At 35.1% G+C, this 71,882-nt stretch overlaps 2 protein-coding genes, 2 non-coding genes and 2 pseudogenes across 6 annotated transcripts; 5 read left to right on the top strand and 1 right to left on the bottom strand.

The window, feature by feature from the left end:
- Positions 1 to 13,684: 13,684 nt before the first annotated feature.
- LOC150033669 (small nucleolar RNA R71) lies at positions 13,685 to 13,788 on the bottom strand. Its single transcript, XR_016532551.1, has one exon. It is a non-coding gene; the product is annotated as a small nucleolar RNA R71 (small nucleolar RNA).
- A 33,479-nt stretch (positions 13,789 to 47,267) lies between these two features.
- LOC120085080 (uncharacterized) lies at positions 47,268 to 50,126 on the top strand. Of its 3 annotated transcripts, XM_039040930.2 has the most exons (3): positions 47,268 to 47,645; positions 47,742 to 48,258; positions 48,946 to 50,126. In XM_039040930.2, the coding sequence occupies exons 1-2, from the start codon at positions 47,412 to 47,414 to the stop codon at positions 48,216 to 48,218; spliced, it is 711 nt and encodes a 236-aa protein (XP_038896858.1). In that variant the 5' UTR covers positions 47,268 to 47,411; the 3' UTR covers positions 48,219 to 48,258; positions 48,946 to 50,126. The 3 variants fall into 3 exon arrangements, with proteins under 3 accessions (XP_038896858.1, XP_038896857.1, XP_090174486.1); XM_039040929.2 differs by having other exon boundaries at positions 47,270 to 48,258; XM_090318360.1 differs by lacking the exon at positions 48,946 to 50,126 and having other exon boundaries at positions 47,396 to 48,386.
- LOC120085079 (DELLA protein RGL2-like) lies at positions 48,905 to 63,795 on the top strand (annotated as a pseudogene).
- On the top strand, positions 52,686 to 55,039 carry LOC150033668 (uncharacterized; annotated as a pseudogene).
- TRNAH-GUG (transfer RNA histidin (anticodon GUG)) lies at positions 57,110 to 57,181 on the top strand. The gene has a single exon. It is a non-coding gene; the product is annotated as a tRNA-His (tRNA).
- Positions 57,263 to 59,616, top strand: LOC150033667 (DNA replication licensing factor MCM7-like). Its single transcript, XM_090317392.1, has 6 exons — positions 57,263 to 57,430; positions 57,509 to 57,576; positions 57,728 to 57,787; positions 57,870 to 58,093; positions 58,687 to 58,862; positions 59,103 to 59,616. Exons 1-5 carry the CDS (start codon positions 57,382 to 57,384, stop codon positions 58,850 to 58,852), a joined length of 567 nt encoding a protein of 188 aa, XP_090173518.1. The 5' UTR covers positions 57,263 to 57,381; the 3' UTR covers positions 58,853 to 58,862; positions 59,103 to 59,616.
- Positions 63,796 to 71,882: the final 8,087 nt, after the last annotated feature.

Here is a 71,882-nt window from a genome sequence, read left to right as displayed (position 1 = left end):
AAAGTTAAGAGAAACATGAAAAGAACTCTAAATTTCATGATGTGGAAGCGTAAAAACTATTCCCAGTGGCTCGATCACGAATTCCGCTTGTCCATCGCTAGTGCATCTCTAGCCTTACCTGAAACAACAGCATGAGAAAGAATAAGTATAAAATACTGAGTAAGTAACCCCACTACTGGGGTCAGGCTGGGCATCTATGTCCTCTAGATACCCACCTCTGGTGAAACATATAACTTCTCTAGTCCTCATGGGACACATATGCACATGAAATAAGAAGGAGATTGAGTCCTATCCTACTGTAGTTAAGTATGCCTACTACCTCTGGTGAATCTCGAAGGAGACGCAAACTGGTGAATCCCGAAGGAGACGCAAACTGGTGAATCCCGAAGGAGACGCAAACTGGTGAATCCCGAAGGAGACGCAAACTGGTGAATCCCGAAGGAGACGCAAACTGGTGAATCCCGAAGGAGACGCAAACTGGTGAATCCCGAAGGAGACGCAAACTGGTGAATCCCGAAGGAGATGCAAACTAGTGAATCCCGAAGGAGGCGCAAACTGGTGAATCCCGAAGGACGCACAAACTGGTGAATCCCGAAGGAAGCACAAACTGATGAATCCCGAAGGAAACACAAACTGGTGAATCCCGAAAGAAACACAAAATCTAATGGGCATCTAACTAATCAGTAAAGACATTTGCATAGTCTCAACATCATAATCATCACTGTATGAATCTATGACATACATATAAACCTCAACATCATGGCTTTACAACATACACATATACTTCAACATCATGGTTCTACAACATACATGTATACCTCAACATCATCAGATCAAATACAACCATGGAAGTACATACCATCTCATACTAACATTCAAGTGTCTATGTGCATAAATAAATAATTCGGATCTCGTAATAGAACATACTTTAATCATATTATACTATCAATCTTTCATGCTATCATTCTGCCATAACCTTCATTTAACATGCTAGCATACATCTAATGCCTGGCCCGTGGGCAGTTCCAGTAGTAAGATTACTTACCTTGATATTAGGTCGAACCAAAAAGCAATTGAATCTTTGTGAAATTCTTGAATCCTTAATCAAGCCTAAATATAAACCAAGCTTTAAGATTAATAGTTAAGGCCAAATTCCAAACACCTAAATATTACCAGATAACCTTACCTAAGGTGTGGTCCAATTCAAATTCACCTTCCAAACCTCCAATTTTAAGCCCAAATAATTAGCAAACCAAACTCTTCTTCATCTTGAATGAAATTCTTGAATCAACCCCCTAATCATAATTTGAAATTAGACTTACATGATTAAAGCTTGAATCAAATACATACTTCACTACCAATGTCTCAAATAAATTATCCATATGTAGCTTCGTCAAAAATCACTTCCAAATGACTTTACCAAAATTTCTCAACAACCAAAATTAATCCACAAGAGGGTAATCAAAGCATAAAACTTACCAAAACTCGCTAAAACAAACTCCAACTTCACTGAACAACACCTCAATATCTTCACAAACTTGAATCCAAAATTGAAACACAATGGGTATCAATCAATTGATGTCAAAAGAAAATGAGTATTCAAGAATCAACCGAAAACAAACCCAAATGACAGAAATCTTACCCAAATCGATAGATCCAGTGACGGCAAAAGCGAACGACGTTTGAGCAGTGGTAGACGGAGGTCATGAAGAAGAAACTGACGCGGTGGCTTTGGGTGGTGTCGAACGGGCTCACGAACGTGAGGAAGAAAAGGGGGGATGGGGTTTGACTTTTTATAAAAAACAACAACAACAACAATAATAATAAAACAAAAAATGAAATAAATATAATTACATTTAATTCCTTTTCGTTTTATACTATTAAATTTCTTTCCGTTTCAAAAGAAAATTAAGTCTTGCCATTAATTTCCAATTTGAATTTCAAATTGAATAATTTCACGCCAACAATTAAATTCCCGCACTTACACTTGAATTCCAAAAATGCCCTCCAACTAATAACAATTACTGAAATTCCAAATAATAAAGTTACTGAAATTACATTTTTACTAAAAACATGTGTGGGGTGTTACAGTAAGTGTTACAAATGTTGTAAAGTGCCTACAAATAATCTGATCCTGATCATTCGTGTATTAGACATGCGAATGGAGATATTCTATATAAAAGAGTTTATATAATACTGGACCACGAAATGTTTAGTCTCTTTATATAACGCCATTAATAATTGAGACTTTCATTTCACTAGGATGACCATAGGTAACATAACCTTAATCCTGAGTGAGTTGTGAACTCCTGCCTATGAGGGCAGTCTTCTGATTTGCATTGAAAGTGGCTAGATCGTCGACTTAACAAGCCTACCATTTTAGGGATTCATCTGATTGGGGAGTTGGGAACTCAGCTACACAAGATGAAATTCACACTTTCCTCGAAGCATGGGTAAGTAGATAAATTGCTCTCTTAAAGATTGATTCTGAGACTTGAACAATGTGGTGCCACACCCTTTCTTGGCCCGATAGGGATTTAGTCATAGTGGGACTATGATCTATTGTTCATTAGAGGGATCAGTGATACTTAAGGAGTTAGATGTAACTACATAGGCAAAACGGTAATTTGGCCCAGCTGTACTTATGAGCAATTTGTGAAGGGTCATTGTACTTTTGATTGGTTATATCCAATGGACATAGAAATATATCTGTAGTGCGAAGAGTGCAGCTGTCGGTCTTCAGTGGAGTGCCCTGCAATTAACGGATCGTGGATAATGTGATTAAAGAGTTTAATCAGTTATTCATGTACCATTGGAGCTTCAAACTACAGGTCCATAAGATCCCTTGGTAGCTCAATGGATTTAAGTTGAGAATCAATTTTTGGGTTAATTTGAAATGTTTAAATTAATAAGAGGGAGTTTAATTATATATGGTATAATTAAATTAATCCAATTATATATGATATAATTGATATAATGTATTTGATACATTATTGTTTAATTAGAGGAACTAATATTTGAATATGATTCAAATATATTTTCTATGAATAAAATTCATAGTTATTAAATTTAATATAAATATAATTTATATTAAATGCCATAAAATAGAGAAAGAGAACTATGGTTTATATATTGAATATGATGCAATATTAAAGCTATAGGTTATAAATACAATATGATAAGTTAGTTATCATATTTATTTATATTTATTAATTATTTTATAATTAACACTTTTTTCTCCATAACCACCCTTAGTGGGTAATTATTTAGATTTGTGGCAAAAAATCGAATAAAATGAAAAAATTGTTTCATAACTCCAAAGAGAGACACGATTTGTGATCGTGTAACTACACAATTGAAGTTGAGAGCCTAAGCGATAGTCTCATTTTCTCTAACCGACAGAGTGTCTTTGCTATATGATAGTCTTGTGCCTACTCAATCGTCTTCCTCCTCAAACTCCAAAATTCCCTCTAAAAAAATTAGCCAGAGCCCACTACTCCTAGATTCTCACACCGAAAATACCAAGGTCACTAAGTGGTAATTTCCTTGTTGGTTCGAGGATCGAGTTTTTGCTTGTTGCTGATCAAGGGAGTTCGTGACTTGTTCGATGCATTCGTGAACGAGTACAATCAAGGGATATCTTGAAGAACGGTTCTTCAAATAATCTCTAAACTTTGTTTTTTAATTCAGAAGCATGCTATAATTTAGTTTCTAATACATAATCTGTTTTGTTAACTGTAAATGTATGTGTTCAATCGAGATGAGATTTGGACGATCTGCTTCCGCTCAAAGGTTCTCTGTGAATAGAGTTCCTTCACGTATATGATATGTTGTTAGAACACTTCAGTGGGAGATTAATAACATATACGATGTTTTGTTTTTTAGCTCTCACATCCGTAAGAGTTCACATTGAGATTTATGCTTCGCTTCGTGTCACCTTGGAAGTAATCTCCATATGGAAAGTGTTTGCATGAATCAAGATCTAGGTGAATAGGTGAAGTTGTTCACTGTAAAATCAGATACACAATGTTTTGATTTTAATTCTCATGTCCCTAAAAGAGTTCGCACCATGAGATTCATACGACGTTTCGTGTCACCCTTGAAGTGACTTCCATTTGAAAAGTATTTGCATGAATCAAGATCAAGGTGAATAAGGGGAAGATTGTTCATTAGAAAATCAAATATGTGATATATTGATTTCAACTCTTACGTCCCTAGAAAGTTCACACCGTGAGATTCATACAACGCGTCGTGTCTCCTTGGAAGTGACCTCCATTCAGAAAGTGTTTGTATGGATCAATATCAAGTTGAATCGTAGAAGTAGTTCAAAATAAGTAGGTGAAGGATATGTATCAACGTGTTCTACGCTCTCTTCTGTTGGTTTGGACCGTGGGATTCCTATGTTGTGCCTATCAGTTAGCTTTAAGCAGCCCTTGCTAGTCATTTAATGACGGCTATCCCCTTGGAGGGTTGTAACATAGGATTCGGAACAATCAAACTCTAGAAATGGATAGAATTTCTTAGGTCATTTCCCACTTTGACTTTCCAATTCAGTAGCATCGTTGGGGCCGCTAATCTCTGAAAACTAAAATTGGAGGGTTACACTTACAGAATTACGAAGTGTTAGTAAGTTCTTGACCGAAAACGGTAGTTAAATGACTGTCGGAATATGAGTTATTCTAGAGATAGTATTTAGTCAAGAATGTCTTGCTTTAGTGAATGAGTATTTGACTACCCCTCAGTAGCCCTTATTCAGACTCACTATAGTATCGTTGCAAATAAAATAATGAAATTTGGGTACATTATTACTTTGCTAAAATTTGATTGGGTTTAGAAGCAATTCACTTATTAGAATTTATTTATAATTTTAGCATGTTGAATTCTTCAAATTTACTCGCTTTCAACGGTAAACCAACATGGAAATCAAATATACTAGAAGTTGATGATTTAGACTATATTTTAACAGAGGAATGTCCTCTATCTTCTAATTCTGCTACTTATCAGAAAACACAATAAAGTAACTATGATTTACTTGTCATTGGGATGTGCTTGGTGGAAAACGATAAGTTAACTTGGATAATGGATTTGGGAGCCACTAATCATATTTGTACTTTTGCTCAGGAAACTATTTCCTAGAGACAACTTACAGAAAGTGAAACAACTTTTAAGGTAGAGACCGAAGAGGTTGTTTCAACTAAAGCAGTGGACGATATAAAGTTATTTATTGGAGATAGAAAAATTTTACTTGAAAATGTTTATTATATTCCTTTTATGAAAATGAATTTAATTTCTATCTCATGTTTGCTAAAACAAAATTACAAATTTTCTTTTGAATATAATGAAATGTTCATTATCTCAAAAGGTAATATAGTATATTCTGCAAATCTAAAGAATAACTTATACGTGTTAAAATTAACTGAGGTAAAAGCCGTTTGAATATAGAGATGTTTAAATCAACTGAAACTCATCATAAGAAAAGGAAAATTTCTCCAAATTTCTCCAAACTCATCATAAGTTAATAGGATTGAGAGATTGGTTAAGAGTGAACTTCTAAACCAGTTAGAAGATAGCTCTTTACCACCATGTGAATCTTGTCTTTAGGGTAAGATGGCTGATGTGCTGGGAATGGAGGTAAATAAATATGCATTTGATAACCATGCGTTCTTGCCACAAGTTTTCTTGCACTCTCGCCAAGTATAACGAGATCGCAAGTTTCTCGGGTGATCCGAGGTCGAACTCAGGGACTTGTAGCTAAATGTCATGAAGTAATATGTTTGCGACGAAGAATAAGAGAATGTTGAGGGTTATGGGCTATGCACTACTCCTACTCCTAACTAACAGATTAAACAATGGAAATATGACTATAAGAGATAGAGACACGGAAACAGTTAACGTGTAGTAAAATGCATGGAAAAATAGATAAAATGGCGAGGATGTCTTCATCATAATGCTAAGCTTGACCGCAAGGGTAACCCCAGCCAACGCAAGCTATGAAATCATGATATATACACTTGACGAAGACGCATGCGATGTATATGCGATAGTGTCGAGAGGCCTTATTTCCAAGTCTCTATTCCCGCTCAAGTGCTCTCACACATAAACAAGATGACCGTATACCACCTTATCTTACTTCTAGACGCATGCGATGTGACCACATACTTTCATATCCTATTCATAGGGTGCATGCGTTGTGTAATAGCAAATGAAGCTTATTCCTAAGTCTCCATTCTTGCTTATGCGATTCAATCCACTCTCCCAAGTCTAGATTTGGCTTTTAGACTACTCTCCCAAGTATGCCTAAATGATGAATGATGCGCTCATAAGACAAGGTAATCACATAAAGTATGGTTGACATAAGATTATTCCTATTTCTAGGAACACATGCTTACTTTGCTTAGTGAGTTCCACTACTTACCCTCCTGGGCAGTTAGCTACTGCTGATCAGCACATAGACAAGCCTTGCGTTCACTCATAGACAAGCGTTGCTATAACCTCTCACTAAGCAAATAGGATTTTCTCACAACACTCGCGTAACGCACACCTCTCGGTGGTTTGCTGCATGCTTCATATGTCTATGCCGCATGATTAAGTATGCGATACTCTAGCAATCTTACTTAGTGGTGCAATGAAAGTAAAGGATGTTAGGAAGAGATAAATGATGATGGAATCGAAGGAAATATAGAAATTCATTGATCACAAAATGTATTAATCTCTTAAGCCACAATGTAATACAATACAGAGATAGAAGAGAAATGGAGGGCCAGATGGAAGCAACATCTTGCTTCCGTCAGATATGTGTCAAGGCTGCCGGTGGTGCCATGGATGGGCGGTGGAGTAGTCTTTCTCGAGATCTAGCTCCGGTGAAGGCTCTGGTCATCACTCAGAATGGATGAAGGAATGAAGAACTCTCAAGAATATCTTCTCACGCTTTGGTCTAGATCATAAGGATCTGCCCGAAGGCAAAAACCTGGATGATTTAAAGTTAGGCTCTAAGGCTTCTATTTATAGATCTTGATCACCGATAGCATTAATGGTCCTTCTCTGAAATTCTGCAGCTAACAGTGTGATGGGCCTGCTCTGAATCTCTACTGCTAACGGTGTGGTAGGTGAAATGTCAACATCACTTATTGATACTCCCGAGGTATGCGTTCATGCTTGGTTTCCGGAGTATCATCGCATTCCACCACCTTTGCGGTCATCCCTCTATTATGGTTATACTTTGTAGCCATAACCTCTATGTGATGAGCACATGCGGTTAATGGCTGCAACATCCATGCATAGAGCGTATGCGACGCCTCTGCAATGGCGAGATTCACCACATGCGATTGATTCCTATGTTTGCTACAAAAATAAACAATTGAATGCATATACGCATAAAAGTGGGTTAGCCGAGATTTTTAATGTCGATCGACGCAAGCTCGTTTTCTCATGAATTCTTAGTATAATCACCACATATTCTACTTAACAACCCTCATAATTCTAAATAGAAGGCTTATAATGACGTACATTTCTGCCCCTCATCAATGACCAAAAGATCTTTTACTGGAAAAGGTCTTAGAGCTAAAGAACCCTTAGAGCTATTACATTCAGACCTTTGTGGTCTGATAAATGTTAAAGTAAGAGGAAGGCATGAATATTTCATCAACTTCATCAATGATTATTCAAGGTATGACTACATTTACCTAATACATCATAAGTTCGATACACTTGAAAAGTTCAAGGAATATAAGGCAGAGGTTGAGAACCAATTAGGTAAAAAGATTAAAACACTTCGATTAGATTGAGGTGGTGAGTACATAGACGTAAAATTTCAGGACTATTTGATAAAACATGAAATTCAGTCATAACTCACAGTACATGGCACATCTCAACAAAATGGTGTTGTAGAAAGGAGAAATAGAATCCTGTTGGACATGGTTCGTGCTATGATGAGTTATGCTCAGTTGCCAAGTTCTTTTTGGGGTCATGTAGTAGGGACTACGATATATATATTGAACATGGTTCTTTCGAAAAGTATTTCAGAAATACTTTACAAGTTATAGAGATGACGTAAAGGTAGTTTACGTCACTTCAGGATTTAGGGATGCTCAACTCATGTGGTCGTGAAAAATCCAAAGAAGTTAGAATGTCGTTCAAAAGTATGCCTATTTGTAGGCTATCCCTAAGAGACAAAAGGTGGCTTCTTTTATGATCCTCAGGAAGATAAAGTATTTGTGTCGACATATGCAACATTCCTAGAGGAAGACCATATTAACAATCATCAACCTCGCAGCACGCTAATATTAAGTAATATTAAGTGAGATAATCAAAGAAACTACAGATAGATCAACAAAAGTTGTTGATCGAGCAGGTCCTTCAATAAGAGTTGTTGATGGAATTGGTACTTCACATCCTTCTCAAGAATTAAAAATGTCTTAATGTAGTGGGAGGGTTGTGCAATAGCCTGATCGGTATATGGGTTTAACTGAAACACAGATCGTCATACTTGATGATGATTTAGAGGATCCATTGACTTTTAAACAAGCAATGGGTGATGTGGATAAAGTAGAATTTCTAGTTCTATATGTTGATGATATTCTACTCATTGGGAAGGAAGTAGAATTTCTAGTTGACATTAAGATATGGCTAGCCACGCAATTCCAAATGAAGGATTTGGAAGAAGCACGGTATGTTCCTAGGATTCAAATTGTTCGGAACCGCAAAAACAGAACAAAATCATTGTATCAGGCATCTTATATAGACAAGATGTTGTCTCGATATAAAATAAAAAATTCAAAGAAAGGTATGTTGCCTTTCAGGCATGGAATTCATCTGTCTAAGGAACAATGTCCTAAGACACCTTAGAAGGTTGAGGTTATAAGGCAAATTCCATATGCATCAGTAGTAAGGAGTCTACTGTATGCCATGTTGTGTACTCGTCCTGATATATGCTATGTAGTTGAAATTGCCAACAGATATCAGTCCAATCTTGGATATGATCATTAGACTGTCGTTAAAAACATCCTTAAGTATCTTCAGAGAACGAGAGACTATATGCTCGTGTATGGTGCTAAGTGAAGGATCTCATTCCGAGGGTTCCATGAGCGGGTTTAGATCGCTCCGATTTCACAGGGGCTGAAACACAAACGACATACATTCAACATATACAGTTATGCATATAATCTAATTATCGGCATGCTTAGAATACAATAAAAACCATGAAAGGGTTCATACCAAATGAAGACACTCTTCAAACGTCTGAACCCTAAGCAGCAGAAAACCTCCCACAGATCTACCAACACCCAGCGAGTATGTCGACTTAACAGCATGATCAAAATGTACACAAATAATGCAGTGGGGACGACATCACAACAAGAGAAACTCGGGTATCCTCGGCATAAAAAACCTAAAGAGTGGGCTTTGGTGAGTTTGGTAGAGGACGAAGGATAATGCGTCGTGTAGATGATAAGCAAGTAGGAGATGAAACTTTGTTATCGTATAGCGGAAATGCTTATCGTATAGTAGAGCTACACGATCGTGTAGGAAACACTGAACGATCGTTTAGGTAAAATGTATATGATCATTTAGAGAAAATGTGAGGCAGACAATCGTTTAAACGGACGAGCTTCTATGTATAGGCTCTCGCGATCGCTTTCACGAATTTTTTTTGGGCGCGCGATAATATGAATGCACGAATTATGATCAAAATGAAAACGATTTTCATTGTTTTAATCCGTCGGTTACCATAACCATCGCAACTCCACTACCTATGTCCGACTGTGGATAAATCCGTTAATTATCAAATAATTAATTAATTAATTTAATTAATAAATATAATCATATTATATTTATATCCTATACTTTGATATCATATATCTACTATAGTATTTTCTCCTCTACTTGATATAAATCATATTTATATCTAATTTCCTCTAAAATAATGTATCTCATACATTTAGCCAATTGGAGACCTAGATAAAGAAAGGTCAATAATCGAAGATGTTTTCCTACTTGGAGGTAATCTTCTACATTAGAAGATAACCTTACAATCGGTGATGGCTTTATCCTTTACAGAAGTTGATTTATAGCTTTGTAAGAAGCTATTAAAGAAGGTCTTTGGTTAAAATGTTGGGATCGGTGTCATCTCTTTGTTCTTGTAGCTTGTAAACTTGTATAAACAAATTGTTATTAATAAAATAAAAGTTATTTTATTTGTGCATTAACTCAATCTTATATACTAAGATCCAAGGTTATTTTATGTAACTTAAACATGAATGTGGTTGACATATAGGTAGATCATGCTTAAGTAATAACCTAAATAGTCTGTAGTATATGGATAAGATTGGGTGCCTTATCCTGGTGACACTACGGATACGACCCACTTTGTAACTGCTACAATTGTTGTAAAGTGTTACAAATGTTGATCTCAATCGTTCATGTGGAGACATATGAGCGGAGGTATCCTATACAAAGAGTTTGCATAAGACCGGACCATAAAATGATTAGTCTCTCTTTAAAATACCATTATTTGAAGAGATTAACATTTTAATAGGATGACCATAGGTAACTTGACTTTAATATTGAGTGAGTTGTGGACTTCTGTCTATGAAGGCAATCCTTTAATTTGTATCGTTAAGAATGACCAGTTTCGTCGACTCAATATTCCTACCACTTTGGAGATTTGTCCGAATAGAAAGCTGGAAGCATGGCTACACAAGATGAAATTCACTCATTCTTGGTTCTAGTATAAGTAGTTGAATTGCTCCCTTAAGGGCTGATTTCGGGTCTTGAGCAATGAGGGCCCTCACCATCTGAAAAGCACCTGAAAAATACTTTTCTTACATTCAAATTTGGAGCTAAAATTGCTAGTTTGCGTGATTTGACGTGGTTTATTGAGTTAATTTCAGGAAACCGAGTTACCAGAGCAAGTTGAGCTTATTTGGACGAAAACTTGGTGCAAATCTCTAAAAACAAGGGCTTCAGAACCATCATATAAGGAGAAGGGAAAGAGCAAGTTGGGCAAATCACTAAGGAAGAAAAATAGGGCAGCATTACGCATAACGTTGCAACACTTCCCCATGATGCTGAAGACCCGAGAGCTAAAGGAAACAGGGCAGTGTCAAAATGTTGCTGATAGCATTGTGACACTATGATCTGAAGGTGACCATTACTTATGCCAACACTGCGACACTGCGGGTGATTCTTATAAAATAAGTCTTCTGCTTTCATTTGAAGTAGGATGCAAATTTGGTGAGATTTGGAGACCTAAATTGAAAGAGCCTCTGTAAAGAACGACGCTATTGTTGAGATCAATCTGAAACTCAACAACGAAGGTTCAAGAGATCGAGACCGTGACACAACGACGGTGAAGAGAGATTGCGTTAACTTTCTATCTTTCTTCCTTGTTCTCTTTGGAAATTTTATGGCAATTTTATATGTTACATCTGTAGTTTGTATGAACATGAGTAGCTAAATCTCTCATTCTAGGGTGTTGTCTTTGCTATGAATTCAATTGAGTAGTTTTTTAATGTTTGAATCAATTGTCTGATGGTTGAATTTTAATTTCTTCGTATGAATCTATTTGTTTGACTAGCCATTGAACGGATATATTTTAGGCTAAATTTTATACTTGAGAAAGAGAGGTTTGGCTAGAACTGAGAAATTAAACTGTTATTCAGTAGTGCATGAGAATGATTAAAGGATAATAGGGGCTAAAAACGAATGAACGATAATGAGGCATTGTTGTAACATTGAGGAAGAAAATCAATTTGTTGTAATTATGCTAGAGTAGGTTGAGCTTGAAAAAGGATACTGATAACTCTTAGAAATACAAGTTATTTTGGCTCTTAAGTTGGAACAACTAAGGTTTTTAATGATAAAATCTCCTCATTTTTAGAAGAAACGCATGGAATTACTCAAACATTAGCAAACTCATGCAAAAGAATATTTATTACTAAATACTGCGACACTAAGACGTTATATTGCAGGATTTCAATAAGAAGCTAATGCATGATTAAGAAGTGTCGCAGGAAAAGTTCTAACGCATGGGCCATACGTCGGAGGGATTCAACGCAAAGAAGATTCATTGATTCAGGCTGTTTGTGTCAAATCACCACTTGCAAGCATGGGCACCTGCAGCAGGCGGCGTCTGAAAAGCTTCTAAGTGTCAGGCGGCTGACCAGGGCATGGACTTTAATGCTGCCATCACCAAGCTGAAGTGACCAACACCTATAAATAAATGAAATCCCTCTAGAGTTCGAAGTTCAGAAATTTCAAGTTCTCACTCTCATAATTAGCGTAGTTGTAGTGTTAGATCTTTAGAAGCTGTGCTGTAGTGCTAAGAAGAGTAGAAGGGTAGAGAACCACCATCACTACCGGTCAAGTAGCGAAGGAAGCCGAGCTTGAGAAAGACACTTCGTCCAATTCTTATACAAGTGATTGTACACAACTAGAATTGAGCCAAAGAGATACAAGAGATTGTACTCTGCAGCTTGACTCAGTTCCTTTCATCTCATTTATCGCTTTCATTTCATCTGATTAAATATTGCTTTTTTAAAGACAATCTGCTTCTTTATAAATTCATATATTTGATCCATCACACTTTTCCATTGTTTATTTCTTGTTTATGTTGAATGCATCTATACTTTATGCAAAACTTCATTTCAAACGCCTAAGCCAACTTGATCAATTGGTAAAAGCATCTTTAGCTTAGACTATTCGAGAGAATAAATAAGCCAACATCAAGTTAGAACGCATAGTACATCTAGAGATAGACCTACTAGTGTTTTACTGCATCCTGTGTTTGACGCATGCATCCTAGAGATAGGTTTTGTATGTTATTCGCATTGAGAAGTGTCGAATAAGAGTCTAACGCATAAACAAAGATAAGCAATCCATCTTATTCACATCACATTCTAGTTCATGTACATTCATCTTAGATCGATGTATACCATTTGCACTAAAATCCATTTCCACACGACCCATCATTCTCTACTCAACTCTTTTGTATCTTCTTACACGAGCACAACACCTTAGTGTAAATAATACATTCCTTCGTTTGTAGGAACACTTCAGTCGAGGGAGTATTACGAGATGAGCCTAAGCTTGTGAATGTTTATGAGCAGGGAGAGCACTCCTGAACTTATATACGACCCCGAGATTGAAAGGACCTTCCAACGTAGAAACCGATCTAATCGTTGTCGAAGGTTGAGGCAACAACTTCTCAGACAACATCACAGGCAATAAGCAATGGTGGACAACCAGGAAAATCAGAACTTAGCTCAACAACTAGCTCATACTGCGCAAAATCCGATCCTAATGGCGAACAGTAGCATGCGTCCCATGAGGGAGTACGCGTCTCATGTATTGTGTGATTTCTCACCAGGAATCATATACCCAATGCCGGATGGGACGAGATTCGAGATGAAATCTGTAATTCTTCAAATGCTTCAGACTACTGGACAATTTGGGGGTGGTCGTGGAGAAGATCCTCACGCCCACATGAAACGTTTCCTGGAAACGTGTAACTCATTCGTGATTCCTGGAATCACCCCAAAAGCGATCAGGCTATCTTTGTTTCCCTATTCTTTGTGTGATGACACAAAGCAATAGGTAAGCTCACTGGAGCCTGGTGAAATCACAACCTGGGAGAAGTTGGTGGAGAAATTTATGCAAAAATACTTCCCCACCTACCACTAACGCAAGGAGGCGTCGAGAGATTATGAATTTTGAGCAAGAAGAAGCTGAAACCTTAAGTGTCGCATGGGAGCGTTGTAAGGGATTGGTAAAAAATTGCCCGAAACATGGACTACCACTAACTATCCAGATGGAGACTTTTTATGGTGGATTGAACAGAGCATCACAGATGGCAACCGACGCAGCTGCAGTTGGTGGAATTATGGATAAATCTTACATTGAAGCTAAGGAGATATTAGACCGCATTACTAAGCACAACATGGAATGGGTGGACGATTCGTATGACACAAGAGCTGACAGGAAGAAGAGATCTCAGAATGTTAATTCTATCAATTCCAACGCAATAGCCACACTATCTACACAAGTGGCCACGATGACCAACCTTTTGCAGAACATATCGCTAGGGAACGCATCAAATCAGCAGAAGGTGAATCGGGTAGAAGCATTCGGGCAGCCCATGGTTAGCTGTGTGGGCTGTGGAGATCCCCATTCCTATGCTGATTACCTACAAAACTCGCAATCAGTATGCTTCATTAAAAACAACCCATTTTCCAATACATATAATCCTGGATGGAGGAACCATCCAAATTTTTCTTGGACAGGAAACCAACAGGAGCACCACCCAAGGGCGAACCAACAGCAAAGGCAAGGACCGCCACCTGCATTCCAACCAACGCATCAGCCACACCAATATTCCTTTAATAGAGGAGGTCAGGGGTCGATTTCAGGATCTCCGCTTGAGAACCTATTGAAGGAGTACATCGCCAAGAATGATACGTTGTTGAAAAGCCAGGCGTTGTCTATCAGAAACCTGGAGATATAGGTAGGGTAGATAGCGAGCGAGTTAAAGAATAGGCAGCCCGGAGTTTTGCCTAGTAACACTGAAACTCTTGGGAACAACAATGGAAAGGAGCAATGTTACGCGGTGACATTGCGAAGTGGCAAAGCTCTTGAAGAAAGAAGAATGAATCCAAGAAACAACAGTCCTTCAAAAGAAAGCAACACACGTTCAATGGCACTAGAAGATCAAGAAGAAAGAACGCCTGAAACAACAAGCCATTCAGAGCCAAGCACGTTTAGCATGGGAAAACCTGTGGTGCCGCTGAACGCACCATTCCCTAGATGCTTGATGAAGAAAAATGATGAACAACAATTTAAGCATTTTCTTGAACTCTTGAGGAGTGCAATGCGTTAGTAAGCAATAGTCTACCCAAGAAACAGAAGGACCCTGGGAGCTTCAAAGTCCCGTGCTCGATAGGAGGGTTGGATGTGGGACATGCGTTATGCGATTTGGGAGCAAGCATTAATCTCATGCCACTCTCAATTTTCAAGAAATTGGGAATAGGTGAAGCACAACCCACTTCTGTTACTCTTTAACTCGTTGACAGAACAATCAAGTACCCTGAAGGAAAGATTGAAGACGTTCTGGTAAAAGTTGACAACTTCATATTCCCAACATATTTTATCATCTTAGACTATGAAGCGGATAAGGATGTACCAATTATCCTTGGATGCCACTTTCTAGCCACTGGGAAAGTTTTAATAGACGTGCATAAAGGAGAATTGACTATGCGCGTAGACAATCAAGAGGTGAAGTTTAATGTGTTAAACGCATTAAAGTTCCTGGTCAGTGAAGAATGTCAACTGAATAGTATAGAGTTGCCTGAAGAAGTGACCCAAGTGTGCAAGGTCGTCGTGTTGAAGGAAAGCATGAAAGAACCTGAGCTGCCAAGTTTGAGTGAGCGGCAGACGAAACCAACACATCCATCACTAGAGGAACCACCAGAACTTGAGTTGAAACCGTTACCTAGTCACCTGAAATATGCCTTCCTTGGAACAAACAAAGCTTTACCTGTAATTATTTACGCGAATCTTACTGAGCCTAATGAACATTCTCTTTTGCAGATGCTGCAAAAGCACATGCGTGCAATAGGTTGGACGCTAGCAGATATCCGTGGCATCAACCCATCTTATTGCATGCATAAAATCAGGCTGGAAGAAAGGAAGTCGGGATCGATTGAGCCTCAAAGAAGGCTGAACCCCATAATGAAGGAAGTGGTCAAGAAAGAAATCTTAAAATGGTTGGACGCAGGAGTGATCTATCCTATATCCGATAGCAGCTGGGTAAGCCCAGTCCAATGCGTTCCCAAGAATAACTGTGATAGTCAATAGAAATAATGAACTCATTCCTTCAAGAACTATCACGGGCTGACGCATTTGTATGGACTATAGGAAGCTCAACGCGGCAAACAAGAAAGACGACTTCCCTCTTCCTTTCATTGACCAAAGCTTGACAGACTTTCTGGAAAAGAATTTTATTGTTTCCTTGATGGATACTCTGGTTATAACCTGATTTTGATTGACCCAGAAGATCAGAAAAAGACAACATTCACCTGTCCCTTTGGAACATTCGCGTTTAGACACATGCCCTTTGGGCTATGCAACGCACCTGGAATATTCCAAAGGTGTATAATGGCAATTTTCTTTGACTTCTTGGAGAAGATCGTTGAAGTCTTCATGGACGATTTCTCAATCTTTGGAGACTCATTCCAATCATGCTTAGATAATTTGGAGGCCGTCCTTGCTCGATGCGAGAAAACGAACCTTGTGCTAAATTGAAAAAAAATGTCACTTCATGGTGACTGAAGGAATTGTCTTAGGCCAGAAAGTATCTAAAGCTGGGTTGGAAATTGATGAATCCAAGATAGATGTCATAGCTAAACTTCCACCACCATCAAATGTTAAAGTTCTATGAAGTTTTCTAGGACATGCTGGCTTCTATCGAAGGTTTGTTAGAGGATTCTCTCAAATTGCGCGACCTCTGAGCGCATTACTAGAAGCGAACCAGCCCTACGATTTCAATGACGACTGCTGTGACGCATTTGAGACATTGAAATATGCATTGACTACAGCTCCGGTACTAATAGCACCGAATTGGACGCAACGTTTTGTTCTCATGTGCGACGCGAGTGATGTTGCAGTAGGTACCATGCTGGGGCAGAAGAAAGGAAATTTGATACATCCCATCTCTTACGCATCCAAAACACTGAATGACTCTCAGGAACACTACACAATCACGGAAAAAAAATGTTGGCTGTAGTGTTTGGCATCGAGAAGTTTAGATCTTATTTAGTTGTTGCGTCAGCCACCATCTATACAGATCACTATACATAAAGTTTCTGATGTGTAAAAAGGACGCGAAACCAAGATTAATAAGATGGGTGCTGCTATTACAGGAATTTGACGTTGATATTCAGGATAGAAAGGGAACTAAGAATCAGGTGGTTGACCACCTGTCCAGGTTAGAAAATCAGGAAATGCAAGATCAAGAAAGTGAAATCAAAGATTCATTTCTTGATGAAAGCATGTTCAGAGTTGAAGGCAGGGAACCTGATATGCAGACATAGTTAATTATTTAAATACCAAGCAATTCCCTGGGAACTTTAACTCTCAGCAAAAGAAACGGTTAGTACACAACAGTAAATTTTATTTTTGGAATGAACCATTTCTCTATAAACAAGGCCCTAACTCCATAATGCGTCGATGCGTTCCAGAAGAAGAGTCACAACACATCTTGGCTGAGTGTCATGACTCTCCTTACGGAGGGCATTTTGGTGGGCAAAGAACTGCTGCGAAGATCCTTCAAAGTGGATACTTTTGGCCCACCCTCTTCAAAGACGCGAGGGAGTATGTTTGTAAATGTGACCCCTGCCAACGCACCGGGAATATATATCAAGGGACGCAATGCCCTTGAACAATATTCTTGAAGTTGAATTATTTGATGTTTGGGGCATTGATTTTATGGGACTTTTTCCCCTGTCCTGCGACCAACAATATATCCTGCTTGCAGTAGATATGTATCAAAGTGGGTTGAAGTAGTAGCTTGTGCTAGAAATGATGCGTCCACTGTTTCTAAGTTTCTTACTAGGAACATCTTCACACGCTTTGGAACGCCAAGAGCCCTGATAAGTGATGAAGGTACGCATTTCATTAATCGCATCATTTCTAAATTACTTGCCAAATATAATGTTAGGCATAAGATCGCTACCGCCTACCACACATAAACGAATGGTCAAGCTGAGGTATCCAATCAGAAAATAAAATCTATCTTGGAGAAAGTTGTCAATGCATCGCGAAAAGACTGGGCACAGAGGCTGGATGAAGCACTCTAGGCTTACAAGACTGCCTACAAGACCCCTATAGATATGTCTTCATACTCTTTAGTATTTGGAAAAGCTTGTCATTTACCCCTAGAATTGGAGCATAAAGCTTTTTGGGCAGTAAAGAAGCTAAATTTAAACTTGGACGCCGCGGGCGATCAACGCAAACTTCAGCTCAATGAGCTTGAGGAGTGACGGTTGAATGCATACGAGAACAACAAGCTCTACAAGGAGAAGATCAAACGCTGGCATGACCAACACATTGGTAAGAAAGAGTTTGTTGTTGGCCAAAAAGTTTTATTATTCAATTCACGATTGCGTTTGTTCCCAGGGAAGTTAAAGTCAAGGTGGTCAGAATCATTCATCATTAAAACAGTCTTTCCTCATGGAGCAGTAGAATTAACGCGGGAGGATGGCACAAACGCGTTCAAAGTAAATGGCCAAAGAGTGAAGTCATACTTCAAAGATGGCATAGAACGTCAAAAGTCATCTCTCGTACTACGCGAAGCCAGTTGAGGCTCGCGTCGAATCATCCCTGCGTTCACATCGACACATATTCCAAGGACCCTTCCTCTTTTCTAATTCCTTTTGCATTGCGTATTTTATTGCTGCGTTTGAATTTACTTTGTTTGTTTGTCTGCGTTTTAAGATTGATTGTTCATTGTTATTGCCTTCATAGTTAGAGATTTACTTGTTTTAAATAAAAAAAAAAATGTTGTGTATAATCGGGATAGGAATAAACGAACACGTTAGACTTAAGTCTAACGCATGGCCCAAGTCGAAAGGACGCGTCTCAAAAATGCAAAGCACTCGAGTGCTTGGAAACCTAAGAAACATCCCTTCGACTTTGCATTAATTGCAGACGTCAGGCACTGCCTGACGTCACCCTTCTCTCTCTCCCCAGCTTATAAAAATCAAGACCCTTCATTTTCTTCTTCTTCATTGCCCTCGAGCACTTTGTGAAAGAAAAAAAGAAAAACCCTAGCGCCTCTCGTTTCTCTCACCGTCGTTCGCTCAAGCATTTCTCTGGCCACTCTTCAACCACGATGTCGTCAGCGTCTGATAGTCAGAATCAATCAATGAGCTTTGGGGACGTCTCGTTGGTAAGCTCATTTTCCTCCTCGTCTGTTTCAACATCGCCTCCCCCAAGCCCTCGACAGACCTCAAAAACCACTATCCCAATCAAACTTCTGCTTAGTGGAGCATTCTCCACTTCCCAGCGACCGTCTTGGTCGAAGCCTACCAAAGCCATCATAACCCTTCCTTCTAAGACCACCCAACAGCCTAAAACCACCCCTAAACCAAAACCTAAAACTCCTTCAAAACCAAGGCAGCGTCCTTCGTCATCCACGGCTGCCAAGAAGCCATATACCAAGCCCGCCCCACCACTATTCATTCCAAACATCACTCAGGTGGGTGCGACGCATGACCCCATCCCAGTCTACCTCCATAATGCCCCATCGCCAGCAGTGCGTCCACCTCCTCCATTGTCAATCCAACCTTTGGCCACCATCTACTCAATTGAAGTAGATGCGTCCAGCCAACCGTCGCGTTCACCCATCATCATTTCATCCTCTGGGTCACCGCATACCCCATCAGGCACCCCACCAATTACTCCACCTCGGCCCAGCTCTGACAGTCCTGCGTCAGAGCATAACCTCGAAGAATTAGCGAAATTGGCTCGACGGGACGAGCAAGAAGTGTTTGGAGCTATCTTGGCAAGTCTGAATCAAGGCCAAAAAGAAGAGCAAGTGATGCGTTCCGACCCACCTAACGCATCACTTGAATTGGACGAAGTAGAGCGTTACGCAATGATGCTCAAAGCAGAGTTATAAGAAGAAGATAAAGAAAGAGGATTTGGCCCAGCGCGTCGCAATCATGTTAAACTGACGTGAATGAAGGGCCCTCAAAAGAAAAGAGAGTGACAAGAAAGAGAAAATTAATCTTGGAAGAAGAAGATGAGCAGTCAGCATCCGGTCTTGAGGATGCAACGCGTGGGAGCTGCTCAAGGCACAACGCATTAGAGAAGGAATTGGAAGATTATTAGCCCTCAAGGCAGGGGGCGAAGGAAGTCAACTCTCCAAAGGGAATTGGAGAACGAATTTAGAGAGCTGGCACAGGAAGCCAAGGAACATGTTGCGGGCAAGCGCAAGGTAATCGACGCGTTACCTAAAAAGACCACGGGAAGGAAGCGCCAGTTCAATGATATTCTTGCAGAGAAAGGCTTCTTTCCCGAATGCAACCCACTACCAGCATACATAATTGAAACCATAGATGCAATGGGTTGGGGTCAGTTCTGCGTTGGGCACACAAGAATTTGGCCAAACCTTGTTCGCCAGTTCTCAGTAGTGAGTTCGACATGGAGAAGAATTCAACATTTGTTGACGGGGTATTGGTGCGCTTCTCATCCGATAAGATCAATGAAATGTTCAACATCAGGAGTAATCCGGACGCAGAAGGCAACCGCATCTTGGAACAACCAACACCGAGCCAACTTGAAGATACGTTAAAAGTGGTAGCCAAGCTTGGAATGGAGCAAAGATGCTATCTTCCAGGAACCTAAACCCTGACGCGAATCTATGGTATTATCTGATTAAGAGAAGCATCATGCCTACAACGCATGATGAAACATTGTCGAAAAAACGCGTCTTGGCTACCTATTGTATCATGCAGTGCATCTCTTTAGATGTTGGGAGAATAATAAAGGATCAGATCAAAGCCATCAAAACCAATCCATGTCTGATCTGCGCATTGTGTGAACACGGGGGCATCCCTCTGGGGGATGATCATGAAGAGATCAACGGTCTGATGGACATCAAGTTAATCAGGCATTTACTTCGCGGTTCGCCATATTAGCCTGCTTTACCTCCCAAAGAAGTGGCAGCCAGACCTCGATCATCTAAACGCACCCCCAAAAGAAGACGCGTCTGGATAATTGAACACAACGATAAAGCTTCAGAGCATGAAGATTACGAAGTAGAGCTTGAACTTTCGAATGAAGAAGCACGGTCAACCCTAAACCTCACTCTCCAAAAATCACCAGTGGCCCCGTCAGAAGGGAGTCTTGATCCAACGCACCAAGAACCTACTGATATAGATCAAGACATCCTTTACCCCCTTCCTTCGCCCTCACCAAGTTCAATTTCTAATTTTGTGCCTCCTCGAACCGTTTTTGAACCAAGTGGGTTAGGGTCGAGTAACGCAGTAAATTTTGAAGACCCAGTTGAAAGAAGTGAAGAGCCAGCACCACTTCAACGCAGCACTGACATTGAAAAGTTGAAAACTTTCATCAGTGATTAGCTCAGACCATTGGCCGCGTCCATTGATGGTCTTCAACAACAAAACAGGGTTCTAAGAGATTACTTAAGGCAACAAACAAGAAGGATGCAAGACCAATTTGTTTATACAACGTAGTACATTAATGATGTCTTGGTTGGAATGTTTGCCCTGCCTCTGCTACCTGCTCATCTTAGAAACCTTTTGCGCTTTATGGATGAAGACCTTGCAGAAGAACACAAGGATGATGCGCCAGCACAATAAAGTTTTGGAGTGTTGGTTATTTTGTATTTTGATCTATTTGATGATCTTTTGTATTTGTTTGACTTGTTGTTTATTTCATGTTATTCTATGAAAATGAATGAAAAATTTCTATCATTTTTTTTTCTTGCATTTGACCTTAGCATACTTTTTTTGTTCTTTAGCTATTTTCTAGTCTTGTGTTTTGCCTTACCTCAATGATATCAACAATATGAAATCTATAAGTATAGAGTAGGCATTAGGAAAATCAACAAAGCCTGAGCTTCTCTAAAAAGACTACATGTTTTCTTTCTAACGCATGCAAGCTTTAATTCAAAACTCCTTTCGGAATTCTTAAAGCCTTTTCGAAATTTTGTTTCTCTTTTAGCAATGAGGATTTAGCTCATCTCCAAATTTGAGGATGAGGAAAATCTGAGTTTAGACGCATTGACTGAATACATAAAAAAGAAAGGGAACAAAATAGAAAAATGTTAAACGCAACTTCTCTGTCATTACTTCAAAAGAAAAACTTTAAAGTGACTTGAGTTAAAAAGTTAGAATAGGCACTTAGCCGTAGTTGGATTCTCGCATGACACCCATGGGGGCAAGCCAAAACGAAGTTAAGCCTTCTAGACCAATGCGTCCCATAAAACTCCTCTATCTAGTCTAAAGAACTTGTGTCTTGAAATGAATGAATATTAGATATGAGTTTAGTTGTGAAGGATTCTCACCCGTAGTTGGTTGCTCACATGACACCCGTGGGGGCAAGCCAAAACGAAAGTGGGATACTTGGAACAACGCACGGGTAAAATAAAATTCATATTTTTTCTTTTTATCCGGCATCTATCTTAAGAAGAGCATCTAACGCATTGTTGGTTTAGAAAAAAAGGGAATGTTTTGAGAAACGAAAGAAGTTGTTGATAAAAGGCTTACTGCACCTGAAACTAAACATTATTCCTTTTAGAAAAGAGTCAATCTGTGTTACATTTTCCAAACTCTTGTCTCAAGCTTATAATTGAATATGATGAGAGGCGAACTCTACACATTAAAGATAAGGGAGATAACAAAGAATTATTTATGGAATGCTTGAGGACAAGAATTGTTCAAATTTAGGGGTGGTGATAACTTGTAGAAATATAAGTTATTTTGGCTCTTAAGTTGGAACAACTCAGGTTTTTAATGATAAAATCTCCTCATTTTTAGAAGAAACGCATGGAATTACTCAAACATTAGCAAACTCATGCAAAAGAATGTTTATTACTAAATACTGCGACACTAACGTGTTATATTGCAGGATTTCAACAAGAAGCTAACGCATGATTAAGAAGTGTCGTAAGCAAAGTTCTAACGCATGGGCCATGCGTCGGAGGGATTCAACGCAAAGAAGATTCATTGATTCAGGTTGTTTGTGTCAAATCATCATTTGCAAGCATGGGCACCTGTAGCAGGCGCCGTCTGAAAAGCTTCTGAGTGTCAGGCGGCTGACCAGGGCATGGACTTTAATGCTGCCCATCACCAAGCTGGAGTGACCAGCGCCTATAAATAGATGAAATCTCTCCAAAGTTCGAAGTTTAGAAATTTCAAGTTCTCACTCTCATAATTAGCGTAGTCGTAGTATTAGATTTTTAGAAGTTGTGCTGTAGTGCCAAGAAGAGTAGAAGGGTAGAGAACCACCATCGCCGCCGGTCAAGTAGCGGAGGAAGCTGAGCTTGAGAAGGACACTTCGTCCAATTCTTATTCAAGTGATTGTACACAACTAGAATTGAGCCAAAAAGATACAAGAGATTGTACTCTGTGGCTTGACTCAGTTCCTTTCATCTCATTTATCGCTTTCATTTCATCTGATTAAAGATTGTACTCTGTGGCTTGACTCAACTTGAACACCAATAGTGGAGTGTCGTGCGTTCTGTTGCACATCTATAACGCATTAACGCGTTACAAATACATAAACGCATCAAAGCATCAATGCATCATTCATACTTGGAACTTATTTTTTTAAATTATTTTATACAATACACTCCTAACGTGAATCACGATAGCAACGAACAGATACCCTGATCTTAGACTTCTAGGCTCACTTGATATAAATAATTGATCCATATGTTAATAACTAATTCGAATTTCATAGCAACACCCTAGAACCATTATCTCATTGAATTGTAGTCTTGTTTTCCTGTTTAATTAAGTTTCAACAACGAACTTCTCTTTTTGATTGTCCAAATAAAATTGGCTTGAGTTTAACGATAGCTAAATAAAAATTCCTCAACCCCAATCTCTGAGGACGATACCCAAGTCGGGATTTTATTACTTTGATAGGTATGCTTGCATGCCGCTGTCACCCTCTCACTGGCCAGAAAGGGATCTAGTTTATAGTTGGACTATAACTAATTGTTTGTTAGAGGGATAAGTGGTACTTAAGGACTTAGATGTAACTACAGGGGTGAAATGGTTACTTGACCTAGTTGCAGCTACGAGCAATTTGGGAAGGGTTGCCTTATTGTTGATTGGTTATATTCGTGGACACAAAAAATAAAAAATCTAAAGTGTAAAGAGTATAGTTGTCGGTCTTTAGTGAAGTGATCGACAGTTAATGAATGTTGGTTAATTAATCAAAGAGTTTAATTAATTGATCTCGTATCGTTAGAGCTTCTAATCTATAGGTTCATTTAGGTCCCTTTGCTAGCTCACTAAGGGTAAATCAAGGAATAAATGGTTTTGGTATAATATGAAATGTTCAAATTATTTAAGGATAATTTTATATTGATATGATTAATATAAAGTATAATGTACATTGATACATTATTGTTTAATTAATTATGAATATGATTTATATTAATAAGAAAGGTAAATATTTGAATAAGATTTAAATTAATATAATGTATATTGATACACTATAATATATGATCAATTATAAATGTGATTTGTAATTAATATTATATAATAAATGAGAGTGATATATTTGAATAAGATTCAAATATTAATTATATGAATGTGATTTGTATAAATACTATAGGTTAAAATTAATATGAATAAGATTCATTTATAAAACTATAAGTTATGTTAGAGAAAGTCATTTGAATATGATTCAAATGAAATTAAATATATGATATTTGATTATTATTAATTAATTAATGTTATTGATTTATTTTTATATATTAAATTAATTAAAGATAATAACTCCTAAAAGGAAGTTATTATACGTTAAATGGAAGGGAGTTATTATAACTCCCCTCCATGTCACTTACTCTTATAATGTGTTTTTGGTTTTTTTATAATGATTACAGAGTGTGTAAAAAAAAAAAAAAAAAAAAAAAAAAAAAAAAAAACACACACACATACAAAAGCTCTAAAACTCTCTCAAGAACAATTATTTTTCCCTATCCCAAAATCTGAAAAGAATCCCACAATTCTATATTTCTTGTTGAAGAATAGCAAAGAAGTCCTGTTGTTGGTGTTTCGTACGTAAGAAGTGTTCTTACGATTCATGGGAATTTGTATGTTGAGATTGAACAGAGGAGTTGGAGACTGTTCGAGGCTTGGTGAGGAATAACAGAGAATAGTGTCTTCAAGGGTGAGTTTCCTCATGATCTCTTCTTTTCTCCTTCTCCAAGCATGCTTCTATCGATGTTTATTAAGTTGTTTCTTCCTATATTTTATATTTTCAAAATTAAACTCCAAAGGCACTACGTTCACAAACTTCTACGAGGAATTCATTCCTTCAATTGGTATCAGAACCAAAGAACGAAGTAAAGAAAAGCATTATGTGCTAGAGCATAAAGCAAAGCGTTGCAACACTTGGTTTTACGCTGCGACACAAAAGCCTAGCACCGTGATGCTGCTATTGAGCATTGCGATGCTGGATGCAGTGTAGCATTACACTACGACACTAGCGCCACGATGCTCTTCAACAGCTCCGCGGTGCTCTGAGCCTTGCACGCGTACGTTCCAAGCGGTTGAAGGTCGTGGGTTCAAGCCTCAAAGCAGTTTTTTGGCTGTTTTTTTATTTGTTTTTTTTAATTATATGTAAATATTTGTTATTTTAGTTAATTAAATTAATCTAGTTTGATTATATTGATTTAATTAATTTTATGGTGCCAAAATTCACTTTAATTTTTCCGTTTATTTAATTTTACATTTGATGCATGATTAATTTTATATGTTGCATAATGTATGACATATAGTTTTAAAATCCCATCTTAGAATAAACATTAATCATGCATCATATTTAATGTAAATATTATATTATATAGTTGCATGATATTATAAGCATACACATGCATCAAAATTAATATAAATGTATTATATGGCAACATGTTTTATTAAGCATATCCATGCATCATACTTTAGTATAAATATTATATATGTATGAGGGATATGATTTCATTTTTCATTGGTGATTAATATAAGTGTTATATTATATGATGAAAAAGAAATTGCATTGAGCATGATATTACTTTGTGAACATACGTGTTATATTTGAAGCAATATCATTAGATGCATGATTATATGTTTTAATATTTCATTATTTTATAAATGTTATCAGTTTAATGAATTAGATTAAAATCTATAATCAATAGTTGTATGCAAACATAGTTCTTAATTAATTTAAAATAATTTAAAACTAATATACCTAGACTTATGTTAAAAATTATTTCTAATATGATTAGAAATACGTTAATATTTTATTTTTATTTTAATAGGATTAATTAGAAAGAATAAAAGATTAAGTTTATAAAATAATTGTCTATAAGGGAACTTTGTCTAAGGAAGATTTTGTCTAGGATTGGGGTATTTAAGCTGCTGACAAAAACAAAACACTCCTACCTGGAAACCGACCTAGAAGGTGAATTAGACAAATATTTTATAAGCATGCAATACATGATTCAGTTTATTTTATAAGCATGCAATACATGTTTCAGTTTATTAAAGTATTTAATAAACAAGAATCATATATTGTTAAACTATCTAATATAAGAGTTATGTTGGGCTAATTTAACAATGGACTTAGATAAATTAATTAGCCAGATTTACCTAATTAATAAACTGTAACGATTTAACTATCTAGGATTATATTAGGTCGTTACTACATACATGCATAAATGTCAAAACGACTCACTCACAAATTTTAACTAAATCAAACGAATTTTATTAAATAAATAACTTTTGTAAAATCTAAATAACTGAAAATCTTTGATTGGGATCCACCTGAAATATGAGTTCAAAATAATTTTTTTTGAAGTTTTATAAATAAAAATTTCAATAATGGAACTCTAAGTTCAAACATCAAGACTGAAATTTAAAACACTAAAACATGAAAACATGAGTAGAAGCATCTCTTTGGTTCCAATGACACGATCATGGATTCCTTCTACCATTCATCGGTACGTCCTTGCACTTTCTTGAAAAACATAACATAAAAAAGGATGAGTATAAAATACTCAGTAAGTAACTCCACTACTGGGGTCAGGCTAAGCATCTATATCCTTTAGATGCCATTGTCTAGTGGGACATGCATAAGATGTCGGGGTTGATCCCCTAAATCTCGTAGGGTTCTATAGTTTGTAATTGTATTGTACAAACATTCTATTTATGTAATAAAATATACGATGTTTTATTTCAAAATTAGTTGTATTAACCACAAACCAATAAACTAACATCCAAGGTTATCTTGTAGCTTAAATATGTATGTAGAGACATACGGGTGGATCATGTTTAATTGATAACCTAAATGGTCTGTAGTAGATGGATAAAGCTGGATACCTTATCTTGGTGACGCTATGAGTATGACCCGCTTTGTAGGTGTTACAACTGTTGTAAAGTGCTACAAATGATTTGATCCTGATCATTCATGTGGAGACATGTGAGCAGGGTTATACAAACTCCCCGGACCATGAAATGTTTAGTTTCATTATATAACACCGTTCATAATAGAGACTTACATTTCACTAGGATGACTATAGGTAACATGACCTGAATCTTGAAAGAGTTGTGAACTTCTGCCTATGAAGGCAGTTCTTTGATTTGTATGGGTGAGAGTGGTCAAATCGCCGACTCAACAAGTCTACTAGTTTGGAGATTTGTTTGATTGGGGAGCTGGGAATACATCTATACAAGAAGGAATTCACTCTTTCCCCAATGTTGGGGCAAGTAGATAAATTGCTTCCTTAAGGGCTGATTTCGGGGCTTGAACAATGTGACGACACATCTTCTCCTGGCCCAAGAGAGGTTTGGTCATAGTTAGACTATGATTTATTGTTCATTAGGGGGATCAGTGGTACTTAAGGAGTTGGATGTAACTATAGGGGCAAAACAGTAATGTTGGCCCAACTGTACTTACGGACAATTTAAGAAGGGTTGTTGTACTGTTGATTGGTTATATCCAATAGACATAGAAATATATCTGTAGTGCGAAGAGTATAGCTGTCAGTCTTTAGTGGGGTGTCCAATAGTAAACGGATGGTGAATAATTTAATCAAAGAGTTTAATTAATTATTCACGTACTGTTGGAGTTTCAAGCTACAGGTCCATGAGGTCCCCTTGGTAGCTCAACGAGATTTAATGAGAATAATTTTTTGGATTAGTTTGAATTGTTCCAATTAATTGAGGGAATTAATTATATATGATATAATTAATTAAATTTTTAATTATATATGATATAATTACTGTAATGTATTTGATACATTAAAATATTAATTGAGAGAAATTAAATATTTGAATATGATTCAAATATTAATTATGTGAATTGGATTCATATAATTAAATTTAATATAAATAGGATTTGTATTAAGTATCATTTTTGAGAGAATTAAACCATAGTTTATATTGTATTGGATACAATATTGAACTATAGGTTATATGTTATATTTGATATAACATATAGTTTAATATATATTATATGATAAAGTAGTTATCATATATATATATATATATATATATATATATATATATATATATAATTTTTATTATTAAAATTAATAAATTATTAAAAAAAAAAAAAAACTAATTTTGGGAGAGAGTGTAACTCCCTCCCCACCATTTGCTCTCTCATACGTGAGAATGGGAGGTTATCCTCATTCTGTGCATTTTTTGTGAAAATTGGACACAGTGTTTCTCTTAACATACAGAAATGTTTTGTGAAGTTTTTCTTCCTCATTCTCCTCTCTCTTAATAACTTATCCCTCTCTAAATCCAAAATAGCCAGAGCCCCACTCCTCCAAGGTTCTATTCTTGAGAATACCGTGGAAACCATTATGGTAGCGTTCTTCAATTCTCAATTGAAGAATCGTTCTTCAAAGATACAAGTTTTCTAACCCATTTTATTATTTTGTAATTTGTTAAATGCATGTTGTAATTCATGGGTTAAATACATATTTTTTTTTTCTCTGTAAAACTTTACATTATATAAAACTGGAAAAAATTAGGACGATTCGCTTCCGCTTTATGGTCCCTTCACAGGATTCCTTCAATTGGTATCAGAGCGGCGTGTAATGACCCAATTTTTCTAAAATATTCAGAATTAATTTTACAGTTTTGGTGGGTTACTGCATTCAGAATGGTTCGTGTGATATACTGTGTTGAATGTGGTTTGAAATTAATGGATGTTTACGAGATTAGGCAGTATAGATTTATTGCTTTATTTTACAACTTTGTGTTGTAAAGGCCCAATTTTTGGGGCATAAACTAGCAATCGAGTCGGTATTTTAATTCTTTAAGTTGCTTGTGCTGTTCTTGGTGACAATCTGGTGAAAACTATGCCAAAATCGAAGGCGTTTCGTAGAAGTTCGAAACTGTACAGTGGCCGAATGTACAGTAGTGTCGTGACGTTGTGTCATAGAGTCATGATGCTGCGATGCGGCAGATGATGGTCATCTCCATAGTGTTGCAACGCAAAAGCATGGCTTCGCAACGCTCCGAGATGGAGAAGATGCGCAGTCCAATTATAATTTACATGTGATTCGTAGTCTGTAGGTCCGATTCGGTTTGTGGATTCTCCACTTCGAGTTGGTCGGTTTAATAAGATTAAATTGATTCTTAATTAAAAATTTAAATAGTGTAACAAATGTATATAGATTGGGGTATTTAAGTTGATGGAAACGTAACACCCTTACTTCGGAACTTATCTAGAAAGGTGAATTAGATAGATTTGTTACATGCATGCAAGTTTAATTAAAGTTTGTTAAAAAGTTTAATAGACCTTAATCAACATTGTTTAACTATCCAAAGGTAAGTGTTGTTTTTTGAACAAACTAAATATTCACTTAGTTAAAATAAGTAGTCAGATCTTCCTAAATTAATTAACCCTAAGTAAAACACTTAGTAGGAGGAAAATGGGGTATATGATATTTCATTTTATCCTTGTCACATTTCTCCCTTAAAGTTCACACCGTGAGATCTATACTCGGCCTCGAGGTACCTTGAGTGTCCCCCTACGGATGACATTGTATAGGTCAATATCAAAGTGAATGGAGAGAGTGTTTATAGTAAGCGGGAGTGGGATGTGTGACAACATATCCCTCATCTCTCTCATTAATTTGAAGTAAAGTTTTGTGCATGGTCTCGTGGCACCTTAAGTGTCCCCCCCCCCCCCCCTATGGGATGACATTTTTGTATGACGCTTTATTCAAACTCCAGCAATGAATAGGGTTACTTTAGTTTCATGTCCCAATCAATTTTTTCCTACGGTTGGTACATTGGAGCAAAATTCTAGGACCTAAAATGAGAGTAACACTTACAAGAACTGTTAAGCAAGTTTAACAAGTTTGGACCGAATAATGGTGACTAATCATGATAGAAACAAAAAGTTGTTATGTCAATTAATTGAGATTATCTGATTTCAATGAAAGAGCACCTGATCACTCTACAGTGACTTTTTTCCTGACTCACTAAAACATCATTGCAAAATAGATGTCACTTAGGGTACATTAGACTATTTTTCTAAAATTGATTGGTTGTCTTGATGGTTTAATGTAAATAGGCTAATAATTTGTATGGTTTCAGGAATCCTTTCAATATGACTTCCGTTACACTTAATTTACTCATCGTTGATAAACTAACGGAAAAAAATTACACTTCATGGAAAAATAAGATCAACACAATCCTTATCAACGATGACCTACATTTAGTCCTTATGGATGACTGTCCTCCCATTCCAACTCTCAATGCTGCTCGAAATTTTCAAGAAGCATACGAGCGATGGACACGGGCAAACAAAAAGACTTAGCGTATAAATTGGAAAGCCTTTCTGAAGTCTTGGCCAAAAAACACGAGCCCATACTCACGGCACATGAGATTATGGATGGAGTGTTTGTACAACCGTTCACACAGCTCAGGCATGACACTCTCAAACACATCTTCAATGCCCATACTCAAGAAGGGGCATCTATTCGAGAACATGTTCTCAATATGATGGTCCACTTCAACATGGTAGAGGTGAATGGGTCCGTCATCGATGAAATCAGTCAGGTTAGCTTCATTCTGGAATCTTTACCTGAAAGTTTCCTACAGTTCCATAGCAATGCTGTTATGTGAAGAATTTTGTCTTCAAGGGTAAATTGTTATCCCTAACCCTAATTTCTTCTTTTAAAGCATGTTGTAATTCCTTGTTTAAATGTATAATTATGTTCTGTAAATTTTGATTCTGTGAAAAACAAAAATTGGGAACAATCCCGCTTCTGCTAAGGAACTTCACCGTTTCTTTCAGACTCCACCATGGAAGTAGTATGGCTTAGAAAGTTCTTAACAAATTTAGAAATGGTTCCAAATATACATCTACCTATCCCTCTCTATTGTGATAACAATGGAGTAGTTGCAAAATTCCAAAGAACATAGAAGCCATAAATGCGAAAAGCACATCGAGGAGACGTGATTATCACATAGATAAACTTGAAAGATAACACTACTTATTCGTTTACTAAGGCCCTTATGACTAAAGTGTTTGAGGGCCACTTAGTGAGTCTAGGACTACGTGAAATATAAATCTAGGGCAAGTGGAAGAAATCATTGGTATGTGATGCCCTAGTTTATTGTATATATGTTTTTTTTCCCTCTCACACTCAACCTTGTGTATATTACCCCACTAGAGTTTTAGTCCAAGTGGTAGTTTGTTGGGTTGTATGTTCTAAAACTCGTGGTTTGTAAACATTAAACATATTCTTTTTTCTTTTTCAATAAAATTGTTATTGAGGTTTATTCAATAAAGATGTTATTGAATTTGTGAATTGCACCTTTTTAACCCTAAATCTAATAAAATAAGAACCCCTGGCTATAGCATGAATACTTGAACTTTATGTGGAGATATAAAAGTGGATCAAGTCCGAGTAATAACAAAAAGGGTCTATAATATAGGGATAAAGTCGGGTACCTTAACCTGGGGACACTATCGGATGCAACCAACTTTGTACTAGATACAAATGATGTGATCCCAAATCGTTCATATGGAGCCATTCAAGTGAGGCGTCCTACGCAATGAGTTTTCATAAGACCAGACCATGAGATAATCACTTTTACTTTATAACGTCGTTTACTGGTAAGACTAACTATTTCAATTCAATGACCTAGGTAACTCGATCTTAATCCTGAGCTAACTATGAACTCATGTTTACTAGGGATTATACTTTAATCTGTATGGGTGAGAGTAGCTCAACATCATTGACTCAATAAGCCTCCCATTTTAGGGGTAAGACCGGGTAGATAACTGAGGACATAGTCTTGCAAGATGAAACTCACTTCTACCCGATTCTATGGATAGTAGATAGGTTGTTCTCTTAAGTGTTGACTCCATATTTTGAACAAGGGACGTCACCCTCTCATTGGCCCCACAGGGACTCGGTTTAGTGGTTTGACCACAAACCAATTGTTCATTAGAGGATTAGTGGGACTTAAGAAACAAGAGGTATTTATAGGGATAAAACGATAATTTTTCCCCAACTGTATTTATGAATAACATGTGAAAGATCGATTTACTAATCATGGTTAAATCAAGTGGACAGAAATATATATGCAATGAGGAGAGTGCAGCTACTAGGATTTAGTGGAGTATCCCGGTAATTAACAAATGTTGGTTAATTAGGTTAAAGTATTTAACTAGTTAATCTTGTTAGAATTAAAGAAGCACATAGAGCGGAAGCAACAGATCATAACACTCTAATTATAAATAAATAAACAAGGATTAAACATGCAAAGAGAGAAAGAAATACAACCTTTGTAGTTTCCACAAGTAACTTCGTCTCCACGAGCAATCGACACCACCAATGGTAAATCCTTGCTATTCCCTGGTTGAAGAACATGGTTGTGGAACCGAAACTTTAGTGAAAGATAGAGAATTTCACTAATTAAATTGGAGAGTAAAAGAGAATTTGTGGAAGAAATATATTGAATATTCATGGAAGCATTAGTTTTTAAATTTTGAAAAACAAAACCTATTTATAAACAAAACACATCCAAAAACCCTTCTTGCATGGCTTCCACCTTAAACTCCATTAGCATGATAATGTAGGTGTCAAGCTTAGCATAAGTCACTTCAAAACCCACTTAGTTAGTGGGAAAATCCAACAATTGTGGATTTTTCTACTAACTAATTTTTTATTAAAATAAATTTATAATAAAACAAATTTTGACAAAAAAAAATATGAAATACTATTTTCATATTTTAGAAGTTATTTAATTAAAACAACTTTAATTAAATAACATAAGCAAATTTAATATCACATATTAAATTGTCTTTGACACCTAGCTTTTGATTAATCACATTAATCAATTTTCATGCTAATATTTTATAAAAACTTATATAAAAAATACTCTCCAATAATTAATTATTTAATTGTAAATTATATCTTATATAAAATACAATTTTCCCTAAAGACCAAATTTGAACATTTTAAATTCTCACTTCACCTAGTTCTTCAATTTTGTCCATAATGAGCTAGTAAGAGGACCTGGTGGACCTACAGATCATGGGCTATAATGATCTGAGACTAACCAGTCAAACTCTTTAACCTAGTTAATCAACATTTGTTAACTAACAGGACTGTCCACTATAGCCCGTAGTTGCAGTCCCCTCACTGTAGATATATTATGTGTTTATTTGATATATTCGTCATCGATAAGTTGATTCCTCACAAGTTGTTCTAACCTCGGCTAGGTCAATTACCATTTTACCCCTGAGTTACATCTTCCCTCCTTAAGTACCAATGTCCCTCTAATAAACAATTACTTTAGGATCTTAATCACTAAATCCATTCCCTCTCAGGCCAACGAGAGGATGGGACCCCTTGTTCAAGACCCGAGATAAACTCTTAAGGGAACAACCTTTCTACTATCCCTAAAATGGATAGGAGCGAATTCTATCTTGCAAATTCTATGTCCCTAACTATCTACCTGATCTTATCCCTATAATAGGAGGCATATTGAGCAGTACTGTTGAGCTTACCCTCACCTATTCAGATCAAGGGACAATCCCGAATAAACAAGAGTTCATAGACAGCTCAGGATTTAGATCAAGTTATCTAGGTCATCAAGAAGTGAAATTAATTAGTGTTAACAATAAACGATATTAATAAGTAACAGTGATTATTTTGTGGTCAGTCTTACATAATCTCATCATGTAGAACACCCCCAACTCACATGTCTCTATATGAACGAACTGATCACATAGTTTATGACACTTTACAACATTTGTAATAGTCATAAAGCGGGTCGTATTCAATAGTATCTCCAGAAATAGGTACCCAACCTAATCCAAGTACTATAGATTATTTAGGCTATTATACTCGAACTTGATCCAGTTTATGTCTCCACATAAAGTCCAAGTATTCATAACAATAGCCAAGGGTTCGTAGTTTGTTGGATTTAGAGTTATCAATTCATTTTCATTCAACAAAATTTGTCTGAATACACTTCATATATGTTTACTGTTTACAAACTACGAGGTTTAGGACATATAACCCAACAAACTTCCACTTGGACTTAACCTCCTACTGGGTTACAACAAAGTCGAGTATTGTGAGAGAAATCTAAATACAATAACTAGGACATCCCATATCCACAATTTCTCCCATTTTCCTTATTTATTCTACCGGTAGTCCTAAACTCTTCAGGTGACCCTCGAAAATCTTAGCCGAGAGGGCCTTTGTAAACAGATCAATGATATTGTGCTCAGACGCTATTTGTCTCACAATAACGTCTCATCTTAGTACGATCTCTCTGATGAGATGATATTTGTGCTTAATATGTTTTCTGCGCTTATGGCTTCTAGGTTCTTTGGAGTTCGTTACTACCCCACTGTTCTCGTAATACAAAGTGATAGATAGATGCATGTCTGGAACAACTTCCAAATGAGCTAGAAACTTCTTAAGCCATACTGTTTCCTTGGCTACTTCACATGCAACAACATATTTTGCTTTCATTGTGGAGACTGTAATGCAGCTTTGCTTAATACTTCTCCACACTATTGCTCTTCCATTTCGAGTGAACACCGATCCCGAAGTAAATCTTCTAGAGTCTATATCAATCTAAAAATTGGAGTCAGTATATCCTGTAAGGATCAAATCCTTATTTTCATATACGAGCACATAGTTCCTCGTTTTCCTAAGATACTTGAGGACATTCTTAATGGCAGTCCAATTTACATAACCAGGATTGGACTGATACCTACCGATAATCCCTACTGCAAAACATATGTCTGGACGAGTACATAGCATTGCGTACATCAGACTTTCGACTGCTGATGCATAGAGAACCCGTCTCATATCCTCAACTTCTTGAGGTGTCTTAAGAGATTGTTCCTTTGACAAATGTATTCCATTCCTAAAAGGTAAAAGACCTCTTTTGGAATCCTGCATCTTAAACCTAGACAACACCTTGTCTATATAAGATGTTTGAGACATAGCTAGCATTCTGTTCTTAAGGTTTCAAACTATTTGAATCCCAAGAACATACTGCACCTCTCCCAGATCTTTAATTTGAAATTGGGTTGCTAGTCAATTTTTTGTGTCAGTTAGATATCCTACATTATTCCCAATAAGTAGGATATCATCTACATACAAAACTAGAAATGCTACAGTGAAGTTGATAATTGAAGGAAATCTAAACATAGAGATCCTGTTAGTAGCGGAAGTGGATCATTCCAAATCCCATTGAGAATGAACACAAATAATTACTGTCATAGAAACGAACAGATTATGCATAAACATTATAGCATGCTACAAGAAGAACAAATCGGGATAGAGTATGCAAACCTTTGAAGAACTCTTCTTCAAGTATCCTTCGATCGTTCAGTAACTCAATCAGTCAGCAAGAACACGAACACAACAAACAGAACAACCAACGAACAACTAGATGCACCTCAAACCCAATCGAGCCCAACTCGATCCTCGAACTGAATAGAACACTACCACAAGTGTTACCTTGGTATTCTCGGTGTGAGAATCCAAGAATTGTGGGCTCTGTATGATCTTGGATTGAGGAAAATAGAAGGTAAACGATTGAGTATATGATTGAGTAAGTGGGAGATGAGGCTTTCTATCATATAGACGAAATACTCGATCGTTTAGTAAACGGAAGCCTATCGTATAGACTTTGATACTCAATCATGTAACAACGATTAAGCAAGTAACTATCGTATAGTAAACTCGTAGCTCGATCGTGTATGTTCTCAATGCTATAGCTTAGTAAAACATTTTTACTTGATAGCCTTTTTCGTGAGATTAATCCAAGTGAATCAACAATCTATTTTTTTGAAAAACCATTTTTCTTTTATCTCACAGTTACCATAACTTCCAATAACCTCTTATTCAATTTGGTTATTAGAGAAAAAGAATAATTAATTATCATATAATTAATATATTATAAATAAATATGATAACCAACTTATCGTATTATATTTATAACCTATAATTTTAATATTCCATCATATGAAACATATAAACCATAGTTATTTTTCTATTTTATGGTATTTAATATAAATCATATTTATATTAATTCCTCCAATTAATGTATCTAATACGTCATATCAATTATATCACATATAATTGAATTTTCTCTTGTTAATTTGAATACTTCAAACTAACCCAAAATCTGATTCTCAATTGAACCCATTGAGCTACCAATAGAACCTTATGAACCTATAGCTTGAAGCTCCAACGGTACGTGAATAACTAACTAAACTCTTTAATCATGAGATCCACCATCCATTAACTGTTGGTCACTCCACTAAAGACCGACAGTTGCACTCTTCGCACTACAGATATATTTATGTGTCCATTGGATATAACCAGTCAACAGTGCGATGACCCTTTACAATCGTTCGTAAGTACAGTGGGCCAATTTACTGTTTTGCGCCTACAGTCACATCTAACTCCTTAATTACCAGTGATTTCTCTAATGAACAATAAGTCATAATCCTACTATGACTGAGTCCTCTCTTCCAAAGAGAGGGTGTGGCCACTATGTTCAAGACCCGGAATCAACCCTTAAGGAAGTAATTTATTTACTTACCCCTGCTTCAGGGAAGGAGTGAATTCTATCTTGTGTAATTGAGTTTCCAATTCCCCAATCAGACGAATCCCCAAAAAGGTAGGCTTGTTGAGTTGGCATGGCCACTCTCACACATACTAATCAAAGGACCGCCCTCATAGGCAGGAGTTTCCAACTCACTCAGGATTAAGGTCATGTCACCTATGGTCATCCAAGTGAGATGCAAGTCTCGATTATCAACGACGTTATATAAAGAGACTAATCATCTCGTGGTTCGATTTTATACAAACTCTTGCATGTCTCCATTCCATTAAAGACTAATCATCTTTGTATAAGATACCCCGCTTGCATGTCTCCACATGAATGATCAGGATCAGACCATTTGTAGCACTTTACAACATTTGAACATCTACAAAGCGGCTCATATCTGTAGTGTCACCAGGATATGGTATCCCTCATTTATCCATCTACTATTGACCATTTAGGTTATTACTTAAGGCATGATCCACTTGTATGTCTCACATACATGCTTAAGTTACATAAAATAACCACGGATCTTAGTTTATTGGATTGAGTAAATGCTTATAAAATAACATTTATTTTATTAATAACAATATGTGTACAAATGTTTACAAATTACGAGACCACCGGGAGAATTAGGACACTAATCCCAACAATAATCTTTTTGTATACACACGGTTTATCAACGTTCTGTTCAAAGTCATAAGAATTAGATTTGATCGCAGTATCAAATCTTATATTCCAGGATCTGGACGCCTATTTCAATCCATAAATAGATCTCTTCAGTTTGCAAACCTTTTGCTCCTAACCTTGTTCAATGAACCCTTTTAGTTGGACCATATAAATACTCTCTTCAAGATTGCCACTTAGAAAAGTAGTCTTGACATCCATTTGCCAAATTTTATTATTCTAAAAAGTAGCAATGGACAAGAGTATCCTTATTGATTTAATCATAACAAAGGTGAGAAGGTTTCTTCTTAGTCCACCCCTTTAACCTAGGTATAACCTTTTGCTACTAACCAGGCTTTATAGGTTTGTACTTCCCCATATGGTCTCTTTTACGCTTGTAGATCCACTTACAACTGATAGATATTACCTCATCAGGTTTATCTACAAGTTCTTATACTGAATTAAAGTACATAGACTCTATTTCAAGGTCCATTGCTTTGATCCACTAATCTCGATCAACATCATCCATTGCTTGTTTATAAGTTAATGGATCCTCTAAGCCATCATCAAGTATGGTGACTTCGGTTTCAGTTAAACCCATATAGTGGTAAGGCTGTCTCACAACCCTCCCATTACATCGAGGCTCTCTCAACTCCTGAGTAGGATGTGATAGACCAGATGTCCTTGATCTATCAACAACTCTTATTGATAAGCGAGCCTGATCAACAAGTTTTGTTGATCCGTCTGTAGCATCTTTTGAAATCTCTTTCAATACCAGTTTACTGTGGGGTTTATGATCTCATATGTGGTTTTCCTCTAAGAATGTGGTATTTGTTGATACAATTACCTTATCATCCTAAGGATCATAAAATTTATCTCCTCTCGTTCCCTTAGGGTAACCCACAAACAGATATAATTTTGAACGATGTTCCAATTTCTTAGTATTTTGCACCAACACGTGTGTCGGGTAACCCCAGATTCGAAAATGATGTAAACTAGCTTTACACCTTGTCTATAACTCATAAGGTGTTTCTGAAACACTCCTAGAGGGAATGTTATTCAAAATGTAAGCTACAGTCTCTACTGCATACCCCCAGAACGAGTTAGACAATCGAGCATAACTCATCATGGACCGAACCATATAAGGTTCTGTTTCTCCGTTTAGATATATCGTTCTACTAAGGCATTTCTGGTGTAGAGAATTGTGACTAAATCCCGTTTTCTATCATATAGTCCTGGAATTTTAAGTTCAAATACTCCGCACCTCGATCTAATTGAAGTGTCTTAATAGATTTATCTAATTGGTTCTTAACCTCGGTCTTAAATTTCTTGAACTTTTCAAGAGCTTCGAACTTATAATTAATTAGGTAAATGTAGCTGTACCTTGAATAATCATCAATAAAGCTAATGAAATATTCATAACCTCCCCGTGCTTTAACACTTATTGGTCTACAGAGGTCTGAATACACGAGCAATAAGGTCTCGTTGGCTCGAAAACCTTTTCCAAAAAAAGATATTTTTGTCATTTTTCCTTCGAGACATGACTGACACGACGACAAAGAGTTATCTTTTAACTTGTTTAGAGTCCACTTTTAACCAATCTCTCAATCCTATTGAGATTAATCTAACAAAGTCTCAAGTGCCAAAGATAAGTATTTTGAGAAATGCATTGCCTTTTTCTTTGAGTTTCAGCTGTTTTAAAAATTTTTGTGTTATATGCAGCTTCAACTTTAGATGGTTTTAACATGTATAAGTTACTTTCTAAGTTTGCGGAACAAATTTGTACACCTCTTTTTGTAATGAACGCTTCATTATGACCAAAATTTACATTGTATAAATGTTCCAACAAATAGGAAGTCGATATCAAATTTATTTTACAAGAAGGTACATAAAGAACATTTTCTAAATACAAATATCTACTTTCAAAAGTTAACTTAACCGCTCCCACTGCTTTCGCTAAGATACACTCCCCTGATCCAACCCAGAGAGTAATCTCATCTTCTTCAAGCTGCCTCCAGGAACTAGTTTCCTGAGAAGAAAAACAAACATGAATAGTGGCCCCTGAATCCAATATCCAAGTAGAATCTTCATTCTCCACTATACATGTTTCAATAACTAGTAAATCTAATTTACCTTGTTTTTTTTTTCCAGCTTTCTTCTTGACAAGAAATTGAGGGCAATTTCTTTTTCAATGCCCATTTTCGTTGCAATGGAAACATTTTCCTTTAGCAACTACCTTCTTCCCTTTCTCTGTAGCTGGTGTTGGATTGAGGAAACAAGCAGCGGAAGTAAAACAAGATCATTAAGCATTCTAATTCATTAATTTTGACTTTAAACTAAGCATGCTCATCAACTAGAAATAGAGTTTCATCATTAACCTTTAGAGAACACCTTGAAACACGATTCTCAGTTGCAATCTCCTTGTATTCAGCTTGTAAACCATCACAAAGACTTCTTTACTATTCTCTTGGTGCCTTAGATTGAGTTGTGGGACTCAAAATAAGGTCGAATTGAAGGGAATTTGGAGAGAAAGACAAGTTTAGCAGCTGGTTAAAGAACAGTTTTTCCAACACTATTTCTCAGCAAAATTTCAACTGAATCATCTCTTCTTCCACTCAAAATTCCAGCTTTATATTGCATGACTTTCATGCAACTATTAACCTTGCATGAATCACAACTCATGCTTGAATTAATTGAGCTGAGGAAGAATGGAAGGTGAGTGAGCTGTTGAAGCTTGAAGGTGGAAAAACCAGTTTTTCCATTTCCAATTTTCTTGTTTTTAAATTGATTTCCAAAATTAAATAAAATTTCTTTTAAAACTAATTTTAAATATCAATTTGATTTATAAATTGAAATTTTTATTATTTTTACAAAATTAATTTAATAATTAATTTTCTAATAAAATTAATAAATTGATTAAATAAATACTGAATCAAGACATTATTGACTAAATACTAATATCAGAATAACTCTTATCCTTGTAGTACTTAGCTACCATTTATTTGGTCAAGAATTTTACTAATACTTAGTAAGTTTGTAAATGTATACCTGCCATTTTCGAATTACAGAGATCAGAATCAAACAAGCCCTCGAAGGAGAAACAATTATTTAAAAATGGAGCTAAATAACTCTATCCATTTTTGGAGTTCACAGTGTTCCGAATCCTATGTTACAACCCTCCAAAGGGATCGTTGTAGTTAACGACTAGCTAGTACTGCCTCTGAACGACAACATGCGCAATGTAGAAATCTCACTGGAAGAGACCGTAGAACGTGTTGAAACACACCTCTCACCCACTTACTATGAACTACTTCCCCTATTCACCTTGTTATTGACCCATGTAAACACTTTCCAAAGGGAAGTTGCCACAAATAACAACTCGAAGCCGAGCATGGATCTCACGGTGTGAACACTTAGAGACGTGAGAGCCAGAAATAATATATCTCATATATTATTAATCTCCCACTGAAGTGTTCTATTTTATAAAAATTGGTACTAACTTGGTTATAAACTGGCTAATTTTATATAACCTAAGTCTAGGTAATTTTTCCTATTATAATTCTTAAATCGAGAATTAACCTATGATGTCTAGGTGATAAACCAATTTTATTACCTTACACCACTCCCGCATGCTCATAAAACTAGGATTATTGACTTAGACGCTAGTTTGATCTCCAGGTAGGAGGTGTTCCATTAACCGTCAACTTAAGTACCCTCAATCTTAGACAAGATCTCCCGGTAAGTAAACAACTCTTGTTTTACAAGTAATCGATCTATTTTAACTCTTAAAAAGAAATCGATTGAATTGAACTGGTTAACCCTAGATGAGCATACAATTTATCTTTGTTATAGATTTTAAAAGTCTAGGTCATTTTGTAAGAATTATAAAACAATTATAACCCTAGAACATTCATCTATAACATGCTTTCTTAAAGAAAATCATGCTTTAATATAACACTTATATTAAATTATGAAAATCTAAGCATGCATACTGTATACATTATAACACTTGTAACATATAACAAATACATGTCACATGCTTATCCTATGGTGGGGGGTTTTTAAAACTATATGACATACTTTATGCACACATATTAAAAATAATATCATATATCACATGCATAATACTTAAACAACACTAAAGTGGACCGGTTTTGGTATTAAAACAAACAAATTTCCAATTTAATTAGTGAAATTCCCTATCTTTCACTAAAGTTTCGGTCTCACAACCGTGTTCCAACCGGAGAATAGCGAGGAGTTACCGTTAGTAGTGCCGATTGTTCGTGGAGACGAAGTTACTTGTGGAAACTAGAAAGGTTGTATTTCTCTCTCTCTTTGCATGCTTAATCCTTGTTTATTTATTTGTAATTATAGCATTATGATCCGTTGCTTCCGCTGTGTATGTTTTTTTTTTTTATTCCAACAAGTCTCATATCGTTAGAGCTCATAATCTGTAGGTCCATTGGGTCCCCCTACTAGCTCATATCGGACTAAACCTTAGGACAGTGTAACAAGAGAATTTGAAACGTTCAAATTTAGTTTAGGGAATTATCGTTAAATTATATGCGATATAATTGACGTAGTTATATAGTTCAATTGTTGAATTAAACAAATTAGAGAGTTATAAATATTTAAATTTGATTTAAATATTGTACATGTGAATAGAAATTTATGTTTGGGATTTGTGTTTTAATTAATTTAATTTTTTATATTAAATTAGTTCAATTGATTAAATTGTTTAATTAATTATTTAAAATTAATTATTAGAATTAATTTTATTTAAAATTGATTTAAGAAATCTTATTTAAAATTAATCGTTTGAACTAATTATTTTTTTTTTAATTTTCGAAAAATCAACTTTTAAGTGGAATTTTGGAATGGGTTGTTTCCAAATATAGGAAAATGAACCAAAATATTTACAAATGATAGCAAAATATCACCGTCTATCTGTGATAGATTGCGATAGACAGCGATAGACTACTATCCGTGTCTATCAGATAGACCCAGATAGTGGTCTATCGCTATTTATCGCAGATAGACTGTGATATTTTGCTACTATTTGTAAATATTTTTAGCAGTTTTGTCATTTAAAATAATTTTCCTTTAGGAAGTGGATTTATCCCACGTTTTTCACTAATTAAACACCTATCCCACTTAGATTTTTAGTGGATTTGGTGTCAATTAATCATGCAATTAGTTTGCATGAATTTTCTCTATAAATAAGAAAAATAATTAATTGATTGGGGCTTCATGCAATTTTGAATTTTGATAGAATTTTTTTATTTCGAGATATCACATCAAAACTCATATTTCCTCTAAATTCTCTTGAATTACTTCAAAGATTGGATCCCACAATCTGTTTTAATGTCGGAGAACAACGAGGAAAACGCTAGCGGTGGTCCACGAACAGCTTATGTTTAGAATTCAAGAAGAATTTGCTTCTATTTGGAGTTCTACAAAGGTTGTGCTCTAAAACCCTAATTTCTTATTTTGTACATGCATGCTTGAATACTCAAATTAATGAAATTAGTGTGCATAAGATCCAAATTGCTTTCGCATGCTTGTTGTTACCTTTTTCATAATGTTCATTGGGTTTCCATATTTGGGTTCTAATTTTAATGAATGTTTCTTAGTTGTTTTTGTTTAGACATTTCATTTCTTTATTTTCAGGAATGTGATTATGTCCTTTACTTCAATTCTTTATTCTAACGTGCTTACCTATTTTATTTTTCAATATATTAGGTAATGTTTGATAATCATTTTGTTTATTATTTTTCATTTTTAAAATTAAGCATATTTCATTTCCATTTCTTACAATGTTTTCATCTTTTTACGTATAAGAGTTAAATTTTTAGCCAAATTCCAAAAATAAAAGTAAATTTTAATAAAACTATTTTTTTTTTTTTAGTTTTTAAATTCTAACTTGATTTTTGAAAACATTAGTAGAAAGTAGATAACAAATAAGAACTTTAGAGGTGAACTAAACGTTTATGGGCTTAATTTTTAAAAATTAAAAAAAAAAAATCAAATCATTACAAATCTTTAATTTTATAGTTTTGCTCCATCAGCCTCAATAATATATATGATTGCTTCGAAAATGAAAAGTAAGATTCTAATCATTTAAGCATTAAATAATTTTTGCACTTAAATTAACTAAGAACAACCTAACCAATTATTCCATAAACAAAATAAAGAATAATTGTTCTAAGAAATTTAAAAATAAATAAGTATCATGAATTGAATTATTTGGTAAAACATGACAGGCTAGGATAGATTAAATTAGATGAGAGGGGACATACTTTGACCTTCTTTTTAATATCATTAATTATGTGTTTACTAAAATTCTCTATATTTGCAATTTTAAAACCCCACATGCATGGAATTTAAAATTAGTCGTCTTTATATATATATTTGCACTATTTTTATATTCTTAAGTTTGTATTCAATCTCTATTTTAGTATTGAAATGAATATTTTGATTTTCATTATTACTCGGGTTGTCATTGTTCAACATTTTTTTTTTAATGCAAACACATTAAGGCAAATTATCATAAATATCCTTTTTAAATTTTTACATTATAAAAATAGCACTCTTTTTTGAAGCATGTTAGAATAGCTTTTCTCAATCCATCTTATCCGAAATCGACCATGAAGATTTAGTTAAAAAGAACAACTTTTTCTAATTTATTGATTGTTTTGTGCTTTCTCCGTACATCTAGCTAGATTACACACCTAAATTTGCTAATTTTGTATGTAATCTTCCCAAATTTTATATCTTTTCAAATTTTCTTCAAATTCGGTTATCTTTACTAAATATTATATCAAACTATTTCGTAAATTTTGAAATGTATAGAATTATTTATGTTTTCACTATTGTATGAATTTCCAAAATTCAAAATGGGTTTTCGCAAATTATCAAAATAGATTTTTCAAAGTGATTCAAAATGATCGTAGGACCATTTTTAAATTTTGAGAAATATCAAATTTTATAAAAAAAATCAAGTAAGATTTGGGACATATTGAATCTCGGTGTTAATTCTGTTCGACATTCTATCGAGAAAGCTCAAATATATCGAATTTCAATGTTAGTTATGCCCTAGTTTTACCGAGAAAGCTCAAATATATAGAATCTCGATGTTATTTTGCCTGGGATTAATTGAGATCCACATAATTACACGAATTTCTACTAATCGATTATCTAAATAATTTACCAATTATCTTTTCAAATTTCTCCAAATTGTTAATATATGATATTGTTATTTTTTTTTTTTAAATTTTGGAAAGATTTGAGAAGATTACCCAACAATTAGAAAAATTAGCAAACTTTGGTGTAAATATGCAAAATGTATCGAGAATGCTCAAAACAATCTATAAGTTAGAAAAAGTTACTTTTTTAACAAAATCTCGGTGACCGATCTTGGACGAGATAGATCAAAAAAACGATTCTAACAATTTTTCAAAAAACGTACTAGCTTTAGAAGGTGAAAACTTAAACGAGAACTTCTCAAACATTAAGGTTTCAAATCGTGTAGTGTATTGAACTTTTTTGCGTTGATATTAAAAATGGAAGATAATTCTTCCAAGAAGATTATGACAAAATACATAACTTATTAAAAATTTAAAATAAATATTTTAAAACATTAACCTTTATTGTATTAAATTAAGTCATCGTTTTTTAAAACCATATGTGAGGTAAGAAAATCAAACATTTGATTTCAAGGTTGATCGTTTTTTTTAAACCATACGTACGATAGGAAAATCAAACTTTTGATTTCAAGGTTGATAATTCAAGTATACTATGTCAATTGACTTATACTTATTTTCATCTTTGCATTTCTTATTATTTAAAATTATATAATAATAAACCACATCATCACTATATAATATTACGATGACTAAAGCTTAAATATCCATGAAGACATTTATCTTAGTTTTTGTAGTTTAATAATTGGTATTAAACCACCAACTTTTAAAAAAATAATTATTATCTACCATGTTTGAATTGGCACCTTTGACCTTTTGTATAACAACATATACATGTAATGCCTTCAAGTGTTTCTATTATTCATATCATTTTATTTATTTAATTCAACATTTCTGAAGGAAGATCCAAGCTTCAACTTCAATAAAATAAATAGTGATATATTAAATTACAAGTTTAGTACTTGAATTTTGAAATTTATATTTGTTTAGTCTCTAAATGTCAATGATAAATTTAGGATGTATTTTGAAATGTATTTTCGGGTGTTTAATTTAAAAAATAAGTTATTTTGAAAAAAAAATTGAAATATTTGACAATCGCTCAAAATAGTTTTTGAAATGTATGTTTCTAAAATTTTTTGCCAAAGATGTTTAAATAAAAATGAGTTTTTTGAAAAATACTTTTATATTAAGTCAATCCAAACCGGTCCTTGATCATTTGCTTTGACTTTTTTATTTAAAAAAAATATGAATCTACTAGACACAAAATTGAAAGTTTATGACTCTACTAGAAATAAAATTTAAATCGATTATATAATAAATATTATTGATTAAATTATAAATTTGGATGCAGTGGTAATTTGAAAAATGTTAGAATTTAGTCCATATTGTTTTAAGAGTTAGAGTTTCATTTTTATGGTTTAATATAACTTCATAAATAGTCTTGAGATCATTTTATAGGTTAAAAACTACTTTTATTTCCTAAACTCTCATTAAAGTAATGATTTGGTCATTGAATTATAGGTGGTAACAATTTAGAATGTATACTTTCAAATAAGTAACAATTTAGTCCCATAATTTTAGTAAGTACTTTGAAAGTTGTAACAATTTAGTCTCTATTATAAAGAATTATATTAAAATTAAGTGTCAATTTTTATTATATAATAATAACTTATTATTTATTGTTTATTAAAAAAAATTGATCTCGTATTAGTCTATTGATCTACAAGTATAAATTCTTTTTAGGAACTAGTTTGTTACTTATTAAAATTCAATAACTAAATTGTTATAGATTAAAAAATATAATGACCAAATAGAGAAAATGACACAATTGACCCATTTTAGACGAACAAAATGATAAATGACTCACTTTTTAAAAAACATTGCTAATTGACCTTCTACCGATGTCTTGCATTTGTGAAGTTATTGATTTGCCATTTTTTTCCACTTTAAAAATTGCATCGTGTGTTTCTCCTTTTTCTTTTTTCTTTTTTTTCCTCGTTCTTCTTCTCCTACTCCGGCGAGCGCTCACATCTATTCTCCCCCTCTCTTGTCTTTTGTTTTTCTTCTTCTTTGGACTACGAGGTCCATCTTTGACAAACAAGATTGTACCTAGTTCTGGTGATGTTGCAAAACGAGACGGATGTCGGGAGAACGAGATCGCTAGAGAATAGAGAGAGAGGAGAGCAACACAAAGAAGAACGAGATCGAGGAGAGTGAGAGAGAAGAGAACGATACCGAGAATAGGGAGAGAGGTGAGCGATTTGTGAGAGAGCAAGAGAACCAAAAACGAGATTGGTCATTGGCGCGCAAGAGCTTCATTTTGTAGTTTTGTTCGAGGTGTCAACAAAGAATAAAAAAAATCCTCATCTTAAAAAATTTGGGGTAAATCTCATTTTTATCCATCAATTTGGAACATCCATATAAGAACTCCACCAAACCAGGTGGTTTTTAACTAATTTTATATTATATGAATATAAAAGAAAAAGAAAGCATAAAATAGTAATATGAACCTAACTTATATATTACATATGGTTTGATATATTTATATTATAATGTATGTCATTGCCATTTTGCCAACCAATTCGAAACTCTAGACGTGGCCGCCACTCAACGTTCACCTTCTTCCTTCTTCCTTCTTCCTTCTTCTTCCTTGTCCTTATTTACATTTTCAAATTCCTCATTTCCTTCTGCTATAGCTATGTTTATGGCGTTCCACCAAAAATGGCTGCAAAATCCCATTTCTCTCTTCAAGAAACTCTTTCATCTCCTCACTCTCACTCTCCTCACTCTCTCCCTCCCACTTTCTTTCCTTCTCTTTTGCAGGCTCGTTCGTTCTCACTATCTTCACGCTTTGCTCCCTCTTTCAACCCCTCTTCCTTCCATTCTCTCCGTCGACCGAGTCCTTCTTTTATCCCTCATTTCGCTTATTTCGGTAGCGGCTTTTCTCGATAACTTGCTCGGTAAATCCATTCTTCCCACGAAATCCTCCGGTCTGACTGCGGCTTGGCTTGTTCTCTGTGCGTTACAGGTCGCTATGGCCTTGGGAATCGATCAGGGAATGGAGATTGTAATCGATGTCTCGAGTTTAGGGTTGCGGCGAAGTTTGTGGTGCCGGTTGATGTTCTTCCTAGGGTTGCATACGACGATGATTCATTGGTCGAAGGTGGCGGTGAAGTCGGTGGTTGACGATACCGTTTTCGGAGCACCGATGGAGGAGAGCTGGAGTGAAAGAATCGCCATGGCGGTGAGCTTTGGGGGATTATGGTTGTGGAGATTGAGAGATGAAGCTGAATCTCCGGCGATCGTTGCGGAAAACATGATGGAGCTTCTTATGGATCCAACTATGGTGGATTTCTGCAGTTTGGCTCTCTATTACCTTATTGTCGCGATCGGTTTCGTTAAGACTTTGAGAAGCTTTGTTTGGTTTCTGAAGTTTTTGCTTCGTGAGAGGAAAGAAGAAAGTTCTTCCCAATTCTCCCAAGCCAAACGGATCGAAGTCGTCTGAGATTAAAGCCGTTTCTGAAATTATTTTCTTCATTCATTGAGTAAATTTCTCTCCATTTGAATCAAAGAAAGATAACTTTTAACGAAATTTTCGATTATTCCTTCGACCATTGTTCTGATTAGAGATTATTACAATAAACTGAATTCCAATTTTTGCTTTCGTATGAAATTTCTATGCAACTATCGAAAATGGTGATCGTGGATTCCAATACGGAGAGATTAGAGTATTATTTTATTTCTATTATTTGTAACCATCCTGAAAAAGGAAAGAGACAACAAAAGGGACCTCTGTTCTTTGTTTCATTGTTTGTTTTGATGGCTTAAATTTCAACATTTTTTAAGTTGTCTTGTTAGAAAATGACAAGAAGAAAGGTTATAGAGTTTGATATCATTGCGTTGTGTCAAATTCAAACTCGCCAGCTTGTTTTGTAGTTTATAAACTTTGATTCTTTATCTTTTCTTTAACACTTGTTTGGGAATATCGAATGTAGTAGAGTAGTCCGTAGGGATAAAAACAGGTTTAAGAAAACCTTTGGCTGTTTTGTTTAGAGAAATCTCTGCAAGTGACATTGAGCTTAGGTTTATTCATCAGCTTGATTTAAAGTAGAATTTTGATTGTTTTGTTTAGAGAAATCTTTGAAGTGATACTGTGAATAGGTTTGTTCATCAGCTTTCTTCTGCTCTTTAATGGCTGATGGTTTCTTTTCCTTCACACCATTTGATTTCAGTGGCTCACGAGCAGGAACTTTCTTCCCCTCTAATGGCGTCCACGAGAAACCGGAGACTGAGCACAGAGGCAAAGAAGACGATTGTCCATTTAGAATGGAGGAGTTTGGAGATTTCAACTTTCTCTCAGCTAATCAATCTGGCTTATACCAACAGGACATTCTCAAGATTGGAGATCAAACAAACTATCAACAGCCCAACTCAGATTGTCTTATTTTTGACGAATTGCTGTTTGACAACGATTTTACCATTTCCGAATTGATTCGGGAGAAGTCGAAGATATCGGAAAACCCGGCGGCATATTCTATCAGTTTGAACCCCAGTAAACAAGTTTCGAATCCACGTTTAGAATCTTTGCAGCTGCTAAACAGCTATGGTACCAAACAAAGTCAAGAGGAAGAAAGGGACAATTCTTAACAAAAAAGGCGGTAAAGCCAGTGTGAAGAGAACAGAACATTGTCAACTGAAGAGATATTAAGGGTAGCTGGAGCAAGATATGTTCATTTCTTCCCTGATGGTTATGATGACGTTTACATGCTGAGGCATCCGTGTGATTTCTCTATCTCCGGTCTGTTGAAGGATGAGAGAGAAGAAGTTGAGCTTGCCCATGTTCTCTTTGCTGCAGCTGAGAAAGTAGGCTAACAGCAATTTGATCGAGCGAGCCGGCTGCTTCAATGCCGTTAATGGGCTGCATCTGCCTACGGTAACGCAGTCCAGCAGCTCGTTTCTTACTTTGCGAAAGCACTTAGACAATTTCAAAAGAGAAACTGGACAGGAAGCAATTAAGGAGCAAAAAGAAGAGGAAATGAACCTTGAAGCACTTAAAGGATGCACGAAACTTTTCAGCAAGTGATGCATCTAAGTGCTGTTCAAGCAATATTTGAACATGTAAAACTGATCAACAAAATCCCTTTGATAGATCTTGAAATCAGAAGTGGAGTTCATTGGTCAGCTTTTAAGCTGTCCAATGGAATGTCTAAGAGATGACATGTTTATCTTTTGCAACCATTTCTGCAAATAAGCACACGAGAGACAGATTTTGGTGGACTTAATAAACCTTATTTTATGATTTGTTTTTCTTTTGTACATCACATTCGACTTCTTATCGGAGTCGAAAGCTATCCGGAATTCTGCAATGCAGGCTTCTTTAGCAAATCAAAATAGATCTTGTGATTCTTATGGAGATCATAGAATATTTGTTATGATTTGCAAGATTTTTGTGGACCATTTACAGCATCCGACCTTTGGAGTGCGTTATTTGGAAATGAATGTTCATTGTGAAATCCATATATTTAAATACATACAATTTCTATCAGTTGGAAGAAAATGTAAATCATGCATTTAGAACAAGAAATGTGAGTTGTTTGTCAAATTCTTCCTTGATCATGAAATGATGAGCCATAAATAGTGCAGCAGTTGTGGCTGTGGGTTGTTTCTCAGTATCAGTGGTTTGGCCAAGAGATTTGTGGAACAGATATACAACTAACAACAATCAAAATATAAAATCGAAGTATAAATCAAAATGAGTTTGACTTAGTGGTATTGACATGTGCTCTGATCCATGAAGTCAAAATTTCAAACCAAAAAAAAAAAAGTATAAATATAGTTCTCGTGTATTTCATGGAGGGAAACTGAATTCACATTGAGTTTGGTTGATGTGATCAAAGAAGTAAAGTCTACATAAATTACAAAAATTGCCCTATTTATCTTTTTTAGAAATGTTACAACATTTCATACCTCTATTATTGCATTCACCTGACTTGATGGTACTTCATTTTTTGAAACGTCCGATGTCAAAGTCATTGAATGGGTAAGTTACCAATCCTTGTAATGTACCTTATATGATGGATTACAGGTGGACATTTTACCGAAGATTTCTTTTGTATCAATCTATCTTTGTTTAATTCCTATTGAAGCATATATTCGGGGGTGGATGTAGGACAAATAAAAGTCGAGACTTGAGAGAGTATAACAGTGGCCTAAAATGAAAATTAAAATTCAAAGTACCAATTTCTAACCACAATTCTAATCAATTTGTACTCCGATTGTAAGTTTAATATATTTATTAGATATCAATGTAATGTTTCAAACGAAGTGCAAAGTTCTATATATATATATATATATATATTTTACAATTTAACCTAATAAAAAATAATAGTAAACCCATTTTGCTCAATAGCCAATATATCTTAAAATAGTTCGATTGCACTCATTTCCCTACCAATTCTTTCTCTTAGACATTCCCTCTCAATTCTTCTTCGTCTTCTCATGTTGAGACAATCGCAAAAACAAATAAACACAAAAAACTTTGATTTTCATTTTATGGGAATTGATTTTTCAGTTTTCTTGGTTCAACTCATTTGTATGTGGTCGTTAAATTCTATAATAGATTGTAAATAATTATTAATTTACCACAATTGTATTATATACTAAATAAAATATTAATATAGATAAGGTTTTATAAATACACGTGCATGGACGGTTCATTGTGAAGAAGAAACGTAGATCCTTAACTTACCAATTTGAGCATAATTCGATATATTATTACAAAAGATCTATAATATTCTCTAAAATGTCTCGCCCTATATTTATTGAACTAACCAAAAGATATATTTGGTTGTCTTAATTCCTAAACAAGCATCTTCTGTTGCCCACGAATAATGAAAAGAATTACAAGTACTATTTCAAAGGGAAATAGATGGGTGGAGACTTTCACTTGACAAATTGTATATTTTATAACACATTAAGTGTTCGTTGGATTTATCTAAGGTTAAATTTTGAAAATAAATCATTTTAGAAAAAATTGAAGTGTTTGGTAACAAATCAAAATAACTTTTAAAACACTTTCAAAGCTAGGGCGGAGCCACATATGATTAATAATATTATTAATAAATGCACATTTATTGTCAAATCATCTTCATTGTTTAGTGGTTAAGGGGTTGACTGATGCTACATGAGACTTGGATTTGAATCTCACTTGATTCTTTTTTAACTCTCGAACTGAATTTATCCTGATGAAAATAAAAGTAAGATGTTTTTTTAAAGTTCAAATATGAAGTTAAAATATAGAGTAGCTTTTAGCTTTTTAGGTTGCAATTGCAAATCAATATCCAAAAAATTAGAAAATCAATGCAATTTCTTTATCTTATGTGGAAGTTTTTTTTTCCTTCAAAATTTATGGAAAGTTTTTAATCTCAATTCTCAACAATGTTCTCTTGAATATGTAATGTTTACTTTTCTTTTCCTACGTAATTTTCGTTATATATATTAGTTTAGAGTTGTACAAGATAATTTCTTTGTTACTCATTAGGTTATACGTATCATATCATTGATATATAAGTTTGAAATTCTTCTTAGACTTTTTAATTTTTATATTTTTAAATCTACATAATAGTTTTATATATTTTTATTGTGAATACTTATGTAGAGTTAACTCTAATTCAATATGGAGAGATATTTTTATTGTGCCATTAATTATTTTACATAATTTTTTATATTCACACTACTCTCTATATATCGTTTGTTTCCATGTTATTTTTATGTTCACATAACTCGTATAGGTTTTTAAAATTAATTTAAGAGTTCAAGTTAGAGGATTATTTGTTGTTACTCGTTTGGATATACAAACTTGGCAAGTAAGTTTTAAAATCTTCTTAGACTTCAAGTTTTTATGCTTTTAAATCTATAATAGAATGTAGTATTCTTATTATTAATACGTTTGTAGATTTAATTCAAAATTAATATGGAGAGATATTATAAAAGAAAAACAACAATATAGACAATAGAGACATCATCTTTCAAGAAGAAAATTGTTTTGGGTTCTGATCGATCTTATACAAAATTCAATCTAAAAGAACTACCCGCAGATCTTGGTCTAAGAACTAACATTTATTATTATGATAATATTTGAGATCAAGTTTGTAGAGCATATTTGCTAAAAGGTCTTTGTCAGCCTCGAAACCATACTTTTTCACTTAAGAAATTTGGTACAAAGTCAAGATGATTTAACCCAGCTTGGTTTAGTGACTATTCTAATTGGCTAGAATATAGCATTTCAAATGATGCCGCATTTTGTTTATGTTGCTATCTATTCGAACTAGAAGTATGTGAAGAGTCAGGAGGTGACTGCTTTATTAGTGAAGGATTTTCTAATTGGAAGAAAAAAGAGAAATTGCATTATTCATGTTGGTGGTCCTGATAGTGCACACAATATGACTTTGGATCAATGTGAGGCTCTTTTGAAACAAAATCAACATGTTGAGACTTTTTTAAATAGGATGTCTGACCAAGCTCGAGTTGAGTATCAAACTTAATTAAGTGCATTGATTGACTGTATTTGATTTTTATTACGACAATGACTTACATTCTGTGGACATGATGAGACAGATGATTTAAAGAATCAAGGTAATTTTCTTGAACTTTTACAATGGTTATGCAACCATAATAAGGATATTGAAGTCACAACTTTGAAAAATACCCCAGATAATTTGAAATTGACTTCACTCGATATTCAAAAAGATATAGTGCATTCCATTGCAGTAGAAGTTGTTAATATGGTTGTAAAAGATATGAGTGACAAATAGTTTTCTATCTTGATAGACGAATAAAAAGATGTATCTTCAAAGGAGCAGATATCAATTGTATTGCGATATGTGGATAAAGGTCATGTGATTAAATGATTTGTTGGAATCATACATGCCAATGATACAAGTTCTCTATCACTTAAGAAAGTCATAGATGGTTTTTTTTCTTAACATGGGTTAAGCATTGCTAGTTTATAAGAACAAGGATATGATGGAGTAAGTAATATGCAAGATTAGTTCAATAGATTGAAAATACTTATTTTAAAAGAAAATGAATGTGATTTTTACATTCATTATTTTTCTCATTAGCTTCAATTAACTTTTATGCTACTGCTAAAAATCATGTAAAAATTGCTGGTTTGTTTTTTATTGTTACAAATGTGGTGAATGTAATCAGGGTGTCAACAAAACATTTCTATGAGAGAGACATATAAAGAAAATTTTTGAAGCTTTAAATAATGATGAAATATTAAGTGGTCGAGGATTAAATAAGGAGACAACGATTAAACGATAAGGAGACACTCGATGGGATCACATTACTACACTTTAATGAGTTTTATGACAATGTTCTCTTCAATAGTTGATGTACTTGAGACATGCAATTATGCAAGGTGAATCAAATTCAGAACAAAAATATGAAACAAAGACTCTAATAAGTTCAATTCTATCTTTTGACTTTGTTTTTTATATCATTTTATGAAAATTATCTTGGAGATCACAAATGACTTGTCTCAAGCATTATAAAGAAAAGATCAAGATATTATGAATGCAATGAATTTAGTTAAATTTTGTAAGGAAAGACTGCAAAAAACAAGAGAGTCTGATTGGGATTCGTTGTTAAGTATGGTTCTAATTTCTGTCATAGTCATGATATTAGAGCCCGTAAAATGGATGACCTATTTCTAATTCGAGGAAGACAAAAAGGCGAAAATCTCAACTAGTTACAAATTTACATCATTATTGTGTTGAAGTTTTCTATGTCATCATTGATATGCAACTTCAAGAGCTATACTAAAACAAATACTGAATTGCTTCTCTGTGTGGCATGTCTAAATCCAAGTAATTCATTTGTTTCTTTTGATAGAAAAAACTTAGTCAACTTGCTCAATTTTACTCAAGCGACATTTCTGCTATTGAACTCTCTATGCTCGAGGATCAATTTCAAAATTACATTATTGATATGCATTCAAATATTTAGTTTGTTGAGCTAAAAAGTATATGTGATCTTGCAGTAAAAATGATCCTGAATAAAGACAAGGTCTATCCATTAATTTACAGGTTACTCATCTTGACATTGATTTTACCTGCTGCTACAGCTACTGTAGAGAAAACATTTTCTGCTATGTATATTGTGAAGACTCTATAGTGTAATCGAATGGGAGATCAATGAATGAATGATTATCTTATAGCCTATATTGAAAAGGATTTATTTGATAAATTAGATACTGAAGTTATCATGGATCGATTTCAAAATATGAAAACTCGTGGAGAGCAATGTAATGTACTAAACTAGTTAATTTATGAAGTTATGAATACTTTTTTACATTCATCTATAGATATTTTTTTTTTTGCATATAATGTTCCCCATATAAAATTTATGGCTCTGCCGCTGTTTCAAAGTATATTTTTAATGGTTTTTATCAAAAGAGTTTAAATAAAATGAGTTTTTTGAAAAAAAAAAAAAATCTCATACTAATCCAAACAAACCTAAATAGACCATCAAGATAGCTAGAGCCGCAGGCGAGTTCTATCGGGTAAAGCCAATGATTAGAGGCATAGGGAGTGCAATGCCCTCGAACTATTCTCAAACTTTAAATAGGTAGGAAGGTGTGATTGCTTTGAGTATACGATATATGTGTTGTATGAATGAATTGGATATTCAAGCTTAAACATTGCTCAAAAGGTAGGTTGCATGGGGTGTGGGGGTGGTCTATGACGAAAAAGGGACCGTGATGGTTGGATGCCAAGTATATGGACTGGGCTCTCGTGTGCATGCCAAGGCTTGTGGCCATCAATTAATAGATTTATGCATCATTATGATTGAACCCTTTCATTATGAGTATAAGATGTAGATAACTATAATTAAAACAAAAAATTAATCAAATGCACATATTACTTGAACTATACACAACATAACATTTCAACCAATTATATTTTTATTAACCATTTCCTTGATAGTTGTAGCAAGTAAAAACGAGAACCATTTACCAGATATCAGAGCTAAGAGACATTCATATTTTAGTCTAGAATGGTACACTTCAGAAGCATGGATCTGTGTCTTCCATTCCAATGCAAGTTGTTGTACTTCAAGACGACTCCACCATGCTTCTTATTTTACAAATTGATTCTTCACTCCACTCTTGGCTGCAAATGATCAGCAAGAACATCTATACAACAAAAGCAGAATGTTCCAAGTGTTAATAGTAATCAGTACACGAATGAGACATAAAGAACCTTGAGTGATGCATCATATTTCATCTACTTCAATTAAATGGTAGAGAGCTCTTGATTCAATGAAATGGATTTTGTAGGTAAAAATTTACATTATCACCTTTATTGTAGTACGTGTTTTTAAAGCTCAAGTACACTAAATGGAACTTAAGTGTAAAATCTTGATTATTATTATTTTTAAAAATGGTAAAAAAACCTCTAAGGCCGTAGGTTTTTAGTCTTGGGGTTTCAAGGTGCGTCTTAGTTTGTGAGCCTCATCTTTTCAAGACAATACGCCAAACCTTTATCTTGTGTCTAAATTGAACAAACTTCAAAATATAGAGACCAAATGGTATTTTAACTTAAATTATATATGTCCAAAGCTAGGCAAAAATTTTGAAGGCTAAAATTGAAGGCTCCGTTTGTTAACTGTTTGATTTTTTGTTTTTGTTTTTTAAAATTAAGCCTATAACACTACTCACACCTCCAAATTTCTTCATTGTTAGCTACCATGTACCAATTGTTTAAAGGTGGGTTTGGATTAACTTTTCAAGTGTTTCATTTTTAAAAAAAATTGGAGTGTTTGACAACTACTAAAAATAGCTTTTAAAGTGTATTTTAGCTAGATTTTATAAAAAAAAATGTTTAAATAAAAATGAATTTTTTGAAAACATTTTTTTCTATAATCAATTCAGACAGACCCTGAAAAACTAAGCCAATTTTTAAAAACAAAAAAAGTATATTTTAAAAACTTGATTTTGTTTTTGAAGTTTGGCTAGAAATTCAACCATTATATTTCAGAAAGATGCAAATTATTATAAAAAAAAAAAAAGAAAAAAAATAAGTTTAATTTTCAAAAATAAAAACAAAAAAACGGAATGATTATCACATGAGGCTGAAAGAATTATCCATAGAAGCTTAAATGATTATTAATTTGGTGGTTAATTTATCCCATTGTTGTTGTGGTCTAATCTGTTAATGGTGTAAATTTCACAAACAAAAAAAAAAGTCATCCCATTGTTAAATGAACATTAGTATCTTTTTTTTGGTTATTTTTCTCGCCAAGTTACATAAAAACTAATACGAGGAGTCAGTTTGATATTCATTCAATGCTAAAAGAAATAATTATATAAAATTAAAACTTAACAACAAAGTGGCTGTAGTTTAGTGGTGAGAATTCCACGTTGTGGCCGTGGAGACCTGGGCTCGAATCCCAGCAGCCACACTTTTTTTCCAATATTTCACTAACATTTTTCTTTGTTATTTTTTAAATAGACCATTTATTTATTATAATTATTTTATACGATCCTCATTTTCCCGCCAAAACTACTCTTCTTTTATCATTTGCCGCCAAGTCCTTTGCTCTCATTCGCGTCCTCAGAATCTCCAATTCCCTCTCTCAGCTTCTCCGTCTTCTTCTTCGCAATGTCAGCCATGAAAGATTCCGGGCCTCTGGACTTCACTGCTGACAAGGGTAAGCAATATCTGTGGTTTATCGCCTTTTTTTTGCCCTGAAAAACTGTATTTCAATACTAGCTGCAATTCCTTTCAGTGCTCGCAAAGGAGTTCCTAGCGAACTTTGCCGATGCAAATGGCGAAGCCAAGTACTTAAACATTCTGGTAATTCTTCTACATTCTCATTCGCATTTCTCTTCTGTAATTGTAAAGTTCCTTGGCGATTCAATTTGAAAACCCTAAAAATTGCGATTACTTTCCGTGATGCATACGACGTTTTACCTAGGTTTTTATTTAATTGGTTTTGTTTTTTTAGCAAGAGGTTGCAAATCGCAGAGTTCGTGCAATTCAAATCGATCTCGAGGATGTTTTTAATGTATGGTTTTCTTACTCTGTACCCTTTCTCGATCTTATCTCTTTGTTTAGTCGAGTAACACGGTTGTGCAATCGGATTTCAGTATAAGGATCTGGATGAGGATTTCCTCAGACGAATTACAGAAAACACCCGGCGTTATATTGGGATTTTTGCCGATGCTATTGATGAGCTCATGCCTGAGCCGACAGAGGCGTTTATTGATGATGATCATGACATATTAATGACACAAAGGTCTGATGATGGACCGGATACTATGGATAACCCTGACCCACGCCAAAAAATGCCTCCAGAAATCAAACGTTACTTGTGAGTTCATTGACTCCTCTTTCTTCAAAGTTGAGAGTATGTAGAACATTAGTCCAGCATGACCGGTCACTTTTCCAGTTTAATACACTGCGGCTTTTACTTTTGTCTTATGGATTATGTATTTTCTGTACCGTGCTTATGTTATATGCTACTTTGTCTTTTATCATCTTATATAGGAAGTTAATTGAAAACCTGTTCAGTTGGTTCTGGATTTAGGATTACTATATGGGTGATGTTTCAGTTCTTATACTTGGTTTGTCTCAAGAGTGCTACCCAATTGTTGTTGTTACTTGTTTGGCTTACACGACTTATGTCTTGAATTACAAACATCTTCATGAATAAATAATAATTTAGTTTAACATTAACCCAAATAGAAGTATGTGGCGGTGCATTTCATTCAATGTATCTATTTGGATTCATAGTGTACATACCTCAGCTGCTAGATTGATATTTGTACCAATGCTATTCTTTAATCCGTTGGGTTTTCATCCAAGCATCTCTTTTATTTTGTATCGAATTACCAACTGTTTGCTATGCTTGAAAGGGATTCTGTCTTTTCCAAATTTCCTTATGCCTGATCATTCTTCTTTCAGTGAAGTTTACATTAGAGCATCTTCAAAGGGCCGTCCATTTACCATAAGAGAGGTCAAAGCATCATATATTGGTCAACTTGGGAAGATATCTGGTATTGTGACACGCTGTTCAGATGTTAAGCCATTGGTGCAGGTGGCAATTTATACATGCGAAGACTGGTTTTGAGATATACCAGGTCATCTAAATTGTGAAGTAGTTGATGTTTACCATTTCTTTTCAACAGGAACAAAATTGATAAAATGAATCTTTTTCACGGAGATAAATTATGATTTTATTACGTGTATTTATATCACTTGTGTCATTGAGTTCTTAAGTTGTGCGGCCCTTCTTTCAGTCCTAATGTTAACTTCATTTTTTCCCCTCTTGGATACTTCATCTGTTTTTTTACTCATGCAGTCAGTTTTCTGCTTCACAGGAGGTACCAGCTCGAATCTTCATACCACTATTTGAGTGTCCATCTCAGCATTGTAGAACAAATCAAACGAAAGGCAACTTAATTCTTCAACTTAGAGCATCCAAATTTTGTGAAGTTTCAGGAGGTTTTCAATTAACTTCTTCAAAGACGCTGCCAGAAAAATATTTCCTTTTCTTATGCAGGTGGTAATCTAGGGGGTTTGAATATAAGAGGTGACACATATTAATAACGAGGAACACATATTTGCTATTCTACTAATACTTGTACTTGCTCTGCTATTCTGCCCGAGCCTGGCTGAGGAAGAATTACGGGGCGTAAAACAAAAAAATATGCTGATTCGGGTTGGGTGTCTTCTTTGTAGTTATAATGCCCAAATATCAAGTCTGCTCATTCGTATTTATATTGATCATTAGGGGCCTCTTGAATCTTCTATTTAACTATTTTTTCCTTTGATTTGTATGTAATGCGACTTTACTCTTGTTTTCTTTATTATTGATAGGAATTCTCTTGTTAAGACATTTGCTTTCAGAACTTCTTGATGAAGTTGTATAATCTAAGTGGGATTGACCCAAAAGACCACGATCTCACTCTAAAATGTCTACAAAATCCAAACCTATGTATGGTGACAATGACTTAAAGAATCCTAGTTGCTTGTACCAACCAAGCTTTCCATACAATTTAGTCCAATAATATCTATCTCTTATTATCCCACATAACCTTTGAACAAAATTATCCATAAGACTGTTACATCACTAACCCCTTTAGATAATAATGTTGCCCCATATAACCTATTTAATGATAGTTTCTTTGTTTATCCATACAATCGCAAGGATAATGGTCTATCCTCCTCAATGTACGGTGAGGAGGATATTGGTTGTGCAGACAAGGGGTTTGGGCATAATGTAAGTGAAGAGAATGACATAGAAGATGAAAATGTACATGTTGAAGGGGTTATTTAGCATGGCTTTGGAGAGGAAAACGTGAATGCAGAGAAGAACATAGTTGAAGACGATGAGTAAGACGTTTGAATGGAGGGTGAATGTAGTAACCATGAATGTTGATGATGAAAAATTAGAATGACATAGAAGATGAAAAGTCATGTGAATGTAGACGTGAATGCAAACTACGAATGAGAATTACTAGAGGAATTGAATGATGAGTCTCATGAGTTCGATGAGTTTAATGATCTGACTAAAAAGGATGACAGAGACGTTCGAATGGAGGGTGAATGTAGTAATCGTCAATGCGAAGATACCAACCTGTATGTGGGAAATACTCATGTGGAACCTTTGAGTGCATGTCTGATCTACACGACTCTCCAATCATCTTATCTCTCCCACAATGCAGGATGTCTTGGTATTCGGTACTCCACAATTCCTCGGATGTGGAGAATTGTGATCGTCGATGTCTGGTCTGCGAGTGGGCTCTGGAGAATTCTGAATGTCAAAGTTCGGATGAGTGGGATCTTCTTTCACTCAACTCATTTCAACATCAACATGAACTCAGTCCTGGTCTTGTTTATGTTGGTCATTGTGTCCATGATCATCCTTATTGTCACTGTGATCACCCTCAACACGACAATCGTGGCCAATATCACCCTCATCACCAAGATCACCCTGATCGTGACCAGCATCACCCTCGGCACGACGATCCTCACCCTCAACAACAGGACTAGGTGGGAGGACATGTATTTCAAGGGCAGGAACTACACGACACATGTAAGTTATGTCTTCCTCTGTTGGTATTAGTCGTACCGTAATAACGAGGTTTCTCTGTATATGACAGGTTAGGGTCATAAGCATATGTTGGGTTTTTCCTGCTTTCCCATTGAGACAAGCGAGGAATGGCTGTCTCAATAGTACAAGTTACCACAATATCTCTTAGCGAAGAAATCGTCTCATATGCCCACACCTACAAGTTCCCATTTTCCTTAATGGAGAAGGAAGCATGCTTGGAATACGCATATGAACTGACATGTAAGGCAAATGAGAATCCGTACAGGTTGTATCTAGCTAGAGCCTCAGGTTCTCCTCAATCAATAGCACCAGTGAGAGCTCTTTTAAGACTACTAATAGTCTTCTCACACTACTTCAGTCATGATTGCAAAAAATCTCCCAGTCATCCACAATGTCAAGTATGCTATAGTCAAACATTTGTTTTTTCTCTCTTCCTATCATGACTAACTCTATGAAATATGTGTCACTTTCACCGCATCCTCGTTGCTCCTAAAGTCCATTGCAAGAAAATGTTCTTCGGCTTCAAACTGTTTCAGTCTAGGCCTATCGTTGAAGTAAAAGTTTCTAAGCCTAGTAAGGTTAGGATTATTCCGCAGCGTTTGTACCCTAAACCCAGTGATGAGGTCAAACTCGTCCTTACCAAATGATACCCTAGACCCGAACAAATTAAAAAGAAATTACATTCGGTCTATCATCCAAAACCTCCTTTAGAAGTAGGTGATGTATCAGTTGTCCATTGAGGGAGAGAATACTATCTAAGATAGGTCCGAATATGATATGCCTAAACATGTCTAATTGGACCCTCATTAACTTCATTCATATCACCATACAAGTCTTAGCAAGATGAGAATACGAAGATAATGCCTTAAAGTATCTTGCTGGCGCGATCCTCAGCTCCATAATAAGTACCTATACGTGCCACAAAACACGGTACAATATTAAAATCCCTAGTGAAAGAAAATACCCTTAAAAAGAACAAACTTCACGAGAAAGAAGCTAGAGAGCCATGACCAAAAAACAAATCTCGTGCAGTTTGTAAAAAAGTTTGAGTTGCACTCTTTGTGGTTTGTCTCATGAAGTTGAGTTGATTTCTGTCTTCCGTTTGGTGAAGTTACTCCACGAGACAAATGACAAAAAGGAACACAACTTCATGAGAGGCAGAAGTCAGTCTTTCGTCTCTCGAAAGCTCTTTGTCATTTGTCTTGTAATGTTGTAAGTTTGTCTCGTGAAGTAACTTCACAAGACAAACTTACAACATTACAAGACAAATGACAAAGAGCTTTCGAGTTATTTTAAAAACTTCCTGTTGTTACGAATACCTCACGAGACAAATATTCATAATAACTTCACGAGATATTTGTCTCGTGAAGTTCAATAAACCCAAAAATGGCAAATCAAACCCAAACAAACATATAACATTTATCCCATAAATTTTACATGTTCTTTCAAGTTCATTAAAGTTCAAATGATGATAAAAAAAAAAGGTTTTGAGCTTTTTATTACACATTCCTACCAGAAATCACACACACTCCTCCATATAAACAATAGAATCAATATATTTAGAAAGAAAACAAATGGAAAATGTATCTTTTGTCAAAATTCCAAATCGGGCGAAGGGGTAATGAAAGACAAAAAGATTGGTCTTTTTTACAGAAGTAGGGGAGTCTTTACGAGAAGAGTCCAATAATGGTGAATACAACTCAACGAGAAGAAGAATAATAAACCCTAACTTCTATGGGAAGATGAAGAGATTTCCATGGAAAGATGAAATTTGATTTAACTTTTTGAAATGATCATTTATTCAAGGGTGAAATTGCCTTTTTACATGGTAGGTCCCCCACTTAAAGTCTGAAACGTTGGAAAAGAGGTTTAAAAAAAAGTAGATTTTAAAGATGAGGTTACTTTTGAATGAGTAAAAAGTTATGGGGTCAAAACCACCAATTTCCCTCCTTCCTTGTCCATATTTACATTCTCATATTCCTCATTTCCTTCCCTGTCCAGCGGCTCGTTTTTTAACTTTCGAAAGTGCTTAGGAAAAGAATCGAAAGAGAAACTAGAGGGGAAGCAATTAAGGAGCAAAAAGAAGATCAAATGAACCTTGAAGCACTTAAAGGATGCATGAAACTTCATTTTCAGAAAGTGATGCATCTAACTGCTGTTCAAGCAATATTCGAACATGTAAAACTGATCAACAGAATCCATTTGATAGATCTTGAAATCAGAAGTGGAGTTCACTGGTCAGCTTTTATGCAATCACTTGTAGATCTGAAGGAGCTTCCCATTAAACTTCTTAAGATCACTGTTGTTATATCAGACAAATGTCACTTGACAGAGCAGGTAGGAAAGTGGTTGGAAAATGTTGTCGAGTCTCTAAACATACCTTTCTCATTCAAAGCAATCTTGGTATTAGATATGATGGAGATAAAAGAACTCTTTGAAACAGAAGATGATGAAATGATAGCAATCTACTGCCCTTTAGCGTTGAGAAACATGATTTCAAGGCCTGCTAGCTTGGAGAATTTGACGAGAGTAATTCGAAATCTAAACCCATCAATAATGGTAGTTTCCGAGATCGAAGCGAATTATAACCTATCATCATTTGTGAATCGAAGCATTGTTCTTTACCGCTTCGTACTTCAACTGCTTGAAAACTTGCATTAAAGAGGATGAAGACAGCAGAAAAAAGATAGAAGCCTTATGTGGTAAACGGATTGAAAACATTGTTGCATCAGAAGGTAGCGATCGGGTTTCAAGAAGTGTGAAGATAGAGGTGTGGAGGGCATTATTTGCGAGGTTTAAAATGGAAGAAATGGAGCTTAGTGACTCATGTTTGAGCCAAGCTAAGTTGGTAGCTAAGGGTTTGCAACTTTTGTAGTTTGGAAAAGAATGAGAAATGACAGATTGTTGGTTGAAAGGAAACTCCAATTATCTCTGTTTTAGCTTGGCAGTTTCTTTGAGTTATTTACCCAACACATGAAAAGGTATAGGGAAGTCGTCAATTAATGAAAAGGGGGTTTGATGTTAATGCCCTTCTCAAGTACATTGTGCTTCTTAGGGGTATTATTAACCTTATAATTGTGTGTGTTAGATGTTTCTTATATTAACTTTATAATTACACAAATAGCTGTATGTGAAAACAAGAATTATGCTGGGAAATTGAGGAGTATAACGGGAACACGGATGTTAATAAAATATAATATAATATTAAAATAAATAAATACTAAATAAATAAAATATAATATATAAATTAAAAAAATAACAAAATAACAAAATAAGAAATGAGAAAATTCTCAAAATTTTCTACTTTCTCCAATTTGTATAGAATTTGTGCAATGTATATGTAATTTTAAGATCCACCAAATGTCACTATTTATAGGCAAAATGATAAGTAGGATGTGGATTTATAGGGACACGAAACATGAATAATTATAAGGCACATGGACAACATGAAGGGTGACACATGGCTTTAGAACACTAAGCTGAACATCTATTATTTTTATAATATTCATAATACTCTCCCATAGATGCCCATATATATATATAAAATGTCTTATTAAAACCTTACTATGACAAACCCAATGGGAAAAAACCTTAGTGAAGGTAAAAGAGTACATATTTCATATAATACATACTCCTAAAAAATACAATATATTTACCCTCCTCGCGAAAACATCACTTAAAATCTCTGAGTCGTCGCATTCCAATGTTGTGCCCAATTTTTTAAAAGTTGCGATTGGTAATGCCTTTGAAAATAAGTCTGTCAGGTTATCTTTCGAACAAATTTGTTGTAAAGTGATTTCGCCATTTTCTTCAAGATCATGAGTGTAGAAAAGTTTCGGTGAAATATGTTTTGTTCTATCTCCTTCAATATATCCTCCTTTGATTTGGGTCATGTAAGCTGTGTTATCTTCGTATAATATTGTTGGAAGATTTTTATTAGAAGACAAGCTACACATTTCACAAATGTGTTGAGTCATTGACCTTAGTCATACACATTCTCGACCAGCCTCGTGAAGTGGAAGAATTTTAGCATGATTTGAGGAAGTGACCGTTATAATCTATTTCACCAATTGTCATGATATAGCAGTTCTTCCATATGTGAACAGGTAATCTATTTGAGATCTAACTTTGTGTGGATCAGATAAATGTCCAAAATCTACATAACCAACTAGATCAAAATTTGATTTATTTGAATAAAATAAACTTATATTGATTGTTTCTCAGAGATAATGGAGTATACGCTTAATTTCGTTCCAATGTCTTTTTGTAGGAGAAGAACTATATCTAGCTAATAATTTTACTGAAAATACAATATCTGATCTTATAATATTAGCAAGATACATAAGTGCACCAATTGCACTAAGAAATAGCACTTTAAGACCAAGAAGTTCTTCATTTTCTTCTCGAGGTCGAAATATATTTTTCTTTATATCCAATGTACGGACTTTCATTGGAGTATTTAATAAATGTGTTTTGTCCATATAAAATCTTTTCATTTTTTTTTTTGTATAAGTTGACGAATGACTAAATATTCAATCTATTAAATGCTCAATTTGAAAACCAAGACAAAATTTTGTTTTTTTTCAAGATCTTTCTTAAGATATTCTATTGCCTTTGAAAGCTCTTTAAGAGTTCCAATTATATTCAAGTCATCAACATATATAGTTATAATAGCAAATCCTTATTGTGATTTCTTTATAAAAACACACGAACATATTGAATTATTTTGATATCCTTCTTTCAATAAATATCCACTCAGGCAATTGTACCATATCCATTTTGATTGTTTCAATCCATATAGGGATCTCTGCAATTTTATTGGATACCATTCTCGGGAATTTGATGTATATGTTTTAGTACCTTAAATCCTTCTGGGATTCTCATATAAATCATTATCAAGAGAACTATATAAATATGCTGTGACTACATCCATAAGATGCATATCCAGACTTTTATACACAATGAAACCAATTAAATATCTTAGTGTAATTACATCCACCACTGGAGAATATATTTCCTCATAATCAATACTAAGTCTTTGTGAAAAACCTTGTGCAACTAGTCTTACTTTATATCTTGTGACCTCATTATTTGCATTTCTTTTCATCATAAATTCCCATTTGTATCCCACAAGTTTAACACCTTCTAGTGTTTGGACTACTGGTTCAAAAACTTGAGTTTTGAAAGTGAGTTTAATTCTGTCTCGATTGTTTCTTTCCACCAAAGCCAACTTTTTCCATGTCGACATTTTTCAACAGATCTTGATTCAGGATCCTCATTTTCAGATATAATATCAAAAGTAATATTATATGCAAAAATGTTGTCAATAATTTCATTAGTACGATTCTATCTTTTCCTCGACATGACATAGTTTATTGAATTCTCATTATTATCTTTAGGTATTTCACATTCTTCACTAGTCATGTCGAGAATTTCTTCATTGGTATTTACATCCTCAACCAAGTCTTTTTCACTATTAATTATTTTTTGTTTTTGAAGATTTTTATCTTTGAAATCCACTGGTCTACCACACTTCTAACGTGTTTCAGAGACTAAACTCATTAGTGACTACTTGTTGTGTTGAGATATCAATTTTTTATGGAACATTTGGAGCTAGTATATGTGACCTAGTTACTTTTTTTGCATTTATAAATGCGTCTGGTAATTGATTTGCTATATTTTGCAAATGAATTATTTTCTGAATTTCAAGTTTGCATTGATCTATATGGAGATCTAAATGAGACAATAACGATGTATTCCATGTAATTTATTTTTCCAATTTCTTAATTTCCCTCCCTAATGTTGGAAAATCTGTCTCACTAAAATGACAATCGGCAAATCGTGCAGTAAATACATTACCCGTCAAGGGTTCAAGATATTTAATAAATCATATCAACATATATTCCTAACCTCCTTTGAGAACCCATCTTAGTGCATTGTGGTTGAGCAATGGAGCATATACTACACACCCAAAAATTCTCAAATGGGAAATATTTGGCTCATGACCATAAGCTAATTGTAATGACGAATACTTATGATAAACTACTAGTCTAATGCATACAAGTGATGCTGCATGCAAAATAGCATGTTCCCATTGTTGGGTTGTATGCCCTAAAACTCGCAATTCGGAAAGTTAAATATATTCTATTATCAATAAAGATGTTATTAAAGTGGATCAGATTTGAGTAAATAGTCAAAATGATCTATAGTATACAAATAAGATTGGGTGTCTTATTCTAGTAACGCTATCGAATGCGGCCCACTCTGTATTTGTTACAAGTTGTTGTAAAGGTGCTACAAACAAATTGATCCTAATTCGTTCATGTATTGACACGAGGAGTGGGACATCCTATGTAATGAGTTTGCATAAGATCAGACCAAGAAATAAGTCACTCTTACTTTCTAACACTTTTTACTGTTTAAGAATAACTATTTCGCTTAGATGACCTAGGTAACTCGATCTTAATCCGGAGCTAACTATGAACTTCTGTTTATTCGAAATTATCCTTAGATTTGCATAAGTGAGGGTTGGCTCAATAGCGTCGACTCAATACGCCTTCCATTTCAGGGGTAAGACCAGGTAGATAACTGGGGACATAGGGTGCAATAAGGAATTTACACCTACCCGTTTTAGGGATAGAAGAAAGGTTGTTCTCTTAGATACTGAATCCAGGTCTTAAACAAGGGATCCCACCCTCTCATTGGCCCAAGAGGGCTCTGGTTTGGTGATTGGATCACAAACCAATTGTTCATTAGATAATTAGTGGAACTTAAGGAGCAAGACGTAATATCGGGGGAATTATGACCTAGTCGTTATTACGAATAACCTGTGAAGGGTTGACTTACTAATTATGGTTAAATCAAGTGGACACAAATATATCTATAGTAAGGAGAGTGCAGCTATCGAGTTATAGTGGTAGGACTTGATAGTTAACGAATACTGATTAATTTGGTCTAAAGAATTTTAGCCAATTAATCTTAAATCGTTGGAGCTCATGTTCTATAGGTCCATAAGTTCCCTCTACTAGTTTGTAAAACATGAACACCTTGAATTAATAAATTGAGTGAATTTGGAATGATATCAATTTGAATTGTTCAAATTGAATTTCAATGTAAAAATGTTCAAATTGAAATTAGGATTTGATTTTGAATAAATTCAAATTCAAATTAGGGTTTGTATAATTATATTTGATATAAATAACGTTTAATTGATTGAAATTAAACGAAATTAGAGAATTTATAATATTTAAATATTGATTTAAATATTAATTACATGAATAAAATTCATGTTTTACATTGTGTGTGTGATTAATTTAATATTTGTTATTAAATTATTTAATTAATTAAAAATCAAATTAATTTTCAATTTTAATTCAATTTAAAAAATTGAATTTTGGTGTTTTAGATCTAATTAATTGTGAATTAATTAAATCAAATTTTAGTGAATTTTAGAATTGATTAAATTTTGAAATTGGAAAAGTAAAAACTTAGTTTGTGTGGGTTCTTCGGACATTTATACCAAGTAGGAGGTGTTCCTCCCAAATTTACACACGAATCCCACTTCTTCATCAAGTTGTTGCTGGCATTAAACTGAGTTTGAGTGCTTGCATGCACTTTGCATATAAAATCTCTAAAATTGAAGATTGGAGTGGTGATTTTCTGAGTTCTTGAGAAGACTACTGCAGAAATTCATCTCCACCAAAAACCTTTCATAAATTCACTCTAATTGGAGTTCCACCACTCAAATTCAAGGTTGAGAATAATAGAGAAGATCTCTTTGTAGTTCATTGCTGAATTGGAGTTGCAATCACGTGAAGAGCAGCTTGAAGTTGGGAGAATTCATCAAAGGTATGTTGTTAAGAAACCCTCTTCTTAAATTTCTATTTAAGCATGCTTATAGAACTCAAATTAAGTGTAATTAGAGTGCTTAAGGTACCCAGTCTTATTCATATACTATAGACCATTTTGACTATTTACTCGAACTTGATCCACTCTTATGGCTCCACATAAAGTTCAAGTACTCATGTAATAGTCATGGATTTTTTAGTTTATTGGATTTAGACTTTATAAGTGCAATTCACATATTCAATAACGATTTTATTGAATAAACGACAATAACATCTTTATTGATAATAAAATATGTTTAACATTACAAACAACGAGTTTTAGGATATACAACCCAACAAACTCCCACTTGGACTAAAACTCTAGTGGGTTTTACATATATATATATACAAATATATATATAATGTTGAGTAATAAGAGAATAAATACAATAAACTAGGGCATCAGATACCCGGTTAGCTTTATAGAATAGGTTTCTAATTTTAAATGATGTATATATTGTTCCTGAACTAAAAAGGAACCTTATTTCTGTAAAGTGCTTATTGCAATGTAAATACACTGTTTCTTTCAATTTGAATAAAGCGTTTATTCATAAAGATGGTGTTTTTATTTGCACAGCAAATCTGGAATCGAATTTATATGTGCTAAAGCAGTTAGCCATTAATTCCCTCCATAATACTGAAATGTTCATAACTGTCGTAATTCAATCAAAACGTCGACGAATTTCTCCAAAAGAAAATGTCCAACTTTGGCATCTATGTTTAAAGCACATCAATCTCAATAGGATTGAGAGATTGGTGAAGAATGGACTTCTAAGTGAGTTAGAAGAAAATTCTTTGCCAGTGTGCGAATCTTACCTTGAGGGTAAGATGACTAAATGACCTTTTACTGGAAAAGGTTCTAGAGCCAAGGAGCCTCTTGAGTTAGTACATTCTGATCTTTGTGGTCCTATGAATGTGAGAGCCCGAGGTAGCTATGAGTATTTTATCAGTTTTACTGATGATTACTCCAGGTACGGGTATGTTTATCTTTTGCAATGGAAGTCTAAATTATTTGAAAAGTTCAAAGAGTTCCAGGCTGAAGTTGAAAACGCATTAGATAGACGGATTAAAACACTTCGATCAAATCGAGGTGGAGAGTTTTTGGACTTGCATTCCAGGACTATTTGATAGACCATGGAATCGTTTCCCAACTCTCAGCGCCAGGTACACCTCAGCAGAATGGTGTAGTGGAAAGGAAAAATAGGACCTTGTTAGACATGGTTCGCTCGAGATGAGTTACGCTTCCTTATCGAACTCGTTTTGGGGTTTCGCGGTGGAGACTGCGGTGTACATATTCAATTGTGTTCCCTCCAAGAGTGTTGCAAGAACACCTCTAGAGTTGTGGAACGGGCGTAAAGCTAGTTTATGTCATTTCCGCATTTGGGGTTGTCCTGCACATATGCTTGAGGCTAATCCCAAGAAGTTGGAACCACGGTCGAGGTTATGCCTCTTTGTAGGCTACCCCAAAGATACACGAGGGGATTATTTTTATGATCCAATGGAAAATAGAGTGTTTGTTTTAACAAACTGCTACTTTCCCTGAGGAGGATCATATAAGGGAGCATAGTCCACGGAGCAAGGTCGTGTTGCGTGAGCTTTCCAATGAAACTACTTAAACTTCAACAAGAGTTGTTGATGGGAGTTCATCCAGTAGGTCGGTTCCACCTCAAGAGTTGAGGGAACCTCGACGTAGTGGGAGGGTTACGAACCCACCCGTTCGCTATCTGGGTTTCACGAAAATCCTTGCTATGGTAGCAGATGGTGATGTTGAGGATCCATTGTCTTATAAGAAGGCAATGGAGGATGTTGACCAGGATGAATGGGTTAAAGCCATGGATCTCGAGATGGATTTAAAGCACAAACGAGGTGCTGAAGGGAAGGTACAGTCCTTCAAGGCTCGACTTGTGGCAAAGGGTTATACCCAGGTAGAGGGAGTCAACTATGAGGAGACTTTCTCGCCTGTTGCCATGTTAAAGTCGATCCGCATCCTCCTGTCCATTGCAGCTTATTATAATTATGAGATCTGGCAAATGGACGTCAAGACGACTTTTTTGAATGGCAATCTTGAGAAGACCATTTATATAGTGCAGCCCGAGGGATTCATAGCTCAAGGTCAAAAGCAAAAGATTTGCAAACTCAATCGATCCATTTATAGACTGAAATAGGCGTCTCGATCTTGGAACATACAATTTGATGCTGCGATCAAGTCGTATGACTTTGACCAAAACGTTGATGAATCTTGTGTTTACAAGAAGATCATCAACGCTTCAGTAGTCTTCTTAGTATTGTATGTAAACGATATCCTACTCATTGGGAATGATGTAGGTCTACTGACTGCAGTTACGAACTGGCTAGCGACCCAATTCCAAATGAAAGATTTGGGAGATGCTCAATTTGTTCTAGGTATACAGATCTTTTGGGATCGTAAAAATAAAGTGCTAGCACTGTCTCAGGCATCGTACATTGACAAGATATTGCTCAAGTACTCGATGCAGGACTCCAAGAGGGGTCTACTGCCATTCAGGCATGGAGTCACTTTGTCTAAGGAAATGTGTCCTAAGACGCCTCAAGAAGTTTAGGAGATGAGACGGGTCCCATATGCATCTGCCGTTGGCAGTTTGATGTACGTGTGCTCTGTACTCGTCCAGACATCTGCTACGCTGTGGGCATAGTCAGTAGGTATCAGTCTAACCCAGGCTAGGATCACTGGACTGTAGTGAAGAACATCCTCAAGTATCTTCGAAGAATAAGGGACTACATGCTCGTGTATGGTTTGAGGGATTTGATCCTTATAGGATACACAGATTCTGACTTTCAGGCTGATAACGGCTCTTGCAAGTCCACATTAGGGTTAGTCTTTACTCTTAATGGAGGAGCTGTAAATCGCCGACTCCACTAAGCAGAGGTCCATCGCCGACTCCACTATGAAGGCAAAGTACGTAGTGGCTTGCGAAACTGCTAAGGAGGCTGTCTAGCTCAGGAAGTTCTTGAGCAACCTGGAAGTTGTTCCAAATATGTCTAGGCCCATTACCCTCTATAGTGATAATAGTGGGGCAGTGGCAAACTCCAAGGAGCCAAGGAGTCATCGGCGTGGTAAACACATAGAGCGGAAGTATCATCTGATCCGCGAGATAGTGCATCGAGGGGACGTGATTGTC

The sequence above is a fragment of the Benincasa hispida genome, chromosome 9 (genome assembly GCF_027475165.1).
Source record: "Benincasa hispida cultivar pf3 chromosome 9, pf3_genome.v1.1, whole genome shotgun sequence".
In the NCBI taxonomy this organism is placed as follows: domain Eukaryota; kingdom Viridiplantae; phylum Streptophyta; class Magnoliopsida; order Cucurbitales; family Cucurbitaceae; genus Benincasa; species Benincasa hispida.
The sequence above is the reverse complement of the archived record's forward strand: the minus strand, read 5'-3'. Positions and strand labels throughout refer to the sequence as shown.

Bases quoted from the DNA above. Each gene is read 5' to 3' on its own strand.
- LOC150033667 (XM_090317392.1), top strand. From the start codon at position 57,382: ATGTCAGCCATGAAAGATTCCGGGCCTCTGGACTTCACTGCTGACAAG. The intron at 57,577-57,727 runs GTAATTCTTCTA...TTGTTTTTTTAG, and splicing joins CCAAGTACTTAAACATTCTG to CAAGAGGTTGCAAATCGCAG. The intron at 58,094-58,686 runs GTGAGTTCATTG...TTCTTCTTTCAG, and splicing joins CCAGAAATCAAACGTTACTT to TGAAGTTTACATTAGAGCAT.
- LOC120085080 (XM_039040929.2), top strand. From the start codon at position 47,412: ATGTTTATGGCGTTCCACCAAAAATGGCTGCAAAATCCCATTTCTCTC.